The sequence below is a fragment of the Leuciscus leuciscus genome (assembly GCF_965113295.1).
Source record: "Leuciscus leuciscus genome assembly, chromosome: 25".
Classification (NCBI taxonomy): domain Eukaryota; kingdom Metazoa; phylum Chordata; class Actinopteri; order Cypriniformes; family Leuciscidae; genus Leuciscus; species Leuciscus leuciscus.
Window position 1 is genome coordinate 9372175 of NC_138724.1, and position 71181 is coordinate 9443355.

The 71181-nt window shown below is 43.8% G+C and overlaps 8 protein-coding genes across 8 annotated transcripts; 1 reads left to right on the forward strand and 7 right to left on the reverse strand.

The window, feature by feature from the left end:
• Positions 1-12442: 12442 nt before the first annotated feature.
• On the reverse strand, positions 12443-13757 carry LOC309491113 (histone H2B-like). Its single transcript, XM_082160563.1, has one exon. The coding sequence runs from the start codon at positions 13711-13713 to the stop codon at positions 13336-13338; it is 378 nt and encodes a 125-aa protein (XP_082016689.1). The 5' UTR covers positions 13714-13757; the 3' UTR covers positions 12443-13335.
• A 951-nt stretch (positions 13758-14708) lies between these two features.
• Positions 14709-15244, reverse strand: LOC309491117 (histone H4). Its single transcript, XM_082160567.1, has one exon. The coding sequence runs from the start codon at positions 15214-15216 to the stop codon at positions 14905-14907; it is 312 nt and encodes a 103-aa protein (XP_082016693.1). The 5' UTR covers positions 15217-15244; the 3' UTR covers positions 14709-14904.
• A 2204-nt stretch (positions 15245-17448) lies between these two features.
• On the reverse strand, positions 17449-17941 carry LOC309491108 (histone H3.2-like). The gene has a single exon (XM_082160558.1). It carries the CDS (start codon positions 17897-17899, stop codon positions 17489-17491), a length of 411 nt encoding a protein of 136 aa, XP_082016684.1. The 5' UTR covers positions 17900-17941; the 3' UTR covers positions 17449-17488.
• Positions 17942-18678: 737 nt separating this feature from the next.
• LOC309491111 (histone H2A-like) lies at positions 18679-19139 on the reverse strand. Its single transcript, XM_082160561.1, has one exon. The coding sequence runs from the start codon at positions 19101-19103 to the stop codon at positions 18717-18719; it is 387 nt and encodes a 128-aa protein (XP_082016687.1). The 5' UTR covers positions 19104-19139; the 3' UTR covers positions 18679-18716.
• A 3046-nt stretch (positions 19140-22185) lies between these two features.
• On the reverse strand, positions 22186-25563 carry LOC309491047 (piggyBac transposable element-derived protein 4-like). Its single transcript, XM_082160460.1, has 3 exons — positions 25279-25563; positions 24427-24504; positions 22186-24218 (listed from the first exon to the last, which is right to left on the reverse strand). The coding sequence occupies exons 1-3, from the start codon at positions 25434-25436 to the stop codon at positions 22643-22645; spliced, it is 1812 nt and encodes a 603-aa protein (XP_082016586.1). The 5' UTR covers positions 25437-25563; the 3' UTR covers positions 22186-22642.
• Positions 25564-26389: 826 nt separating this feature from the next.
• On the reverse strand, positions 26390-34543 carry LOC309491115 (histone H4). Its single transcript, XM_082160565.1, has 2 exons — positions 34119-34543; positions 26390-26684 (listed from the first exon to the last, which is right to left on the reverse strand). The coding sequence occupies exon 1, from the start codon at positions 34499-34501 to the stop codon at positions 34190-34192; it is 312 nt and encodes a 103-aa protein (XP_082016691.1). The 5' UTR covers positions 34502-34543; the 3' UTR covers positions 26390-26684; positions 34119-34189.
• A 960-nt stretch (positions 34544-35503) lies between these two features.
• Positions 35504-35965, reverse strand: LOC309491109 (histone H3.2-like). The gene has a single exon (XM_082160559.1). The coding sequence runs from the start codon at positions 35958-35960 to the stop codon at positions 35550-35552; it is 411 nt and encodes a 136-aa protein (XP_082016685.1). The 5' UTR covers positions 35961-35965; the 3' UTR covers positions 35504-35549.
• A 13953-nt stretch (positions 35966-49918) lies between these two features.
• Positions 49919-51094, forward strand: LOC309490008 (piggyBac transposable element-derived protein 4-like; the record flags this gene model as incomplete). Its single annotated transcript, XM_082158954.1, has 3 exons — positions 49919-49980; positions 50049-50126; positions 50329-51094. 3 exons carry the CDS (start codon positions 49919-49921, stop codon positions 51092-51094), a joined length of 906 nt encoding a protein of 301 aa, XP_082015080.1.
• Between the last annotated feature and the right edge of the window lie 20087 nt (positions 51095-71181).

Consider the following 71181-nt stretch of genomic DNA (forward strand, 5'->3'; position numbering starts at 1 on the left):
CTTAGTACACGATGTAACTACAGAAGAGTCAAGTTTTAAATAGGAAAAATATCGAAACTCTTTGGTCATTTTTTTTGAGAGAGTTGCTAATGGTCCTGTCCGATTCAATGATCTATGCTAAGCTATGCTAAAAGTGGTACTGCCAGACCCGGAGATCGGCTGAATGGATTCGAAAACGGTAAAACTCAACTGTTTAACTCTGGGGGAGTTGTAAAATAAGCCTATTTCCCAAAAAAGTGGAGTATCCCTTTAAATTTGAAAAAGACCATCCAGGTAAATTTATATGGCTTTGGAATGATGTGGATGAAGAAAACATGATTTCATTGTTGGATAAATTACTACGTTTAAATACACATTTGTGAAATCTCAATTTTAGCCCTCAAATTTTCTTAATTTCTAAATTATGTACCGTTCTGAAATTAAAGCACTCTTCAACTTAATAAAATCAAGGCCATTATGTAATAACTTGTTACATCATGAGAAATCTACATACTAATGTGAATCAAGTTTACTATAGGCCTCTACAAAGCATGTGATATAAGGTTCATTGTTGTGTAGACAGGAGCATTTGGGCCTAGTTAAAGTCGATTTCTGATTCATTTTAATTGTTTGTGCTAATAAAACATTATTGCAGTGAAATTCGCTTGCCAAAAGGGTGTTTTTAAAATAAAGTCTAATAATAAAACTCAATCTTTGGATTTATCATGGTCAGTTTCTTAAAGACTAATGCCAACTGACCTGTCAGATGATGATGACTGAAAGACAATTTCAGTCTGAATTTTGCACAGCTGTCACTGTACTTTACTGTACATGGATCAGCTATTATTATGCTGTTTTAACTGTACTGACATTTAGCAGATGCTTTTATCCAAAGCGACTTACTTAACCCTCTGGTTGTTTTAATGTAAGTGGACTAAAACGTACAGTGTGTGGTAATGTTAGATGGATGTTTGATGCACTTCAGAATAGGATGAAATTAATATCTGTGGAAAAAGAGGCCTAAAAGCCAGGGACGTGCACAGGAATTTTGAGGGGCAGTTGCTTTGACCTGAGGCTTTGCGATAATTTTTTTTTGTATCTAGGCCTACGTGAAATTCTGCATCCACTGTACGATTTTTTTTTTTTTTTTTTTTTTTCGGAAGGGCAACGTGAGTCGAGAAGGGCATATGGGCAGTTGCCCGGGTAACCCGAGCAACCCCCCTGTGCACGTCCCTGCTAAAAGCAGTCAGATCCCAAAATATATATATATATATAAAATAAAATAAAAATTCCAAACCTGTGCTAAATGAAATAAAATGAGCTGACAAAAAGACTGAATCCAATATTTAGAGATAACACGAGAGACATACAAGCAATTTTAAAAGGCCAGCCATTTTTAAACCGGAACACCAAATTATGTAAAGTGTTTTGAAGCAGCACAAGGGTTAAAGAGGTCGTTCAAAGATGAGATGGAACAGATAGTGAAAAGAAAATCAAGTGTCCAGCATACATGACAACGGTTTAACCAAACTGAAAGATTTCATGCACGCAGGGCACTTGATGATACGTTTCTTTTACTATCTGCTCCTTCAAATCCACAAGAAAATCCATTAAAAATGTTTGTAAAGCAGTTCATATGTCGGAAAAATAATAATAATTGTAGAGGTGGAACCTCTGGATTGCTCAGATAGTCCTTGAAGACTGGTGACTCAGGTAAGAGAGTAAGGGCTCGGAGAGTTACATCCAAAAAACTTTAATATGTTGGACACATAAATAACGTGTGTATGTCTGTGTGGTCTGAAACAAAGGAAAATAGTACAAATGAGACATAAACGAATATTACAGTCATTGTTACAGTTTTTCTCGATTGCTTAAACACTATAACCAGGCTTTTGAACTAAAATTTCAAAACCATAATGCCATTTATCAAAAAGCACACCCATTTCACTAAACTATAAACACTATTCCCGGTTTTGACACATGAGTCAGATTTGTTGAACTGTCACTGCAAAACTCTACACACAAATCCCTTCATTTCTCATTGCCTAGACCATGTTGTCATTTAGAAAGCACTAGCATTCAATATTCAGCACAGTTTCAGCTCAGTTAGCACACAATTACCCAAGTGGAAACACTAAGAGTCAAAATTTAACACACATCAATCAGATCCTTCAATAGATAGATAAAAGGGCCCAAATCAGTTTATTGGGTTTTGGAAAAATGGATCCAGAAAGACATGAAGGAAGAGATCTTGGAGGGATAGGGAGGAGGAGGAGGAGGACGAAGGGCAAGAAGACAAGCAGTCTCAGATGAAATTCAAGTCACTCTAGTTGCCCATGTCTTTATCAATGGTATGACTATGAGGGAGGCTGGGCTACGAGTAAGGCCAAATTTGAGTCGCTTTACCGTCGCCTCGAGAGCCTTCAGGGAGGTGTGCTGGCAAACAAAATTCTATCACTGAATAAAAGACAAACATTTCCAATAGTCTTTGATGAGGTGTATTTTCTTGCAAGAAAAGGCCAGCAGTCGTACAGTCACACAGAGTGGCTGCAGAGTGTGACCGTGAAGCATCCTTTCTCCTTTATAGTCTTGACTCCCAGAATGTCATCTTTCTAGGAAAATGATGGTATTTCAACCATATGTGGAACATTCTTAGACGTGTTCATCATATTGTCTCCTTGAGTGGAGGCCCTCCTGTCACGTATTACTGTAACACTACCATTCGAATACAATTCCATATTAGAATAAGGTTTGTGTGTGCTCTTTTACTGTCATGATGGTCACACACATCTTACTGTAAGTAAATATACACAAAAAAATAGAGGAGAGAATAAAAAAAAAACCCCAGTAAAATAGGGGGAATTTGTTGTTGTTGTTGTGTGTGTGTTACTGTGTAGTACATGAATAAATAAAAATGTGCCAATGTGTCCATTGGTTGTGTCTTTTGTGTTCATCATGTGAAAAGGTTTGTGGGGGGGGGGGGGGGGGGGGGGGGGGACGACCACAAGCAACATAACTTACCAGTTTTGGAAATGTTGTTTTGAATTTATTGCACCAGTGTGTTAGACTATGTTGTAGTGTGTGTGATTTTGAGGGCTTGTGTGTCTGAATTTGTAGCTTTATTTTGAACTGAAAATAGGATGTTTGGGGAATTGGGTGAGACGTTATGGATTTGTGTTTACAGTTTTGAGAATACGAGGCATAGTCTCAAGAAATGTGTTTAAGCAATCGAGAAAAACTGTAAGCAATCCAAAAAAACTGTAAGATGAAAAATCATATATTCAGTCACTAATAATATGATTTAATGGTTTATTACTTTCGACCAATAGGTGGCTGTAGTAAAGGTATGTTGTTATGGGAAGAAGGAGGCGGGAACCGGCGAAGTTCACAAACTTTAATAATGGTAAAATAAACAACAAAACGAAAGTAAAGGTGGCAGCTTTACTTACAGTTTTTCTCGATTGTTTACACACATTTTCTGAAGCATGCCTCATATTCTCAGAACTCTACACACAAATCCCAAAAAAAAAAACCACACACAATGGGCAAAACCCCTCAATTCTCCTGCAAAATGAAACTTTACATTCAAAACAATGTTATTTCTTCTCAAAATGGTATTTTGTTTTCAAATGACACACACAAACCATCATATGAATAGACATTTATAAGAACCAGTTGAACACTGATGTGCTCAATGTAAAACACTATGATGAATGGAAAACACTTCTTCTCCATTCATCATAATGACTTAGGCCTTTTTTTGTTCAGTGTTACACTTACTACAGACAGTACATACATAAGTGTGTTGTAAAATATTTGAGAATATTGTTTTTATACTCAGAACACACAAATACATGGTAACAATGTAAATTTTTCCCACAAAAACAATGTACACAGTGTACATCCCAACCAACACAAAGTTGTACATACAGTGGTCTACATACAAAACAACAGAAGAATTTACTGTATACAGTTACAGTAAAAAAAATTAAAGAAATCCAATGTTGGCATCCATTGCACCATTGAAGAGCTCACCTGTTGCCCTTTTATGCTAAAGCTCTGATTGCTAATTGTAAAACTGTGTGACGGGTGTTTGCCCATGTGATGAGTCAGTGTGCATATTTGAATGGCAGTGTGTTCCTTGTGAAAACAAGAGATTTTCTGCATGAAAATTGTGCCAAAAGCAGAGAATTGTGTGTAGTGTTTTGAAAAAAGTGTGTTTTAGAAGTACAATTTGAGTGTAAAGCAGGAATTGTGCTTGTAGTTTAGCAGAATTGGTTCAGGGGGTTGGTGAATGAGTTACATGTTGTGGTCATTGTGTCTCAAGTACCAGAAAATGTGTGTAAACAATCGAGAAAAACTGTAAAACTCAACATAAAGTCCAGGCCTGGTCCTCTCTCGTCTTTCACGTAGCATTTGTAATTGCGCCACCAGGTGTTCCCGATCATGAATCTGTCACCTAGCAATGTTGCGAGAGGACAGCTGCCATCCTACACGGCATTCTAAAATGATATGGGAGAGAGAATTGGTCATTTTTTTTTTTTTATGTTTTATATTTTACTGGAGGAGTTGGTGGGGATGTTTCATTCCCGCCGCTGGTGAGTGATGTATCTCTGGCTTGGTCAAGACCGTGGCCAGGGAAGGTAAACTGGTTTGCTGCATCCCAATTCAGAAGCTGCGTCCTTGATTGCTGGAGTACACTTTAAAATTTAGACAAGTATGGGGTTTACTTGAGTAAACATAAGTAATGATACTTATGAAAATACAAAATACACATAAAGCAGTTCAAATGTTGACTTGTAGGCTACCTTACCAAGATGCGATTTTTATGGAGTTTATTCTCTTGACCATGGTGAACATAATTAGGTATGTTTTCATCTTTTGTTTTTACGCAGTTGAAGCATAAAAAACAGAATAAACTGTATTTTGTTTTTACAATCCAGTACAAATGGTGCTCCCGCTCGGTACTCAGCTGTCACAGTTGCTAGGCAACAAGAACAGTCCTCTGTAGGCTAGAACGTACTCGGTTACCTAACGTAACCTCTGTTCTCTCTAGAGAGGGAACGAGTATTGCGTAAGTTTAGCTTACGCTACGGGTAAAGTCATCTTTTCTCGAGATATGAAGCAAAAAAAATAATTATCCTTAATTTTTATATCTTGTCAACGCAGTGCGGCAGCAAGCAGACCTAGAGCAGGCAATCTAGCGTGCTCATAGGCTGCTCTGCGGCAACTGCAGCAGCCTATCACTGAGCCCTTGGCGTGACGTCACGCCCAATGAGCGCGAGCAGCGCGCCTACGCGTCACGGCCCGAGGCGGGGCGTGGCAGAGGGTATAAATATGGGCTGAGAGGCTGCTTTCACTGGTTTTTGTCGCAGAAGCGAGTGAGCTCGTGGCGCGAGCACGGCGGGTTACGCAATACTCGTTCCCTCTCTAGAGAGAACAGAGGTTACGTTAGGTAACCGAGTACGTTCTCTTACGAGAGGTTCTCTCGTATTGCGTAAGTTTAGCTTACGCTACGGGAACTCCCTTGTCAACGCCGTGCGCGCCCGGCATCCACTGAATGAGTCCCAGGGAAGCCCGGGGAACACGAGAGTGTGAGCCAGGCGGCCAATGATATGGCTAGCGCAAGTACATAAGCACATAGTAGGGGGAACAGAACGGCGCGGCCGGTCTGACTAACCAACCCTTATATTGTACAGCTCAACCAGGAGGGCTAAATCAAACAGCAGTAGCCCGCGCACAGAAGTGGGCCGGCCTATGCGAGATTTAGACTGATAAAAGTTTAGCCTGCAGGGCGGGAACTTCTAGATTGTAAAATCTAACAAATGTAGACGGGGAGGCCCAGCCCGCCGCCGTACAAATGTCATGAATAGAAATTCCGCTAGTCCAAGCCCATGACGAGGCCATGCCTCTAGTAGAGTGGGCTCTGATGCCCAAAGGGCATTGCAGGTCTTTAGACGCATAAGCAGCTGCAATAGCGTCCACTATCCATCTGGACAGAGTGTGTTTCGAGGCGGCGAGACCCTTGGTGCGCCCACCAAACGAAACGAAAAGCTGCTCCGAGCGCCTCATGGCGGCAGAGCGCGTAATGTAATTTCTCAGCGCTCTGACAGGGCAAAGGAGATTACTGTCAACTTCGCTGCCGGTAGCCGGCAAAGCTGAGAGAGAAATGACCTGTGCTCTGAAGGGTGTGCCCAACACTTTGGGGACATAACCGTGTCTCGGTTTGAGAATGACTTTAGAGTCATTAGGTCCGAACTCGAGACATGCCGCGTTAACTGATAACGCATGCAGGTCACCCACACGTTTGACTGAAGACAGGGCTATCAGAAAAACGGTTTTGAGCGTGAGGTATTTCATATCCACAGTTTCCATGGGTTCAAAGGGATGCGCTTTCATGGCCTCTAAGACCAGGGAAAGATCCCAAATAGGAACCGAGGGGGGTCGCGGGGGGTTCATCCTCCTAGCTCCTCTAAGGAAGCGGATAATGAACTCATTCCTCCCTAATGCGCGGCCCAGCGCCGAGTCGGAAAAAGCTGATATGGCCGCAACATATACTTTGAGCGTGGAGGGGGACCTGCCCATGTCCAACAGCTCTTGGAGGAAACCAAGCACACGCGACACCTCACATGTTTGTGGATCCAGCCCTTGGGCGGTGCACCATTTATTAAACACAGACCATTTAGATGTGTAGAGCCGTCTCGTAGAGGGAGCTCTAGACTGTGTGATCGTGTTCACAACCCCTATTGGCAAGTCAACGGGTATCCGTTGACTATCCATACATGCAGAGACCAGCGCTCTGGATGAGGATGCCAGATCGAGCCGCGGGCTTGAGAGAGAAGGTCTCTTCTCACCGGTATCGGCCAGGGGGGTGTGTCCGCCAGCCGTATTAGATCTGGGAACCACGTTTGATTCTCCCAATACGGGGCTATGAGGAGCACCGTGTGGCGCGCTTCCCTGATTCTCCCGATGACTTGTGGCAGCAGAGAGACAGGGGGAAAAGCGTAAAGCGGGCCGCTGGGCCAGGTTTGGGCCAGCGCGTCCTCGCTCTTGGAAAAGAACCGTGGGCAGTGCGCGTTGTCTTTTGACGCAAAGAGGTCGACTTCCGCTCTGCCGAAACGGCGCCACAGTGACTGGACTGTTTGGGGATGCAAAGACCACTCCCCCAGGGGAACATTGTCCCTGGACAGTCTGTCTGGACCCTCGTTCAGGAGACCCGGCACATGCGCGGCTCTCAGCGAGCGCAGTGAGTGCTGAGCCCACACAAGGAGGCGTTCCGCCAGGGCGCAGAGTGTTTTGGATCTGACACCGCCCTGACGGTTCACATAGGCTACCACTGACATGTTGTCCGTGCGGACTAGTACATGGTGGCCCTGTAGGTATGGGAGGAAGTGCTTGAGCGCTTTCTCGACCGCCAGCATCTCTAGACAGTTTATATGAAGGTGACTCTCCTGGTCTGACCAAGGGCCATAGACCGGTCTGCCCTCTAATAGCGCTCCCCAACCTAGGTTGGACGCATCTGTCGAGACAACTTTCCGGTGCGAGACAACTCCCATCGTCACTCCCGTGCGATACCATTCGGCTGCTAGCCAGGGCTGCAGGGCTGAAACACAGCCATGATCCACTCTGACTCGTAAGCGGCCAGCCGTCCAGGCTCGGTGAGGCACTCGCGCTTTCAGCCAGCGTTGAAGCGGGCGCATGCGCAGTAAGCCCAGCTGGAGCACTGCTGCAGCTGAGGCCATATGCCCCAGGACTCGCTGGAATGTCCTCAGCGGAACCTGACTGCCCGTCTGGAAAGACGCGGCGAGATGTCGAATGCGGCGCGCGCGCTGCTCTGACAATCTGGCCGTCATAGCCACCGAGTCCAGTTCTATTCCGAGAAAGGAAGTCGACTGGCGGGGCAGTAATGAGCTCTTGGTCCAGTTGACCGAGAGACCCAAGCATTCCAGATGGCTGAGAAGCGCTGTTCTGTGAGACAAAAGCTCTGCCTCTGACTGCGCGAGGACTAGCCAGTCGTCCAGATAATTCAGTATCCGCATTCCTTGTCTCCTCAGGGGAGAGAGAGCCGCGTCCATGCACTTCGTAAATGTACGGGGTGCTAAAGATAGACCGAACGGCAGGACGGTGTACTGATATACCCGACCGTCGAAGGCGAATCTCAAGAATGGCCTGTGACGGGGTATTATCTGAATCTGAAAATATGCGTCCTTTAGATCGAGAGAGATGAACCAGTCTCCCGGGCGAATTTGCGCCAGGATTTGTCTGGTTGTGATCATTTTGAACGGCCGTCTCATGAGAGCTTTGTTCAAATGTCTCAGATCTAAAATAGGTCTCAGCGCTCCGTCCTTCTTGGGTACGAGGAAGTAACGGCTGTAAAGCCCGACTCGCTCAGAGAAGGATAAACCTGTTCTATAGCCCCTTTGCGCAGCAGCTTCGCTATTTCTGCTTGAAGCAGGTGCGCTGCTTCTAAAGTCACTTTTGTCTCCGTCTGCGCTAGAAAGCGCGGGGGGCGACGAGCGAATTGAAGCGAATAGCCGTGTTATATAGTATTCAGCACCCATTCTGACGCGCCCTGAATAGCTTCCCATGCTTTTGCACGCATAGCTAGGGGTCGAATGGTCTCTGGGTTCAGATCGCCGCGCTGAGCGGGATGGGGAACCTGTATCAGAGAGGATGGGGCGGCGACGCGCTGCCAGTGCTCGAACACGGGGGCTGGAAAACAGTGCTGACTGGCTGTACAGCATATGATGGCTCGATCGCTACGGATGGAGCGCGTTTTGCTGCTAAACACCCCTGGCGCGAGAGCGGCGTGGGGGTTGTCATGTCTGAAAGTGGGTGCGCGTGCTCGTGAGCGGGCGCAGAGTTTACACTTATAACACGGCCAGTGTTTGGGAGCTTTGTAACCCGAGGTAACTGAGTGGCAGAGCAAGCAGCGGGTAGTTGTGAGCACAGGGTTGTGGGCACATTTACTACACTTGGTACTCGAGCGTGTGTCCGCTTTATGAGAGTGCGCTCTGAGCGTGTTACCATGGGGATAGTGTTTGTGTGTAGTGGTGAGCACATTTTCTACACTTATGACACCTTCGGCCAGAGCCGGAATATTTGTGAGCTTTGGAGGATCTGCAACCCGGGGTAACTGTGTAACAGAGCGGGCAGTGGGTAGGTGTGGGCACAGAATTGTGGGCACATTCTCTACGCTTAGCACTCGAGCGGCGCATGCCCGCTATGAGAGTGCGCTCTGTGAGCGTTACCGGGGAGACCGTGTTTGTGTGTAGCAGTGAGCACGTGGGAGTGGGCACATATTCTACACTTATAACACCATTGGCGTTATAGGAAACTGATAGAGCGAATGCTTTGATGGCTCATATGTTTAGACGCTCATAAATACTCAAGCACCATCCTGTGAGCGGGAGGGTGCGAGATGCGGGTTCACTTTCTGTATGTAAGAAAGCTGCCGCGAGCTCGGAGAAGCCAGCAGAAAAAATATATTTATCTGCCGCCAGAGTCGGATTCGAACTCGGGTCTCCCGCGCGAGCCTAGTGTTCTGCCACTGAGCCACAGGGGCACACATAAGCTCTTAGTTAGCGCGAGCATATGACAGAGCGTCGTGTTTCGTTTCAGCGTTTGTTTGCAGGCGCGCGTGTATTAAACAGGCTCGTTTACTGCAGTATTAGTATTTCCAGCCGCCTGAACTTTAGAGGGGACTGAGAAATATGTCAGGAACGGAGTTTAGTCCGACCTGGGTGGGACTTCCTCTTTTCGCCGGTGCTCATGACGTCCGCTCTGATATCCCTTGAGAACGGCGCGGTTGCGCGGCTCGGACAAAGGGAGAGAGAGCGGGAAGATGTCATCATGTGCTGTGACATCGTTAGTTTGCAGACGTGCGTGTATGAAAACAGGCTCGTTTACTGCAACATAGATATTTCTAGTCGCCTGTAGCTTAGGAGGGGACTGAGAAATGGAGGTGGCCGGTAGGTGACGCGCACGACCGAGACGCGGGGTAGCTTTCTTATAACGTAAAGGAAGCCAGCCCGTGACCGCCTACTTCTGACATCCCTTGTGAGCGGCGCGTTTGCGCGGCTCGAACAGAGGGGGAGAGCGCAGGAAGGGCGAGCGTCGTCATGTTTTGCGTAGCGTTAGTTTGCAGGCGTGCGTGCATAAAAACAGGCTCGTTACTGCAATATATGTATTTCCAGTCGCCTGAGCTTAGGAGGGGACTGAGAAATATGTCAGGAATGGAGGTTAGTCCGCTAACACTCTACTCTCCTTTAGCCAGTGACGGGGGGGTAGCTTTCTTGTAACGTAAAGGAAGCTATAGCCCGAGACCTTCCGTTTCTGACATCCCTTGTGAGCGGCGCCGTTTGCGCGGCTTGACAGAGGGGTCTGACGTCATCTGCTTCGTCCCCTGAGGCGACGGCAGTGCGGGCAATGGCCGGCTGCTGCGCGTCGGTGAAGGGCGGGGGAGAAGGAGAGAGCGAGGCTCGCGGGAGGGGCTCCGGCGAGCGCTCAGCTGTCATACCCGGCTCGCTGTACGCAGCCGCCCGGGTAGAAGGCCAGGCAGAGAGCGCAATCACAAGGCGGTCTCCGTCGCTGAGCGTGGCTCTGCACGAGCCACAGGATGAGCGAGGCATTTGAAACAACGCCTCGCGCTCTTTTAGATGCAAAGTGTGTCGCGGGGCGAGCACACAACACACACACATAGAGCAAATAAAGGATATATTCGCCGGATAGCGAAGCAGGCAGGGATAGCTGAAGGCGGCGAAGGCGGCCGGCTTCCTCAGGCAGAATCCTCGGCTTGCAAGGCGCTGGTTTCAACGGCGGCTTCCTCAGAGATCAGCGATGCCTAGAGCTTCGCTGAAGAGACAAAAATCAGTGAAAGCAGCCTCTCAGCCCATATTTATACCCTCTGCCACGCCCCGCCTCGGGCCGTGACGCGTAGGCGCGCTGCTCGCGCTCATTGGGCGTGACGTCACGCCAAGGGCTCAGTGATAGGCTGCTGCAGTTGCCGCAGAGCAGCCTATGAGCACGCTAGATTGCCTGCTCTAGGTCTGCTTGCTGCCGCACTGCGTTGACAAGATATCAAAATTAAGGATAATTTATTTTTTTGCTTCATATCTCGAGAAAAGATGACTTTACCCGTAGCGTAAGCTAAACTTACGCAATACGAGTGAACCTCTCGTAAGAGAACTTCGGATGCAGCCTTTGATATGGGACGCAGCAGCAGTTAGCAACAATTCCTTAATATTGTGACAATAAATTGTGCTCGTTTCATTTTCAAAATAGCCTGTGGTTGACTGTAAGGAAGTACATTTGTTAAGTATTCACGTACAAATGTGGAGTACTGAGGGTTTTTTCACTCACAGGACAGCAACTCTACAAAAACATGGTCTTTTACAATATGATGCATTGTTGTATAGTAAACTACTCAACAATAAAGTACTTTTAATGAACTGAAAATGTTGAAGGTTGTTAAATTTAAACTAGAAGCAGTAATAATAATGTAAAAACATCATATATAAAAACCCTAACAAGGAGGGGGGGTTTTTTCTGTAGAATACAGACCTTTACTTTTACTCTTGATACCCTTAAGTACATTACAGTATGCAAGATAACACTTGTACACAAGGTTCTAAATATTACTAGTACTTTTTCCCCAATGTGCCATTAATACTTACTAAAAGTAGTTTACTAAAGTATCACAATATATTTTCCAACAATTACTTTGTCATAGCTCTAAACAAATTCTCTTTTCTCCGTTTCCCTAAATCAGACCAGACCCCTGTACTTCAGGATAAACCTGAACGTGCCAGTGCTGGAGGAGGATGAGGAGGAGGAGGAGGAGGAGGAGGAGGAGGAGGAGGAAGGGCAAGGGCAGGGGCAAGAAGACAAGCAGTCTCAGATGAAATTCAAGTCACTCTAGTTGCCCATGTCTTAGTCAATGGTATGACTATGAGGGAGGCTGGGCTACGAGTAAGGCCATATTTGAGTCGCTTTACCGTCGCCTCGAGAACTTTCAGGGAGGTGTGGTGGCAAACAAAATTATATCACTGAATAAGAGACAAACATTTCTTGACTTCACTTTCATCCATGTACAGTAAAGTACAGTGACAGCTGTGCAAAATTCAGACTGAAATTGTCTTTCAGTCATCATCATCTGACAGGTCAGTTGGCATTAGTCTTTAAGAAACTGACCATGATAAATCCAAAGATTGAGTTTTATTATTAGACTTTATTTTAAAAACACCCTTTTGGCAAGCGAATTTCACTGCAATAATGTTTTATTAGCACAAACAATTAAAATGAATCAGAAATCGACTTTAACTAGGCCCAAATGCTCCTGTCTACACAACAATGAACCTTTTATCACATGCTTTGTAGAGGCCTATAGTAAACTTGATTCACATTAGTATGTAGATTTCTCATGATGTAGCAAGTTATTACATAATGACCTTGATTTTATTAAGTTGAAGAGTGCTTTAATTTCAGAACAGTACATAATTTAGAAATTAAGAAAATTTGAGGGCTAAAATTGAGATTTCACAAATGTGTATTTAAATGTAGTAATTTATCCAACACTGAAATCATGTTTTCTTCATCCACATCATTCCAAAGCCATATAAATTTACCTGGATGATCTTTTTCAAATTTAACAACAGGAGAATGAATGCATTTACTCTTAAATTCTTTCCTTCGATAACTATTACCTCAATAACCCAACCACACAAGAATTGAACTATAAAGCTTTCTTAAACTTGTCATTTTCGCTGAATGAAAAAAAAAAAAAAAAAAACAGCTTTGGATGAAACACGGATCAAATTACAGTTTAGAAAATCCACCAATTTACAACAGGTTTTTTCTACATTTACCATATTTAGTTTTGAATGTGGTATTTGCAACAGATTCTAAAACATCTGAAGCACTTTTTTTTTTAAATGTAGGGTCAGGCAGGTATGGATTTTTTTATTTTTATTTTATTATTTGTTATATGTATGGACATTAGACCACTTCTATTATAGATTGGTATCAGGATGTTTCAACCACTACAACAAAAAGGGTTTCAAAAAATGTGCCTACCCTACATTTAAGGAGAAAATGGGTGGCTCTTAAAAAGAGACATTCGAATCAGGTGAGAAGGAGTGAGATGAAATAGTAACTAGCTGTTGAAACCATGAAAACGCTCAAAGTTAAAAAAAACCTGAGAGAAAAATAATAATAATTCATGAATCTGAGAGACAGATCAAATATTAGAAGATGTAGTTATTCACCATTTAAACAGCAACAAACAAACTCTTTAATAGATAAGGTGGGTGGCTCTTAAAAGAGCCTTTGTGGTAGCTGAAATCTTCAGATCCCGCTTTACTTCGAGCTGGTGTATTTGGTGACGGCCTTTGTGCCCTCGGACACGGCGTGTTTGGCCAGCTCTCCGGGCAGCAGCAGACGCACGGCGGTCTGGATCTCTCTAGAAGTGATGGTGGAGCGCTTGTTGTAGTGCGCGAGGCGAGACGACTCACCGGCGATGCGCTCGAAGATGTCGTTGACGAAAGAGTTCATGATGCCCATCGCCTTGGAGGAGATGCCGGTGTCAGGATGAACCTGCTTCAGGACTTTATAGACATAGATAGCATAGCTCTCCTTCCTGGACTTTCTGCGTTTCTTTCCTCCCTTACCGGCGGCGGTCTTGGTGGCGGCCTTCTTAGATCCCTTTTTAGGCGCAGACTTTGCTGGTTCAGGCATGATGATGAGTATTCAGAAATCTGACGACTCAGTGTAAAATCCAATGCGATACAGAGGCATTTATTCGCTCCTTATGTTAATTTTCAAAGAGATTCGAGATCTGCTGATTGCCTGTTTTCATAGGCCAAACCCATAAACTCGTATTTCATTGGACAACTCAAAGAATCACGAGAGGAACAAGTGCCAATCACGAGCGGTTAAATTATAGCCCCTCCTACTGCCAAATGTTTGAGTGACACGCCACAGGACACTGTTTCCTTTGTTCATTTCCCGCTATTTATTTGCGTCTTGATAACATTTTGAAGAAAAAGCCAAATATTACGCATGATCGTGTAATCTGGAAACTCCTTTTTGAAGGGAATTAATAATAGCAACTATAGAAAGTCTCTTAAAGCCCCTTTACCGCTGACGTTTCACTTTTATTTTCACCATTTTCTTTTTTTTTTTCTTGTTTCTGTAAATCACTTTAAAGTCCAATAGGTGGTGAATCTCTATGAAATGTGCTTCTGAAAGAAGTTTATAGAACTCAAATTTGTGTGCGACTTTAATGCAATTATACAGTGAACCTTATGTGACGCTGGACCACAAAACCAGTCACATCGGTGAGATTTATACATCATATAAAAGCTGAATAAATAAGCTTTCCATTGATGTATGGTTTGTTAGGGTAGGACAATATTTGGCCGGGATACAACTATTTGAACATCTGGAATCTGATGGTGCCAAAAAAATAAAAAATAAAATCGAAACATTGAGAAACCTTTAAATTTGTCCATTTATGCTCGCGATTGTGCTGCATTCACTCACATAAATAAAATGTTTTATATTATGGTAGGAAATTTACAAAAATATTTTCATGGAACATTATTTTTACTTAATATTCTAATGATTTTTGGCATAAAAGAAAAATCTATAATTTTGACCCATACAATGTATTGTTGGCTATTGCCACAAATATACCCTTGCTACGTGTGACTGATTTTGTGGTCCAGGATCAAATATTCAGTAAAGACAAATGAAAACTATCCTTGCAGAATTATAATTTTTCCTACAACAATTTCGAATTGTATCGTTTACTTTCAAGAAAAGCATGAACCATTAACACAGATGTGGCAAGACTCTTTAACTGAAAGTGTGTGTGGCTCTTAAAAGAGCCGTTGGGTTTGAATAGTTTCTCCTGGTTTCAAGTGTTTATCCGCCGAAGCCGTACAGGGTGCGTCCCTGTCTCTTCAGCGCGTACACAACATCCATGGCGGTGACGGTCTTTCTCTTGGCGTGCTCGGTGTAAGTGACGGCATCGCGGATCACGTTCTCCAGAAACACCTTCAACACTCCGCGGGTCTCCTCGTAGATCAGACCGGAGATGCGCTTGACGCCGCCGCGGCGAGCCAGACGACGAATGGCGGGTTTGGTGATTCCCTGGATGTTATCGCGCAGAACTTTACGGTGACGCTTAGCGCCTCCTTTCCCAAGTCCTTTCCCGCCTTTGCCTCTTCCAGACATGTTTCACACACAGTTATCAATCGATGACAACAAATGTACGTTCAGCGTGGAAAGGAGGCTTTTCATATTTACTTACAGGACCTGATAGAAACCAAGACGACGTCACAAGGCGCAAAACGCCCCTCCCCTCAATATAGTTCCAGCACAAAACAATGTGGTTCAACCCAAATCATGATCTAACGAGGCCTGTCCGACTTCTTTCATGTTTTATAAGATTTATTTCATTTGATGAAGAGGATATTATAATATCATCATAATATACTGAGATACTGAATGGTAATGAAATGTGCTAATCTAGAAGTACAGCATAGTACATTTTGTATTAAACAATTCGGATATATTTGCAGAATATAAATGATTTCAGGCTTCAGTGGTTTATACTGTATGTCTACCTTTAGCTGAACTTGCACCTGTAGAAGAGTAATCTCTAAAGTTGGCATTCAACTTGCGCTCAAAGTTTCAAAACAGACCATATACCACTATCAGGGAGTAAGATAGCTGGAAGAAAAGAGTTGGGGGAAAAAAAAACAACCACTGTTGTCTTGTTTGGGAAAACTGTTTGAAGATGAAACGAAGCTTTAGTAAATATGAAGATACATTTCTAGCTCCGTGGAAACTATCCACAACATTGGAATCTGAGTGCGCAGTTTATTTGTGTGATTCTCACTCTGTACAACTGACATTATAGTATTCAAGTGAAATAAAAAGAATATAGATCTATATAAACATTAAAAAAACATAACAGCTTTAATTACATACCAATAATTCATATTTCCTTATGTCTAAGTAGTTTGTAATAGGGTTAGGATTAGATTTATAGTAATGGTTACTGATGATTTAGAGAACGGTGACATTTAATCCCACCGGTCACAATAGTGACCGTAAAAAAATGTTTCATTTCTAAGGCTATAAAAATGTTACTGAATGATCTATCAATGCATTTCCAGCAGATATTGAAATAATAAAGGGTCTCAATGAAATATGTGCAATGTCGCATGTTTACTGTAAATTGTCACATGACCAGAGCTGTTTACTTCCTGTTTGCGCCAAGAGAAGAGGATGGCACCAAGAAAGCTCCCAAAGAATATGTTAGTAAAGTATGTTAACATAAAGATAGGACATAGATTTTTGGTACACATCATGTTTAAGGTGTCTACTATTGATATATGCATTTGCAATTACTCAACTTTTTTTAATGTGGTCATAGAACTCACAAACATGTCAGCGGCAACAATAGTGACCGGTGGGATAACCCATTGTATCTACATGCTAATACACATAGGCTAACTGTTCTACCTTACTTTCTGCTGCTACCTAACTTTCTACCTAATTTTACACACAGACACACACACACACACGCACGCACGCACGCACACACACACACACACACACACACACACACACACACACACACACACAGCACAGGTCAAATAGACCTATATTCAGTCTGTCCAATGGTTGATACAACACACACAAACACACAAACACACACACACACACACACAGACAGACAGACAGACAGACAGACAGACAGACAGACAGCACAGGTCAAATAGACCTATATTCAGTCTGTCCAATGGTTGATACAACACACACACACACACACACACACACACACACACACACAGGTCAAATAGACCTTTATTCAGTCTGTCCAATGGTTGATACAACACACACACACACACACACACACACACACACACACACACACACACACACACACACACACACACACACAGGTCAAATAGACCTATATTCAGTCTCTCCAATGGTTGATACAACACACACACACACACACACACACACACACACACACACACACACACACACACACACACACACACACACACACAAAAAAAAAACACACACACACACACACACACACACACACACTGCACAGGTCAAATAGACCTATATTCAGTCTGTCCAATGGTTGATACAACACACACAAACACACTGCACAGGTAAAATAGACCTATATTCAGTCTGTCCAATGGTTGATACAACACAGTATCCCACCGGTCACAATTGTGACCGATCGTAAAACACACTTTTTCATGAAAATTTCAAAAAAATGATGATTGTTTCAAAGGGATACTAATGACACATGATTTGGATATTTTTGTGTCTGGGAAAAATTTGGGATTAAATGGGTTAATGTAATGCATGAAAGCAATTTTCTACTCATATTGAGTTAAACTGAAAATGATCTCGTTCAGTGCAGTTTTGGTGGCTCTTAAAAGAGCCGTTGTGGGTTGACGCAGACGCGGATTTAAGCGCGCTCTCCGCGGATGCGGCGGGCCAGCTGAATATCTTTGGGCATGATGGTGACCCTCTTGGCGTGGATGGCGCACAGGTTGGTGTCCTCGAACAGACCGACCAAATAAGCCTCGCTAGACTCCTGCAGGGCCATGACAGCGGAGCTCTGGAAGCGCAGATCCGTCTTGAAGTCTTGAGCGATTTCTCTCACCAGCCGCTGGAAGGGCAGTTTGCGGATCAGCAGCTCGGTGGACTTCTGATAGCGGCGGATCTCCCGCAGAGCCACGGTCCCGGGCCGGTAGCGATGAGGCTTCTTGACGCCGCCGGTGGCCGGAGCGCTCTTACGGGCGGCTTTAGTAGCGAGCTGCTTCCTCGGGGCTTTACCACCGGTGGATTTACGAGCGGTCTGCTTGGTTCTTGCCATTGCTGCGGTCTTTCTCTCGAGTTTTGCTTGCGCTGGAAGGAAATGCTGCTATACGTTATACACCCGCTTTTAAAGCATTTTACCGCCACGAGCTCATAGTGTCGCGAGGATGCAGACCATGTGATTGGCTAATACGTGCCAGCCAATGACTGCGCGTTTCCTCTTTTTCAAACAAGTGGAAGGTTTCCCGCTCGAGCTGCTTTTGTTCTGTTGAATACTTTATATCAAACAGTGTACTATGTAACACCTCCCTGGTCTTTATACTCACACCGTTGTATTTATTTGTTCTGAAATACTCGCCTTAGTTCCCAGTGGTTGTGCAGATCTCGGATTAGAACAAGATCACATTACAGTCTGTAGCCTATAAAAGCACTGCAGCGAGACACACTAGGGTTTTCCATCCGTCCCGTAAAATAGTAAGAGTAACATTGACCATTTTTTGTTATTAAGCCAAGATGTAAATAGCTTTTTATTTTGGATAATTTTTAAATAAATGATATACATCGTCAATACAGAATCAGAGCTTGGTAGACTAATTTGAATATTAAGGGAGATGGGTTGGGTGACAAACACACATTAGGGGATCATCATGTGCTTATGACAAACATGCACGCCTGCGACTGTAACGTTAACTGTTACCTGTAATCGTCGATGATGCAAAGCAATCATATTTTACTCGTTTAATGGGTAATTTTCTCCCTCAACCAAACACCTTTATAGGATTTATAAAAGTTACAAACGAAAAACACTCTTCTCAGATAAAATGTGTGGCTCTTAAAAGAGCCTTTTGGTCTAAATATGACAAATTTGACTGCATTTATTTCGATTTGGAGGGTTTCTCGGTCTTCTTGGGCAGCAGCACGGCCTGGATGTTGGGCAGCACGCCGCCCTGAGCGATGGTCACTCGGCCCAAAAGTTTGTTGAGCTCCTCGTCGTTGCGCACCGCCAGCTGCAGGTGACGAGGGATGATGCGGGTCTTCTTGTTGTCCCGAGCGGCGTTTCCAGCCAGCTCCAGAATCTCAGCGGTGAGATACTCGAGCACCGCCGCCAGATAAACAGGAGCTCCGGCACCGACGCGCTCGCCGTAGTTTCCTTTTCGAAGAAGCCTGTGAACACGCCCGACGGGGAACTGCAGTCCCGCCCTAGAGGAGCGAGTCTTAGCCTTCGCTCTGGCTTTACCACCGGTTTTACCTCTTCCGCTCATTTTCTTTTCTTAATATCAGATATTACAATCTTTTAAGCCAAAGTAAACAGAGTGAGTACACGTTTCTCCACTTACTGCCTTTAAAGGGGAATGCAGGTCGCCCATTGGTTTAGAATCTATAAAAATTCAAACCAATCACTGGCCTTCGCTCCAAAGCCCAACCCCCTATTCTAGCGGGAATAATTATGCACCAATGACCATCAAGATAAAAGAGCTGAAACTTTGTGATAGAAAATTCATGAAAATGCTTAACAGATGTTTAGGGAATTAATATTAATTTAACAATGTCTTTTTTTCTGTGCACACAGTTAATATGTGTAAAAAAGAAATTTAACTAAAATGGTGAAATAACTATTTAAACAAGCTTTTCAAATAATTCACATCAATATCAACATGCTACTAGGGTTTGATACCCACACTTTATAACATGTTTATATGCACACCATATAACATCTATATATATGGATATTATACACTGTTCCTACCAAAAGTACTACACATTTCACACACTATATTCTGTGCACAATGGCCTTCTGATACTATGTTATATATTATGTTTCAAATGTAATATTGGAGTATTATCATCACCCATATAGCCGGATGTGGGGTTGTTTTTATTCTGTTTGTGTGTTGTATCCTATTTGGACTGTGATTACTGCCTAAACCCTCATAAGCTTTTTGGCCCTTTTTAATATATTTTTGTATGAAATAGAGCACTCAACTTGAGTGATTCAAGACTAGGTCACTTATTTTTAACAAAAAGTATTTTATAGTTTTTTTTATAGTTAGCCCTCACGGTGTGCAGTCCGCCTCGCCCGCTGTCACAATTCACAAAAGCGTGGCAGAGGCACACAACCATCTGGCAAAATGCGCTGTAGAGACAATCGATTAATCATTAACATCCCTAGTCTCTACACACATACATGGAGAATTTTCACAAATTTGTGCAGGTCAAATTGGTGAAAGTGTATGTGGCCTCTATAACAGCATTCCACGGGCATGCACGTTGATAATTGCCCAGTAGGTAGAAATGACAACAGGTGTTACGATTCTTAAAGGAACACGCCGACTTTTTGGGACTTTAGCTTATTTACCGTATCCCTCAGAGTTAGATAAGTCCATACATACCCTTCTCATCTCTGTGCTTGCCGTAACTCTGTCTGACGCACCCAGAAGAAGAAGCTGAAACTAGTGATAGAAGATTGCTCATTCAAATGTGAAATAACGTGATCATCAAACATTAAACAGCATGTAGGCCTAAATCAAAACTGCTTAATGTTACCAAATGAAATGAAGCGTAACCCATAATGAGAAAATGACTGTGAAGCTTTGGGGTTGTTGGACTCGATCTACGCCATCTGTGTTTTGATCATCGTTCTGAATCTGATCACGGGGTAGTCTTTGACAAAAATTAGATTTTATCAACGTTTTTGTTTAAAATGTTGCCTTTCTTTATGAAACTTACCGACATTTAAGTGTTGATTAAAAAGGATACATGAAACTAATAAAATGTTTATTAAAGTAGGCTACAGTTAAAGGTATTTTTCAAGTATAAAAAATAATATCTACATTTGAACATAGTAGTATACTTCAAGTGCAAAAATAATATATAAATAGTAAACTATAAGTATAATGTTATGTTCTCTTAAAGAGAAGTATTCTTGCAGTATAACTAGTAGTTTACTGAGAGTACACTTCAGTTCGTACTTTCATCAATAAAAAAAAAAGTACTACTTGTATTAAAATAGTAAACTAGTATACTTATAAATTAACTTGTAGTACAGATGCATTACAAATGAGAAACCTAGTTGTGTACTTAAAGTTTACTACTGTTACACTATAGTAGGACACTTAAACGTATACTTTTATATACTAAAAGTGGGCTAATTTAGTCCCTAGCAGTATTGAAAGAGTACTTACAAGTTTACGACAAGTACACATTGATATTAGTATAATTACTACATAAAGTATACTTAAAAAATATACTTGAACATTACTTAAAGGTATAGCGGAGGATCTTTCCAAATTTTAGATAAGACCCGCCCTCTCCACTTTTTGAAAAGTTTGATTGATTCACCAGAATGATTGACAATTAGGAGGACCAATAGTATAGGTTACCCACCAGGAAGTAAAACATCCTCCGCTATACCTTTAAGTATACTTCATAAAATGAACTTGAAGTATACGTCTTTTTCGTAAGGGTAGACATAAGGCCACCTTTTGCTTCTTTGATCGTATTTGTAATAACAAAATAAAATAGTAAAAATAACCATTGTAGGAAACTCAGAAGCGGATACCAGGAGACTTGGTTGTTTCTTCAGCAGGATTATTTATTGAGAACACGAGCTGTTGGTAGGTGCAGTCCTTAAAAGTGTTGACCTTACACACAGCCTTACAGATAATCAAATAATCTAAAGACATCACAGGCAGTTACCCCCGACTGTGAAGATAATGCTACCCCCCAATTGTATAAACATCACATGGCCACAAGAACTATATGTAAACATTCACACATAGTTTGACTCTCAGTAGGAAGAACAAAGACTGACAAAACCCCTTCACTGGAAACTATATTGAATCTAATCAGTAAATTGATGCCTTCACGTTCTTGAATGCCCAACACAGTGTATTTCACCTTAGTTTTTCATGTGATGTAAGGATGCAGGATCAACAGATCTTAAACAGATTCTTAAATTTGTAACCCCACACCATGGGAACTATGAATTTGGATCTACTGTGAAGTTTTAGTATAAAGCTGGTGAGAACATTTTTGCAAGCCCCCATGTCTCTGTTAGTAAGTTGACAATTAATATTGTTTCATGAAACGCATTAATATTAATTTGTGTGTGTATATATATGTTTCCCTCCTTATAATCCAGAAGTTTTGGGATTGAATATCTTCTGCCGCATGATCTTCAGAGAAAGTGAGTATTTATAATACTGTAAATGATACTGTTCCTTCTGTGTGAGGAAATGCAAACACAGGTAAAGCATGCAGACTCCAGCTCATGACTTTTCAAACTTGTATAACTTCTGTAAAACACAAAATATTTTGAAGAATGTTGGTAACCAAACATTGGACCAGGTTGTACGGACAAAAAAAAAAAAAAAAAAAAAAAAAGAAGACATCAAAATATCTTTTATGTTCCACAGAAGAAAGTCACTAAAACAGGTTGAAAAGACTTGAGGGTGAGTTAATGACAGAATTTTCATCCTATAATATAATGATCTCATCAAGTCACATTTGTAAGATATTTCACCCACTTGGGATAGAAACAGCGTAAACCGCTTTAATTAATACAAATATGATTTGGTTGGTTTTATTTTGGTGCATTATTGAAGTATTTTACTGCATTCAGCACCTGGGGAAATACTGATCCCTTCCCTAATGGGTCTAGTAATAAAAATAAATACTCCAGACATTTTTTTTTTTTTTCATATGTAGTTTATTTACAAAAATAGTGTACAGTTTCCTCAAATTAACATAAAATAGAGGGTGTGTAATTGAAGGCACATTGTGCACCCAGGTTTGAACACACTCAATCATTGTTGTGCCATTCCTGGAAACAGTTCCTGTTCAACTGAAGACACAAATGAACATCACATGCCTGGCATTTCCATGGTGTTTGTTGCTTCTTGCCACGCACTGCTTTGCAATGCACACATATGCGGCGACCAACAGTGGCAATTCTTCTGACATTGGAGGTCAGCTCAGCTCCTGGAACCGGCACATGGTCATTACTGGTCTGTTCTGGATCTGCTTTCTCAGACACACCACAGAGCTCTGCAACAAGCTCTTCCATAAACGTCTTGTGTGTCATGTTGCCGTGTAGCTCCTTGTGCAATATGAAAGCGTTGGTGGCAGCAACGTCCAAGAAGTGTAGAAAGACTTTTCTGTACCACTTCATGGTGTTGTGCTGTGCAGTGTAGTACTGCAAGAGCTGATCGGACGGGTCAACACTTGTCATGTGCTGGTTGTAAGCGCTCACAGGCGCAGGACATGGAAAAGACTTTGTCCTCCGTGTCTCTTGTGCTTTCACTTGTCGTTTCACACGGTCTCCTGTATAGGCAGCATGGATGGTGGAACAAACAGACATCTCTTGTTTGTCCATCCACTTCACACACACAAGAGGCCCATCCCGAATCCACCAGATGGATCCCCTGCTGGACTTTTTGGTCAATGGATTAGATGCACTCCGTGGGAAGTCCTTCCTATACTCTCTGTAAGTCCCACAAGCACCAAACTTCATAGCAAACAAGTCTGTTAAGAGCTTTGGACTTGTATAGAAATCATCCATGTACACATGGTACCCAGAGCCCAAAACTTTCTTGTCCAGAAGAGACATCACAGCATCATAAGAAAGCCCACGGCCTGTGGGAAAGATGTTCTTGCCCGTGTACACAGAGAGGTCCACAGTATATCCATTCGACGAGTCCGCCAGGACAAAAAACTTGAAGCCCAGCTTTGCTGGCTCGGCTTTCGTGAATCTTCTCATTCCTGCATTTGCTCTGCATGCCACCAGTCTTTCCTTCACAGCCAAATTTCTTCTGGGATGATAAAAGGTTTTGCACGCAAGACGGATGGTGTCCATGAGGGGTCTGACCCTGAAGAGCTGGTCATGTTCAGCTGTTCCCCTCTTTTTGTCATTTTCCTTGTCTGCCTCTGGGTGACTTATGTGCAAATTCCATGAAATGGTGCGGTATCGGTCCCTAGACATGACTGTGGCGGGAAAGGGCACAGAGAAGAGACTGTCCTGCCGCCAGTAGTCAGCGATGGAGCTCATCTTCACCGAGGCCATGTAGAAAACGAGTCCAATGTAGCGGTACAGCTCGTCAACACTGACATCTGTCCAACTGTATTTGCGACCCTTTGCGAGTGCCCTGGCAGCCTGAGCGTTTGTGTTGTGGCACAGATTTGACACAGCGCTCTCTGAGAAAAACAGTTTGAAAAGACTCATAGGAGAGTGCGAGTCAGCAAGACTCGACTGCGGCCCAGGTTCCCGAGCTGGCAGGAATCTCAGAGACTTTGGAGCCACATCGACATCAGTCTCTTCCCTCCATGACAGCGTCTTGGCTCTCTTTAAAACAGGAATCTGGTCACTGTCATTCTCACATCTGTGGGGGGAGAAAACAAAAGTGAGCATGTTGACAAAAGGATCACAACATTATCAATTACTAATACTGATATATTGGCCACTCATTAAAAAGCTATTTACACATTCATCCATGCACATATACTTGGCTTAGATTAATTTTGATTACATGCACTGTGAAATAATATGTCATTGTCACTTGTAAAATGACGGGGTAAACGTGCACTTACACATTAAGATTCTCAACCGCGTTGAAAACTGAACGATGATTGTGTCCTGTGTGAGGTTCACCTGAAGGAACCACATTCCTAAGAAAAGGTACAAGCACAAATATTAGTAAACAATTAGCTTATGTTGTCCAAGGTGGCAAACCAGTGCATGCATAAGTGATAGACCCTTTTCACATTTCCGGGTTTCTCAGAAGAGAAAATCATCCTAGTTAATTTGCTCAAATAGAAAAACTTCACAATAGTGTGTTCACAACTTTCAAAAGAATAAAAGAAATATAGAGAGCTTAATAACGGCAGTCAAGAAGAGAGAAAGATGTTTATCTCACGGTCACTCACACAGCCGCAGTATTAGAAACACCCTATTTTTTTGTAATTTGATGCAACGGTGATATATTACCATGTGTAGTTATAAACGTGCATACGTTTAAATAGCAATTATAATTATAATAATAATAAACACTCTGCAGGATTCACGATGCTTATCACCATTAAAACTAGTCATCACAGTCTGTGAAAAGGGTCTATTGATAATTAATGGATATACGGTCGCGCGCTTAAATGGCTGTTGATGGGGCATCGACACGCTTCTGTTATTCACATTCAAAACATTTACACCTCAGCAGATGTTGGAGAACACAGTTAAGCTCCGTTGCTAAATTTCTCTCTCGCTCTCAATCTCGCTCTCTCCACATTATAATATAACAGGTATTGTTTTAAGACATTTAGATGTTCTAAAAGTCCACAGGACAACACATTTCACTCATATCACAAACTGGTAGATATCGTCTGGCCATATTGGTCTGAAACAGCAATATGCGGCTCTAATAACTAAAATAAGAATAAACGGCTTACTCTTCAGAAAATGTGTCCTGCGCTGGATCAAACTGCTCCTCAAAATGTAGGCCTTCATCATCAACGTCTTCATCATCTTCTGACTCTGAGGAACAAGTCAATTCTTCCTCACTGTCTATGATCATCCGAAGAGCTTCCTCGTGTGCGTGACGTGCCATCTTGACGAAAAAGTCAATAAAGCCAAACAAAAGTTTGGCGCCAGTTTTATCCTGTTGATCGGGGGCGTTTCCCACAATGACGTCATTACCATGTGAATGACGCGCTCTGTCGGTGGGCGTGGCCAGACCGGCGCTAAACGGGAACAGGAAAACTCCCTTCAACTTTGTAATTTGGAAAAACTCTCTTTATTTCTGGATTTTAGATGTTTCTTCCCTCTTTCGTCGGCCGTCTTGGTGAGCGCCTTCTTTGAGGACAGATTTCACTGGTTCGGGAATGTTAATCTTCAGCTCACAGTGGATATTCTTCTTCTTTTGATATTTGCGGCAGACTAGACGCTACAATGGCGTATTGCTGCCCTCCTCAGTTCATTTGAAGAATTAATAGATTTAACAGATTATATCCTTATATATAGTCCAGTCCAGTGTAAAAAGTTGATGACAAATCTTGTTGTCTCATAGTCCTTAGTACAGAGTAATGATTTTAATAAATAACTAAACAACAGTTCTGAGTACATGAGATTTATTTTTGTACGATGACATACACAGTCCATTAGAGCATGGCACACAGTTTCTACTTCTCCACATATGCATCTGCCATCTGGATGTTTTCCAACCATTGCCAGCCCATAATTCAATGCACACCTCATACCTAAACCTATATTTATGGAATGATTCACTGTTGACTGAATAGAAAAATAATGTCTGCCTTTATTTCCCTTTTCCCATTCTGTTTGCCAGAATTTCATTAGTTCTTGCTGAATAATATATTTACAATCAACCTTCCATACATTACTTCAAATTCTACTTAATTTCTATGTACAGCTTTTTTGTTGTTGTTGCCATTTCATCAGCCTCTTCACTCCCCTGAATTCACAGAGGATCTGATTCTGCACTGGATATTTATTTGATGCTCATGGTAATTACAAATGGCTGGATTGTCTTCCTCTGGTGTTTCATTGGCTAGAAAAGGCGGACAGCACAGACACATCTGCTCCATTCCCCATTATAGCCTCAGATTCTTCTTCAGCTTTATAATACATGCAAAATCAGACAAAGCAGATTTATCAATGGAAGTATATTTATTATTACACAGATTGAAAGAGGCTGGAATAGTGGTGTATTTTTGTTGGGTACCAGCACATGTTGGGGTAGGCTATATGGTAATGAAGTTCCTGATAAACTAGCAAAACAAAACAAAAAAAGAAGAGGAAAAAGCACTAGACAAGAGAGAGGTGGATGTTAAAGTACCTATGGGAAAAAATAGGCAAAATAAGTTTTAAAGAAAAAGGTCATGCATAAGTGGCAAACTAGATGGGACAGTAGAAACACAGTGACACAGGGAAATGGTGTTATAGTATTACACCATTTTAAAGTGTATGTCATGTGCTTTTTATATGTAGTAAATATGATATATATTGTGATACATTATTTAATCACTTATAATTAAGAAAGAGGATATTTTAGGAAAAGGCAGGACTCTAGAATATATTATGTGTGGATGGAATACTTTGAGCATTAATCCTAATAATCCCAGGTTAAATGTCGGACTCATCAACCATGTTAATTTGTCATTCAGTACCTGTGGTGATAATGCTCCTAAGGCGTTAATTGCCATTAAAACATGAAGAAGAAGCAGAACTCCCCCACAAGTTTCAGTATCATTATCCTTACTCTCTCTTCACATTTTGGTAAAGGTGTGGCTAAATTTGAATTCCTTTCCATTGCCGAACCGCAAGTAACTTGACTGCACCACGACGCACGCGCCTCTTTGTCTGACTTTCCCGCTCATGAGGTGTCATAGATCACATTCATGCCAGCAAAGTACTTAAATGGACAATTGTAATTATGCAATGTTCTTACATAATATTGTGCACATTAAACTACACAAATAAAGTCCCTCGGGATTCGTTTTGAGTCCCGGATTTTGGCAAGAACCCCTTTTATGTGTTAGATCCATAACTGTGGTTAGAACCAGTTTAACCTACGAGTAACATGGACCTCGGAGCAGGATTCCTACTTTACATTTCAAAAATCCACTTTTCCAGACTCAATTTTCCAAACCTCTGTAGATTTTCAGACCATAATTTAAACACAAATGATTCATACAGCATTATTCGTCATATAGTACAGTCATCTGTAAATACTTAGTTTTTTATTATTTTTTTATCGGTTTTCTCTAAGTGATAACATGTACGTGCTTGCATGATGAGAAGAAACTTAAACACTTTATTACATGTATAACTGTTACCTATATACACTTCTTACATATCGGTTTGATACAGTAAATGTTCTTAGAAACTCTAAATTCTATATTGTAGAAAACGTACTCGGTTACCTAACGTAACCTCTGTTCTCTCTAGAGAGGGAACGAGTATTGCGTAAGTTTAGCTTACGCTACGGGTAAAGTCATCTTTTCTCGAGATATGAAGCAAAAAATTATCCTTAATTTTAATATCTTGTCAACGCAGTGCGGCAGCAAGCTGACCTAGAGCAGGCAATCTAGCGTGCTCATAGGCTGCTCTGCGGCAACTGCAGCAGCCTATCACTGAGCCCTTGGCGTGACGTCACGTCCAATGAGCGCGAGCAGCGCGCCTACGCGTCACGGCCCGAGGCGGGGCGTGGCAGAGGGTATAAATACGGGCTGAGAGGCTGCTTTCACTGGTTTTTGTCGCAGAAGCGAGTGAGCTCGTGGCGCGAGCACGGCGGGTTACGCAATACTCGTTCCCTCTCTAGAGAGAACAGAGGTTACGTTAGGTAACCGAGTACGTTCTCTTACGAGAGGTTCTCTCGTATTGCGTAAGTTTAGCTTACGCTACGGGAACTCCCTTGTCAACGCCGTGCGCGCCCGGCATCCACTGAATGAGTCCCAGGGAAGCCCGGGGAACACGAGAGTGTGAGCCAGGCGGCCAATGATATGGCTAGCGCAAGTACATAAGCACATAGTAGGGGGAACAGAACGGCGCGGCCGGTCTGACTAACCAACCCTTATATTGTACAGCTCAACCAGGAGGGCTAAATCAAACAGCAGTAGCCCGCGCACAGAAGTGGGCCGGCCTACGCGAGATTTAGACTGATAAAAGTTTAGCCTGCAGGGCGGGAACTTCTAGATTGTAAAATCTAACAAATGTAGACGGGGAGGCCCAGCCCGCCGCCGTACAAATGTCATGAATAGAAATTCCGCTAGTCCAAGCCCATGACGAGGCCATGCCTCTAGTAGAGTGGGCTCTGATGCCCAAAGGGCATTGCAGGTCTTTAGACGCATAAGCAGCTGCAATAGCGTCCACTATCCATCTGGACAGAGTGTGTTTCGAGGCGGCGAGACCCTTGGTGCGCCCACCAAACGAAACGAAAAGCTGCTCCGAGCGCCTCATGGCGGCGGAGCGCGTAATGTAATTTCTCAGCGCTCTGACAGGGCAAAGGAGATTACTGTCAACTTCGCTGCCGGTAGCCGGCAAAGCTGAGAGAGAAATGACCTGTGCTCTGAAGGGTGTGCCCAACACCTTGGGGACATAACCGTGTCTCGGTTTGAGAATAACTTTAGAGTCATTAGGTCCGAACTCGAGACATGCCGCGTTAACTGATAACGCATGCAGGTCACCCACACGTTTGACTGAAGACAGGGCTATCAGAAAAACGGTTTTGAGCGTGAGGTATTTCATATCCACAGTTTCCATGGGTTCAAAGGGATGCGCTTTCATGGCCTCTAAGACCAGGGAAAGATCCCAAATAGGAACCGAGGGGGGTCGCGGGGGGTTCATCCTCCTAGCTCCTCTAAGGAAGCGGATAATGAGCTCATTCCTCCCTAATGCGCGGCCCAGCGCCGAGTCGGAAAAAGCTGATATGGCCGCAACATATACTTTGAGCGTGGAGGGGGACCTGCCCATGTCCAACAGCTCTTGGAGGAAACAAAGCACACGCGACACCTCACATGTTTGTGGATCCAGCCCTTGGGCGGTGCACCATTTATTAAACACAGACCATTTAGATGTGTAGAGCCGTCTCGTAGAGGGAGCTCTAGACTGTGTGATCGTGTTCACAACCCCTATTGGCAAGTCAACGGGTATCCGTTGACTATCCATACATGCAGAGACCAGCGCTCTGGATGAGGATGCCAGATCGAGCCGCGGGCTTGAGAGAGAAGGTCTCTTCTCACCGGTATCGGCCAGGGGGGTGTGTCCGCCAGCCGTATTAGATCTGGGAACCACGTCTGATTCTCCCAATACGGGGCTATGAGGAGCACCGTGTGGCGCGCTTCCCTGATTCTCCCGATGACTTGTGGCAGCAGAGAGACAGGGGGAAAAGCGTAAAGCGGGCCGCTGGGCCAGGTTTGGGCCAGCGCGTCCTCGCTCTTGGAAAAGAACCGTGGGCAGTGCGCGTTGTCTTTTGACGCAAAGAGGTCGACTTCCGCTCTGCCGAAACGGCGCCACAGCGACTGGACTGTTTGGGGATGCAAAGACCACTCCCCCAGGGGAACATTGTCCCTGGACAGTCTGTCTGGACCCTCGTTCAGGAGACCCGGCACATGCGCGGCTCTCAGCGAGCGCAGTGAGTGCTGAGCCCATACAAGGAGGCGTTCCGCCAGGGCGCAGAGAGTTTTGGATCTGACACCGCCCTGACGGTTCACATAGGCTACCACTGACATGTTGTCCGTGCGGACTAGTACGTGGTGGCCCTGTAGGTATGGGAGGAAGTGCTTGAGCGCTTTCTCGACCGCCAGCATCTCTAGACAGTTTATATGAAGGTGACTCTCCTGGTCTGACCAAGGGCCATAGACCGGTCTGCCCTCTAATAGCGCTCCCCAACCTAGGTTGGACGCATCTGTCGAGACAACTTTCCGGTGCGAGACAACTCCCATCGTCACTCCCGTACGATACCATTCGGCTGCTAGCCAGGGCTGCAGGGCTGAAACACAGCCATGATTCACTCTGACTCGTAAGCGGCCGGCCGTCCAGGCTCGGTGAGGCACTCGCGCTTTCAGCCAGCGTTGAAGCGGGCGCATGCGCAGTAAGCCCAGCTGGAGCACTGCTGCAGCTGAGGCCATATGCCCCAGGACTCGCTGGAATGTCCTCAGCGGAACCTGACTGCCCGTCTGGAAAGACGCGGCGAGATGTCGAATGCGGCGCGCGCGCTGCTCTGACAATCTGGCCGTCATAGCCACCGAGTCCAGTTCTATTCCGAGAAAGGAAGTCGACTGGCGGGGTAGTAATGAGCTCTTGGTCCAGTTGACCGAGAGACCCAAGCATTCCAGATGGCTGAGAAGCGCTGTTCTGTGAGACAAAAGCTCTGCCTCTGACTGCGCGAGGACTAGCCAGTCGTCCAGATAATTCAGTATCCGCATTCCTTGTCTCCTCAGGGGAGAGAGAGCCGCGTCCATGCACTTCGTAAATGTACGGGGTGCTAAAGATAGACCGAACGGCAGGACGGTGTACTGATATACCCGACCGTCGAAGGCGAATCTCAAGAATGGCCTGTGACGGGGTATTATCTGAATCTGAAAATATGCGTCCTTTAGATCGAGAGAGATGAACCAGTCTCCCGGGCGAATTTGCGCGAGGATTTGTCTGGTTGTGATCATTTTGAACGGCCGTCTCATGAGAGCTTTGTTCAAATGTCTCAGATCTAAAATAGGTCTCAGCGCTCCGTCCTTCTTGGGTACGAGGAAATAACGGCTGTAAAAGCCCGACTCGCTCTGAGAAGGATGCACCTGTTCTATAGCCCCTTTGTGCAGCAGCTTTGCTATTTCTGCCTGAAGCAGATGCGCTACTTCTGTATTCACTCTCGTCTCTGTCCGTGCTAGAAAGCGCGGGGGACGGCGAGCGAATTGAAGCGAATAGCCGTGCATTATAGTATTCAGCACCCATTCTGACACGCCCTGGATAGCTTGCCATGCTTTCGCACACATAGCTAGGGGTCGAATGATCTCTGGGTTCGGATCGCCGCGCTGGGCGGGATGGGGAACCTCTATCAGAGAGGACGGGGCGGCGCGCGCGCTGCCGGTGCTCGAATATGGGGGCTCGCGAACAATGGTGACTGGCTGTACAGCACATAACGGCTCGGTCACTGGGGACGGGGCACATTTTGATGCTAGAAACCCGTGGCGCGAGAGCGGCATGAGGTTTAACGTGTTTGATAGTAAGTGCGCGCGCTCGTGAGCGGGCACAGGGCTTACATATGCAACACGGCCAGTGTAAGGGAGCTTTAGAGGATCTGCGTCCCGGGATAACTGTGTGACAGAGCGGGCAGTGGGTAGGTGTGGGCTTGGAAGAGCGGGCACATTCTCTACCTTTAGCACTCGAGCGGCGCGTGCCCGCTTTATGAGAGTGCGCTCTGTGAGCGTTACCGGGGAGATCGTGTTTGTGTGTAGTGGTGAGCACTGGGGCGTGGGCACAAATTCTACACTCATGACACCTTCGGCGTGAGCCGGAAAACCCGAAACCATACTCTTTATGAGATTTCTCTGGGTCGCCGTGAAAACGGCGTTTGTGTGCAGGCGAGAGAGTTGTATTACTGGCTCGTTGGCTGCGATGTAAGCTGCTGCAGTAGCCTTTTCTAAGGGGACTGGCAGAGCTGGGCGCTTTGATGGCGGTCCGGCCGCAGCGGGACTCAGCCATCTTTTCCTCCTTGCAGCCGCTAGGAGGACTTCGCGGGCTCAGGCTTGAGCGTCACCTTGGGCCGGGGTCCCCGGGGGGGAGGCGGTTTGTGACGGCTGGTTGAGCGCGACCTAGGGCGGCCGCCCTGTCGTCGCTGCGAAGACGGAGGCTGGGCAGAGCGCTGAGAGGAGTTCCGTGCAGGAGGCTGCTGAGAGCGGCCTGCAGACGAACTCGAGCGGCGGGGCAGGAAGAGATTCATCGCCTGCGATGCCTTCTGCACCTCCGAGAAGCGATCGACGATCCCGGCGACCGCTGGGCCGAACAGGCCGGTGGGAGAGAGCGGTGCGTTGAGGAACACTGAACGCTCGGATTCGCTCATATCCGCCAACGTCAACCAAAGGTGCCTTTCGGTGACGGTGAGCGAGGCCATAGCTCTCCCGATGGCTTGTGCAGCGGACTTTGTGGCGCGAAGGGAGAGGTCCGTCGCGCTACGCAGGTCCGTGAGAACGGCGCGATCCGGGCCTTTCTCGTCCAGCTCTCGGAGGAGATCGGCTTGGAGGATCTGGAGCACAGCCATTGAATGCAGGGCGGAAGCAGCCTGGCCGGCGGCGGAGAAGGCGCGGCCGACGAGTGCTGATGTGGTCCTGCAGGCCTTGGACGGCAGGGCAGACTTTGAGCGCCATCTGGCGGATGGCGGGCAAAGGTGCGTTGCCACAGCATCTTCCACCGGGGGAATTTGAGTATATCCCTTCTCGGCGGCCCCGTCCACTTGGGAGAGGGTCGAGGAGACCGGTGAGCGGAGTCTAGCGGAGAATGGGGCGTTCCACGACTTAGAGAGCTCAGTGTGGAGCTCAGGCAGGAAAGGTGCTGACCTAGAGGCAGGCGCTGGGCGGCGGCTAGGCAGAAAACACCCGTCAAGTCGGTTAGGCGCGGGCGCCCTCGGTGGGGACCAGTCGAGTCCCAATTGTTCGACCGCTTTGGTGAGGAGGCGGAGCAGTTCCGCGTCGACACTGGCGCGGGACCGGCTAGACTCCTGTGCAGAGGAGGTGGAGCCAGACCACTCCTCGCTGTCCGAGGCCAGGATAGAGCAGCTGTCCGTTAAAACAGCGTCGTCCGCTTCATCCCCCGAGGCGACGGCAGTGCGGGCAAAGGCCGGCCGCTGCGCGTCGGGAAGGGGGGGAGGAGATGGAGATAGCGAGGCTCGCGGGAGGGGCTCCGGCGAGCGCTCAGCTGCTGCTGCGGGTTCCGGTGGCCTCTGAGAGCGGCGCTTCTTCTTGCGCGGCCCGGTGGAGGCAGACGGAGAGACAGCTGGAGCGTCGAACAAGGCGAGTCGAGCCCGCAGGGTCGACATCGGCAGTTCTTCGCACATTTCACAGCCACCCGCCGCGAGGGCGAGGGCAGCGTGGTCCGGTCCCAGGCAGAGAGCGCAGATAACATGGCGGTCTCTGTCGCTGAGCGGAGCTTTACATGAGATACAATGCATAATAGAAAGGATATGTTTCGCCGGATAGCGAAGCAGGCAGGGATAGCTGAAGGCGGCGAAGGCGGCCGGCTTCCTCAGGCAGAATCCTCGGCTTGCAAAGCGCTGGTTTCAACGGCGGCTTCCTCAAAGATCAGCGATGCGAAGAGCTTCGCTGAAGAGACAAAAATCAGTGAAAGCAGCCTCTCAGCCCGTATTTATACCCTCTGCCACGCCCCGCCTCGGGCCGTGACGCGTAGGCGCGCTGCTCGCGCTCATTGGACGTGACGTCACGCCAAGGGCTCAGTGATAGGCTGCTGCAGTTGCCGCAGAGCAGCCTATGAGCACGCTAGATTGCCTGCTCTAGGTCAGCTTGCTGCCGCACTGCGTTGACAAGATATTAAAATTAAGGATAATTTTTTGCTTCATATCTCGAGAAAAGATGACTTTACCCGTAGCGTAAGCTAAACTTACGCAATACGAGAGAACCTCTCGTAAGAGAACTAAACATGAGCAATAGTCTGGAAACACATGCTCCGTAATTGCCAAAATCAAATCTCCACACTGCATACAAGTCCTGCCTGACAGTGATTACTAATTAATAATTGACAGAATAAACAACTTAAAACATACTCCTTTTCAACATGTGTGTGGCTCTTAAAAGAGCCGTTGGGGTTGGAGTAGTTTCTCCTGGTTTCAGGCGTTTATCCACCGAAGCCGTACAGGGTGCGTCCCTGTCTCTTCAGCGCGTACACAACATCCATGGCGGTAACGGTCTTTCTCTTGGCGTGCTCGGTGTAAGTGACGGCATCGCGGATCACGTTCTCCAGAAACACCTTCAACACTCCGCGGGTCTCCTCGTAGATCAGACCGGAGATGCGCTTGACGCCGCCGCGGCGAGCCAGACGACGAATGGCGGGTTTGGTGATTCCCTGGATGTTATCACGCAAAACTTTACGGTGACGCTTAGCGCCTCCTTTCCCGAGCCCTTTCCCGCCTTTGCCTCTTCCAGACATGTTTCACAAACACTGATCAATCGATGACAAATGTACGTTCAACGTGGAAAGGAGGCTTTTCATATTTACTTACAGGACCTGATAGAAACCAAGACGACGTCACAAGGCGCAAAACGCCCCTCCCCTCAATATAGTTCCAGCACAAAACAATTATGTGGTTCAACCCAAACCATAATCTAACGAGGCCTGTCCGACTTCTCTCATGTTTTATAAGATGTATTTCGTTTGATGAAGAGGATGTTATAATACCATGATATAATATACAGAGATACTGAATGGTAATGAAATGTGCTAATCTAGAAGTACAGTATAGTACATTTTGTATTAGACAATTCGGATATATTTGCAGAATATAAATGATTTCAGGCCTCAGTTGCTTATACTGTATGTCTACCTTTAGCTGAACTTGCACCTGTAGAAGAGTAATCTCTAAAGTTGGCATTCAACTTGCGCTCAAAGTTTCAAAACAGACCATATACCACTATCAGGGAGTAAGATAGCTGGAAGAAAAGAGTTGGGGGGGGAAAAAACAACCACTGTAGTCTTGTTTGGGAAAACTGTTTGAAGATGAAACGAAGCTTTACCTGTAAATATGAAGACAAATTTCTAGCTCCGTTGAAACTATCCACAACATTAGAATCTGAGTGCGCAGTTTACATGTCAATCGATTGCACATGATAGTTTTGTTAATTTCAATAATTGGTGTTTCATATATAATTTGTCCTAAAGGCCAAACAGCATTCAAGTAAAAAAAAAAAAGTAGATCTAGGCCTATACAAACATTAAAATACATAACCGCTTTATAATTTCTTTATGTCTAAGTATTTTATAATTAGGGTTAGGATTATATTTAATTCTAATAGGGTTTCTGATGATTTAGAGAACGGTTGGGGGGAAAGAGTTCTCCAGCAGAGTATTAGACCCAGAGTATTAATGTAATGCGTGAACGCAACTTTCTACTCATATTGAGTTAAACTGGAAATGATCTCGTTCAGTGCAGTTTTGGTGGCTCTTAAAAGAGCCGTTGTGGGTTGACGCAGACGCTAGTTTAAGCGCGCTCTCCGCGGATGCGGCGGGCCAGCTGAATATCTTTGGGCATGATGGTGACCCTCTTGGCGTGGATGGCGCACAGATTTGTGTCCTCAAACAGACCGACCAAATAAGCCTCGCTAGACTCCTGCAGGGCCATGACAGCGGAGCTCTGGAAGCGCAGGTCCGTCTTGAAGTCTTGAGCGATTTCTCTCACCAGCCGCTGGAAGGGCAGTTTGCGGATCAGCAGCTCGGTGGACTTCTGATAGCGGCGGATCTCCCGCAGAGCCACGGTCCCGGGCCGGTAGCGGTGAGGTTTTTTGACGCCGCCGGTGGCCGGAGCGCTCTTACGGGCGGCTTTAGTAGCGAGCTGCTTCCTCGGGGCTTTACCACCGGTGGATTTACGAGCGGTCTGCTTGGTTCTTGCCATTGATGCGGTCTCCGGTCTTTCTCTCTGTCTTGCTCGCGCTGGAAAGAAATGCTGCTATACACCCGCTTTTAAAGCATTTTACCGCCACGAGCTCATAGTGTCGCGAGGATGCAGACCTTGTGATTGGCTAATACGTGACGTCTGCGCATGAGTGCCAGCCAATGACTGCGCGTTTCCTCTTTTTCAAACAAGTGGAAGGTTTCCCGCTCGAGCTGCCTTTGTTCTGTTGAATACTTCATAACATCAAACAGTGTATATATAACACCTCCCTGGTCTTTATACTCACAATGTTGTATTAAATTGTTCTGAAATACTCGCCTTAGTTCCCAGTGGTTGTGCAGATCTCGGATTAGAACAAGATCACATTACAGTCTGTATAAAACAAGGGCGTAGGTTTGGCCTCAGCTTTGGTGGGGACATCCCCCTCCCCCTCCCCCTGGAATGAGTTTTCTATATGTAATTAAATAATGAACAAATGAATAAAATACACACGTATCATAGTATGCATTCAACACAACAAATCCATTATTATTATCTATTATTATTATCCATGATTACAGTATTCCATTAATACTAAAATTGTATCTACTATTCTATATCAAATTCTATTGATATATTCTATTCTTAAATATTAAATTCTTAGGCTACACTCACTCACAAATACATTACATAAATAGAATGTAGAAACGAAAAATGTCTCAGATCCACTGTTTATGTTGACTGCAAGATTCTAAGTTAAGGTCAGCTAATTAACATTCAGTGACTTGCTAACGTAGCATTCTATCATGATAGCGTGACTTCTATGAGTCTATCAGTGCTGCACAGCCTAATCAATACTCTTAACCTTAGTTGAAAGATTGCTGCTGCTAGGTTTAACTGTAACAACATGGTAACACATACTATCACCAATCAATACTATTTTCCACAGTAGAATCTGCATTTGAAAGCCTGGTCAGTCACTACTACTGCTAGTTTATTTGTGTGGCTAGTTATTTTGCCTACTTACACTCTGCTTTATGAAAAAGCTTCGTATGTCCCCTTTCTTCTTCTTGGGTGGCATAGCTGATCTATCTACAAAGTACAAAAAGTGGCAAAAAACAGAATATTAAAATGTTTTACTCTGGCCTTTGTATGTGGCAGAGAGACAGCCCTGGTAACGTATCGGTTACCTAACGTAACCTCTGTTCTCTCTAGAAGAGGGAACGAGTATTGCGTAAGTAGCTTACGCTGCGGGAAAAGTCATCTTTCTCGAGATATGAAGCCAAAAAATTATCCTTAATTTTTATAAATTTGTCAACGCAGTGCAGCAGCACGCAGACCTAGAGCAGGCTAACTAGCGTGCTCATTGGCTGCCCTGCCGCAACTGCAGCAGCCTACCAGTGAGCCTGGCGTGACGTCACGCCCAATGGGAGCGCTCAGCGCCCCCACGCGTCACGGCCCGTAAGAGGGGCGTGTCTTAGCTTATAAAAGGAGGCTCGGAGGCTGCTTTCTCTGGTTTTTGTCGCTTGAAGCGAAAGAGCTCGTGGCGCGAGCACGGCAGGTTACGCAATACTCGTTCCCTCTTCTAGAGAGAACAGAGGTTACGTTAGGTAACCGATACGTTCTCTTACGAGAGGTTCTCTCGTATTGCGTAAGTAGCTTACGCTGCGGGAACTCCCTTGTCAACGCCGTGCGCGCCCAGCATCCACTGAATGAGTCCCAGGGAAGTCCGGGGAACACAAATAGTGTGAGCCAGGCGGCCAATATGATGGCTAGCGCGAGTACACAAGCACACAATAGGGCACACAGAGCGGCGCAGCCGGTCTGACTGACAAACCCTTGTATGGTACAGCTCAACCAGGAGAGCTAAATCAACAACAGTAGCCCGCGCACAGAAGTGGGCCGGCCTACGCGAGATTTAGACTGATAAAAGTTTAGCCTGCAGGGCGGGAACTTCCAGATTGTAAAATCTAACAAATGTAGAGGGGGAGGCCCAGCCCGCCGCCGTACAAATGTCATGAATGGAAATTCCACTAGACCAAGCCCACGACGAGGCCATGCCTCTGGTAGAGTGGGCTCTGATGCCCAGGGGGCACTGCAGGTCTTTAGACGCGTAAGCAGCTGCGATAGCGTCCACTATCCATCTGGACAGACTGTGTATCGAGGCGGCGAGACCCTTAGTGCGCCCACCAAACGAAACGAAAAGCTGCTCCGAGCGCCTGGCGGCGGCGGAGCGCGTAACATAGTATCTCAGTGCTCTGACAGGGCAAAGGAGGTTACTGTCAACCTCGCTGCCGGTTGCCGGCAAAGCTGAGAGGGAAATGACCTGTGCTCTGAAGGGTGTGTCCAAAACTTTAGGGACGTAACCATGCCTTGGTCTGAGAATGACTTTAGAGTCATTAGGTCCGAACTCCAGGCATGAGGCGTTAACTGATAACGCATGAAGGTCACCCACACGTTTGACTGAAGACAAAGCTATCAGAAAAACGGTTTTGAGCGTGAGGTATTTCATGTCCACGGTTTCCATGGGTTCAAAGGGATGCGCTTTCATGGCCTGTAAGACCAGGGAAAGATCCCAAATAGGAACCGAAGGGGGTCGCGGGGGGTTCATCCTCCTAGCTCCTCTCAGGAAGCGGATGATGTATTCGTTTCTCCCTAATGCGCGGCCCAGCGCCGAGTCGGCGAAAGCTGAGATGGCCGCAACATATACTTTGAGCGTGGATGGGGACCTGCCCAAGTCCAGCAGCTCTTGGAGGAAACAAAGCACACGCGACACTCCACATGCTTGTGGATCCAGCCCTTTGGCGGTGCACCATTTATTAAACACAGACCATTTAGACGCATAGAGCCGCCTCGTAGAGGGGGCTCTAGACTGTGTGATCGTGTTCACAACCCCTGTTGGCAAGTCAACGTGTATCCGTTGAGCGTCCATGCATGCAGAGACCAGCGCTCTTGAGCTCCAGAGCCTTTTGGATCTGACACCGCCTTGACGGTTCACATAGGCCACCACTGACGTGTTGTCCGTACGGACTAGTACATGGTGACCCTGTAGGTATGGGAGGAAGTGCTTGAGCGCGTTCTCGACCGCCAGCATCTCTAGACAGTTTATATGAAGGCGACTCTCCTGGTCTGACCAAAGGCCAAAGACCGGTCTGCCCTCGAAGAGCGCTCCCCAACCTCGGTTGGACGCGTCTGTCGAGACAACTTTCCGGTGCGAGACAACACCCATCGTCACTCCTGTGCGATACCATTCGGCTGCCAGCCAGGGCTGGAGGACTGAAACACAGCCCTGATTCACCCTGACTCGTAGGCTGCCGGCAGTCCAAGCTCGGTGAGGCACTCGCGCTTTCAGCCAGCGTTGAAGCGGGCGCATGCGCAGTAAGCCCAGCTGGAGCACCGCTGCAGCTGAAGCCATATGCCCCAGGATTCGCTGGAATGTCCTCAGCGGCGCGTGACTGCCCGTCTAGAAAGAATCAGAATCAGAATCAGAAAGAGCTTTATTGCCAAGTATGCTTGCGCATACGAGGAATTTGTCTTGGTGACAGTAGCTTCCAGTACACATACAATATAAAGTGACAAGACAAGTGACAAGTAACATAGGTATAAATTAAAAATAGAAAAAATAAAATAAAAATAAAAGATTATAAATTATAAATATGTATAAAGTTATAAGGTGCTATAATGAAATGTCTGAGGGAAGTATTGCACATGTTTGTTCCACAGTAGGGGAACATTTAAGTGTTCATGAGGTAGATGGCCTGGGGAAAGAAACTTTTCCTGTGTCTGGTTGTTTTTGTGCTCGGTGCTCTGTAGCGTCGACCAGACGGTAACAGTTCAAACAGAAAGTGTGCTGGGTGTGACGGGTCCAGAGTGATTTTGCGAGCCCTTTTACTCACTCTGGATGAGTGCAGTACTTTGAGTGTGGGAAGGGTAGTGCCAGTGATTCGCTCAGCAGTCCGAACTATCCGCTGTAGTCTACGGAGGTCGGTTTTGGTAGCAGAGCCGAACCAGACGGTGATGGAAGTGCAGAGGATGGACTGGATGACAGCTGAGTAGAACTGTACGAGCAGCTCCTGTGGCAGGTTGAATTTCCTCAGCTGACGCAGGAAGTACAGTCTCTGTTGGGCTTTCTTCACAATAGAGTCTATGTGAGTGTCCCACTTCAGATCCTGAGAGATGGTGGTGCCCAGGAACCTGAATGACTCTACTGCAGTCACAGTGCTGTCCATGATGGTGAGTGAAGGGAGTGCAGGGGGGTTTCTCCTGAAGTCCACGATCATCTCCACTGTTTTGAGCGTGTTCAGCTCCAGGTTGTTATAACTGCACCAAAGAGCCAGCTGCTCCACCTCCTGTCTGTACGCAGACTCGTCACCGTTCCGGATGAGTCCGATAACAGTAGTGTCGTCCGCAAACTTCAGGAGCTTGACAGAGGTGTCTTTAGAGGTGCAGTCATTTGTGTACAGGGAGAAGAGCAGTGGTGAGAGAACACATCCCTGTGGAGCACCGGTGCTGATGGTGCGGCTGTCGGACGTGATTTTGCCCATTCTGACTAGCTGTTGTCTGTCTGTCAGAAAGCTGGTGATCCATTGACAGATGGAGCTAGGGACAGAGAGCTGGGTCAGTTTGGTCTGGAGCAGTGATGGGACGATGGTGTTGAAGGCAGAACTAAAGTCCACGAACAGAATCCTTGCATAGGTCCCTGGTTTGTCCAGATGTTGTAGGGTGTAATGCAGTCCCATATTGACCACATCATCCACAGACCGGTTTGCTCTGTAGGCAAACTGCAGGGGGTCCAGCAAGGGTCCAGTGATGTCCTTCAGATATGCTAACACCAGTCTTTCGAATGACTTCATGGCCACAGATGTTAAGGCAACAGGTCTGTAGTCATTGAGTCCTGTGATCTTTGGTTTCTTCGGGATTGGGATGATGGTGGAGCGTTTAAAGCAGAAAGGGACTTTGCACTGCTCCAGTGATCTGTTGAAGATCAGTGAGAAGATAGAGGCCAGCTGGTCAGCGCAGGTTTTCAGACAGGCTGGTGAAACACCGTCTGGGCCTGGTGCTTTCCTTCTCTTCTGTTTCCTGAAGATCTGACGCACATTATCCTCACTGATCTGAAGTGCAGGGGGGGAGGGGAGGGGGATGGCTGGAGGTGTTGATGGCTGTGTAGAGAGATGGTGAGGGCGGGTATGGGGTGTCTGATCGGGGGTCTCAAATCTACAGTAAAAGACATTCAGCTCGTTCGCAAGATGCTTGTTGCTGTCGATGCTGGGGGATGGTGTCTTGTAGTTGGTAACGTCTTTCAGGCCTTTCCACACTGATGCAGGGTCGTTGGAGGAAAACTGGTTTTCCAGCTTTTTGGCATAGCTCTTCTTAGCCACTTCAATCTCCTTTGTCAATGTGTTCCTGGCCTGATTATACAAGATCCTATCCCCACTCCTGTAGGCATCTTCTTTGACCTGACGAAGCTGTCTGAGTTTTGGTGTGAACCATGGTTTATCATTGTTGAATGATAAGTAAGTCCTGGTAGGGATGCATAAATCCTCACAGAAACTGATGTATGATGTTACAGTCTCTGTGAGCTCGTCCAGATCGCTGGCAGCAGCTTCAAAAACACTCCAGTCAGTGCATTCAAAACAGGCTTGTAAGACCTGCTCTGTGTCGTTGGTCCATCTCTTTACAGTCCTTATTACTGGCTTAGCAGTTTTAAGTTTTTGCCTGTAAGTTGGTAGAAGATGAACCAGGCAGTGATCGGAAAGTCCTAGAGCTGCTCTGGCGACGGAGCGATATGCATCCTTTGTTGTGGTGTAGCAATGGTCCAAAATATTATTGTCTCTGGTGGGGCATGTAATGTGCTGTTTGAATTTAGGCAGTTCACGTGTGAGTTTTGCCTGATTAAAGTCTCCGAGAATGATAAGAACAGAGTCCGGGTGTTGTTGTTCTGTTTCTGTGATCAGATCAGCCAGCTGTTGCAGCGCCGTACTCACGTGTGCTTGCGGTGGAATGTAAACACTGATGAGAACGAGCGAGGAAAACTCCCGCGGCGAGTAGAACGGCTTACAGTTAATGAAAAGCACTTCCACATCAGGACAGCACATCTTCCTTAACACAGTTACATCAGTACACCACCTTCTGTTGATGTAAAAGCATGTCCCACCACCGCGCGTTTTCCCCGTTGACTCCATATCGCGATCCGCTCTGAACAGCTGAAAGTCCGGTAGATGTAACACGCTGTCCGGAATGGCTTCGTTCAGCCAGGTTTCCGTGAAACACAGAGCAGCAGAGTTGGTAAAGTCCTTGTTTTTGCGTGAGAGCAGAAGTAGTTCGTCCATTTTGTTAGGGAGAGAGCGGACATTCGCCAGATGGATGCTAGGCAGCGCCGTTCTGAATCCGCGCTGCCTGAGCTTCACGAGTGTGCCGGCTCGCTTCCCACGCCTGCGCGTCTTATACTGTTTCCACAGTGCAGCGGCGCAACCGACGACAATGTTCCGCAAAACGCCAGAAGAATCAAAAACTGGTTGGTGATCAGTTGGTGTGCACTGCCGAATGTTCAGCAGTTCGTCCCTGGTATAACTGATAGCGAATGACAAACATAAAACAGGACAAACTAACAAAAACAGTGTAACAACTGGAGAGCTCAACACCGAGGCAGCCATCCGCGGCGCCATCTTGGATTGAAGTGCAAGATGGCGAGAAAGACGCAGCGAGATGTCGAATGCGGCGCGCGCGCTGCTCTGACAATCTGGCCGTCATAGCCACCGAGTCCAGTTCTATCCCGAGAAAGGAAATAGACTGACGGGGCAGTAATGAGCTCTTGGTCCAGTTGACTGAGAGACCCAAGCTTTCCAGATGGCTGAGAAGCGCTGTTCTGTGAGACACAAGCTCTGTCTCTGACTGCGCTAGAATTAGCCAATCGTCCAGATAGTTCAGTATCCGCATCCCCTGTCTTCTCAGGGGAGAGAGAGCCGCGTCCATGCACTTCGTAAATGTACGGGGTGCCAAAGATAGACCGAACGGCAGGACGGTGTACTGATAAACCCGGCCGTCGAAGGCGAATCTCAAGAATGGCCTGTGACGGGGTGTTATCTGGATCTGAAAATATGCGTCCTTCAGATCGAGAGAGATAAACCAGTCTCCCGGGCGAATTTGCGCGAGAATTTGTCTGGTTGTAATCATTTTGAACGGCCGTCTCATGAGGGCTTTGTTCAAGTGTCTCAGATCTAAAATAGGTCTTAGCGCTCCGTCCTTCTTGGGTACGAGGAAGTAACGGCTGTAAAGCCCGACTCGCTCAGAGAAGGATGAACCTGTTCTATAGCCCCTTTGCGCAGCAGCTTCGCTATTTCTGCTTGAAGCAGGTGCGCTGCTTCTAAAGTCACTTTTGTCTCCGTCTGCGCTAGAAAGCGCGGGGGGGCGACGAGCGAATTGAAGCGAATAGTCGTGTTATATAGTATTCAGCACCCATTCTGACGCGCCCTGAATAGCTTCCCATGCTTTTGCACGCATAGCTAGGGGTCGAATGGTCTCTGGGTTCAGATCGCCGCGCTGAGCGGGATGGGGAACCTGTATCAGAGAGGATGGGGCGGCGACGCGCCGCCAGTGCTCGAACACGGGGGCTGGAAAACAGTGCTGACTGGCTGTACAGCATATGATGGCTCGATCGCTACGGATGGAGCGCGTTTTGCTGCTAAACACCCCTGGCGCGAGAGCGGCGTGGGGGTTGTCATGTCTGAAAGTGGGTGCGCGTGCTCGTGAGCGGGCGCAGAGTTTACACTTATAACACGGCCAGTGTTTGGGAGCTTTGTAACCCGAGGTAACTGAGTGGCAGAGCGAGCAGCGGGTAGTTGTGAGCACAGGGTTGTGGGCACATTTACTACACTTGGTACTCGAGCGTGTGTCCGCTTTATGAGAGTGCGCTCTGAGCGTGTTACCATGGGGATAGTGTTTGTGTGTAGTGGTGAGCACATTTTCTACACTTATGACACCTTCGGCCAGAGCCGGAATGTTTGTGAGCTTTGGAGGATCTGCAACCCGGGGTAACTGTGTAACAGAGCGGGCAGTGGGTAGGTGTGGGCACAGATTTGTGGGCACATTCTCTACGCTTAGCACTCGAGCGGCGCATGCCCGCTATGAGAGTGCGCTCTGTGAGCGTTACCGGGGAGACCGTGTTTGTGTGTAGCAGTGAGCACGTGGGAGTGGGCACATATTCTACACTTATAACACCATTGGCGTTATAGGAAACTGATAGAGCGAATGCTTTGATGGCTCATATGTTTAGACGCTCATAAATACTCAAGCACCATCCTGTGAGCGGGAGGGTGCGAGATGCGGATTCACTTTCTGTATGTAAGAAAGCTGCCGCGAGCTCGGAGAAGCCAGCAGAAAAAAAATATTTATCTGCCGCCAGAGTCGGATTCGAACTCGGATCTCCCGCGCGGAAGCCTAGTGTTCTGCCACTGAGCCACAGGGGCTCACATAAGCTCTCAGTTAGCGCAAGCATATGACAGAGCGTCGTGTTTCGTTTCGGCGTTTGTTTGCAGGCGTGCGTGTATTAAACAGGCTCGTTTACTGCAGTATTAGTATTTCCAGCCGCCTGAACTTTAGAGGGGACTGAGAAATATGTCAGGAACGGAGTTTAGTCCGACCTGGGTGGGACTTCCTCTTTTCGTCGGTGCTCGTGACGTCCGCTCTGATATCCCTTGAGAACGGCGCGGTTGCGCGGCTCGGACAAAGGGAGAGAGAGCGGGAAGATGTCATCATGTGCTGTGACATCGTTAGTTTGCAGACGTGCGTGTATGAAAACAGGCTCGTTTACTGCAACATAGATATTTCTAGTCGCCTGTAGCTTAGGAGGGGACTGAGAAATGGAGGTGGCCGGTAGGTGACGCGCACGACCGAGACGCGGGGTAGCTTTCTTATAACGTAAAGGAAGCCAGCCCGTGACCGCCTACTTCTGACATCCCTTGTGAGCGGCGCGTTTGCGCGGCTCGAACAGAGGGGGAGAGCGCAGGAAGGGCGAGCGTCGTCATGTTTTGCGTAGCGTTAGTTTGCAGGCGTGCGTGCATAAAAACAGGCTCGTTACTGCAATATATGTATTTCCAGTCGCCTAAGCTTAGGAGGGGACTGAGAAATATGTCAGGAATGGAGGTTAGTCCGCTAACACTCTACTCTCCTTTAGCCAGTGACGGGGGGGGGGTAGCTTTCTTGTAACGTAAAGGAAGCTATAGCCCGAGACCGTCCGTTTCTGACATCCCTTGTGAGCGGCGCCGTTTGCGCGGCTTGACAGAGGGGTCTGACGTCATCTGCTTCGTCCCCTGAGGCGACGGCAGTGCGGGCAATGGCCGGCCGCTGCGCGTCGGTGAAGGGCGGGGGAGAAGGAGAGAGCGAGGCTTGCGGGAGGGGCTCCGGCGAGCGCTCAGCTGTCATACCCGGCTCGCTGTACGCAGCCGCCCGGGTAGAAGGCCAGGCAGAGAGCGCAATCACAAGGCGGTCTCCGTCGCTGAGCGTGGCTCTGCACGAGCCACAGGATGAGCGAGGCATTTGAAACAACGCCTCGCGCTCTTTTAGATGCAAAGTGTGTCGCGGGGCGAGCACACAACACACACACATAGAGCAAATAAAGGATATATTCGCCGGATAGCGAAGCAGGCAGGGAAAGCTGAAGGCGGCGAAGGCGGCCGGCTTCCTCAGTCTGAGATCCTCGGCTTGCTGGTCGCTTGTTTCGACGGCGGCTTCCTCAGAGTCCAGCGATGCGGAGAGCTTCGCTGAAGAGACAAAAATCAGAGAAAGCAGCCTCCGAGCCTCCTTTTATAAGCTAAGACACGCCCCTCTTACGGGCCGTGACGCGTGGGGGCGCTGAGCGCTCCCATTGGGCGTGACGTCACGCCAGGCTCACTGGTAGGCTGCTGCAGTTGCGGCAGGGCAGCCAATGAGCACGCTAGTTAGCCTGCTCTAGGTCTGCGTGCTGCTGCACTGCGTTGACAAATTTATACAAATTAAGGATAATTTTTTGGCTTCATATCTCGAGAAAGATGACTTTTCCCGCAGCGTAAGCTACTTACGCAATTCGAGAGAACCTCTCGTAAGAGAACTTACCGTCGGCGTCGTCGACGCGCGCGCGCGCACACACACACACACACACACACACACACACACCACCCGCTCGCTGCCAGTGCAAGCACAAAAGTAGTCCCGGCCCGCGCGTGTAGCCTGTCAGATACACCGCCACCAATCAAATTACGGCGTTTCTTGTACTGTCGTTGTTTTGGCCGTTGGAATCGATCCAAATAGCAGCGCAAAGATCCAAATAGCAGTTCAAAGGAGCTTGCTAAATATTGGTGGGGACAAATTTGTCATCTCAAAATATTGATTGGGACTAGTACCTAGCGTCCCCCCCTAAACCTACGCCCATGGTATAAAAGCACTGCAGCGAGACACACTAGGGTTTCCATCCGTCCCGTAAAATAGGGATCAAAGAACCGGTAATATTGTAATAAAGTAATATTTACCAATTTCTTTTTCCATGAAGCCGATATGTAGGTTGCTTTTTATTTTGAACAATTTATTAAAATATTCAATACACTATCAGAGCTTGGTAGACCAACTACATTTTAATATTAAGGGAGATGGGTTGGATAACAAACACATTAGGGGATCATCATGTGCTTACAACAAACACTGTAAAGTTACTGTAATCGTCAATGACGCAATCATATATTTGACTCTGGTTTGATGGGTCATTTTCTCTCTCAACCAAACGCCTTTATGCGGTTTATAAATATTAAAAAGGAAGACACTCTCTGTCAGATAAAATGGGTGGCTCTTAAAAGAGCCTTTTGATCTAAATAAGACAAACTTTAGAACTAATTTATTTAGATTTGGAGGGTTTCTCGGTCTTATTGGGCAGGAGCACGGCCTGGATGTTGGGCAAGACGCCGCCCTGAGCGATGGTCACTCGGCCCAAAAGTTTGTTGAGCTCCTCGTCGTTGCGCACCGCCAGCTGCAGGTGACGGGGAATGATGCGGGTCTTCTTGTTGTCCCGAGCGGCGTTTCCAGCCTATATTTAAGGCCAATTTATACTTCTGCGTCGAGTGTACGCCGTAGTGTACGTCGTAGGCTACGCACGTAGGCCACGCCGTCGTGAGCATTTATACTTCTGCGAATGTCTGTGTTGCTCTGCAGTTACACCGCCGAAACGCTAGTTGGCGCGGGTGGGTTTTAATGTTCCACTGTGTTTACATTCCTCGCGGCTGTTTTGAGTTTAGGTTTCTACGAGCAATGGCGACTGAAGGAGTCATACAGATGGCTGTATTTCCGCACTTCTTCAAGCAATCTCTCGGTCACTTGGTCTATTTCCATGGCTCTTCACTGATCTTCGGAATTTAAAAATGGCGGGCGGGCGGTGCAGAGTGCAGAAGATCATTCCGGAAATGCGTAGGAGGAAACGCGATGCTATCCAGCCGACCAATCACAGATCTTGCGGTCCGCGTCGCCGCGACGCGTAGTTACATTTTTGAGGAGGTGCGCGTCAGGGTACGGCGAAGGGTACGACGTATGGTACACGTCAATGCGTATGCTACGCCGTACCTTCTACGCGCACCCGACGCAGAAGTATAAATTGGCCTTTAGCCGCTTCTGAAATATGGGAAGCCAAACAAACCAAAAGTGGGACGAGACAGCGGGGGTTTACAGAGCTCGCGCCGCGCTGACGTCATCTGCGCGGTTCAATGGTCCGAGCCGAGAACCTGCGCGAACAATCCTCACCAGCGCTGCGCTGACCAATTTAAACAGCGCAGCGCAAACCATACATGCAAATAAATGTACAATAAAGAAACCCCTCCTTCCTTACAAAAAATTGGTTCTCTGCTGAAATTTTGGAGTTTTTCCCTACAGAAGACAAAGAAGAATGACAAGATGAAATGCATACATTTCTTATGTTTATTATCTTTAATAGTGTTAGCAAAGAGTAGTGTTGTGCGTCGATACTTTGAAGAACTGCACATATGTATAGAGGCTACGGAAAGAGCTGTATAAAGCAGAAACTTCAATGACTTTCAATATCGTAGTCGTCTTGAGGAGCACGCCAACCTTCTGGTAATTATATATTGGACAGTTTACATGGTCAGCTAATGTATTTTATTACTGTAGTAAGTTTTGCATTCAGCCATCATTATTTTGTAGACTTTAAGCTTTTTATGTCTGAATTCCATAATTAAAACGATCATTTGTTAATTTTGAATAAAATGTTAAAACTAAAGATCGATTTTATGTTATTGATATTTTGTGATATTGATTTATAGGGTGAATTCAGTGTGATTTGGACACTTTTTGCCATTGAGAATAATTGGAAAAAGTGTCCCTCCCAATCAACCTGAATACACACACACACACACGCACACAATATATATATATATAGTGTGTGTGTGTGTGTGTGTGTGTGTGTGTGTGTGTGTGTGTGTGTGTGTGTGTGTGTGTGTGTGTGTGTGTGTGTATTCAGGTTGATTGGGAGGGACACTTTTTCCAATTAATCTAAATAAAAAGCTTAAAGTCTACAAATGATGGCTGAATGCAAAACTTACTACAATAATAAAATACATTACCTGAACATGTAAACTGTCCGATATAATTACCAGAAGGTTGGCGTGCTCCTCAAGACGACTACGATATTGAAAGTCATTGAAGTTACCAATTATAGGTTTGTAAACATCCGGGATGCGTGCGCATCGTGGTTGCAGAAAGACCAGTTTAACAGCTGATCATTACACGGATACGGTTAAGAATAATACTAATAGCTCGATTTAAAACATTTTATATATATATTTGAGTTTATATTTAATTTTCGGAATGTTCTCCGCGTATTTTTTTGACCACTTTTGGTCCCGACATGCGCAGTACAACCTGCGTGACGCCGTGTGACGTAGGGTGATAATTCCCCTATACATATGTGCAGTTCTTCAAAGTATCAACGCACAACACTACTCTTTACTAACACTATTAAAGATAATAAACATAAGAAATGTATGCATTTCATCTTGTCATTCTTCTTCTTTGTAGGGAAAAACTCCTAAACTTCAGCAGAGAACCAATTTTTTGAAAGGAAGGAGGGGTTTCTTTATTGTACATTTATTTGCATGTATGGTTTGCGCTGCGCTGTTTAAATTGGTCAGCGCAGCGCTGGTGAGGATTGTTCGCGCCGCGCTGCCCATTGGGTGTCGCTGGGAAACACGTCCGCGCTGCGCTGACGAATCGGCCGCGCGGCTCGGACCATTGAACCGCGCAGAGGACATGTCAGCGCGGCGCGAGCTCTGTAAACCCCCGCTGTCTCGTCCCACTTTTGGTTTGTTTGGCTTCCCATACTGAAACGCGCCGCGTCGCGGCCGGTGTAAACACAAGCATTCACTTGAATGGGCGCGATCAGCTCCGGTAGCTGTGTCGCAGCCGTAATGCGCTGCAGACGTGTTCAGTGTAAATGAGGGGTTACTGTGTTCTCCAACATCTGCTGAGGTGTAAATGTTTTGAATGTGAATAACAGAAGCGTGTCGATGCCCCATCAACAGCCATTTAAAGCGCGCGACCGTATATCCATTAATTATCAATGGACCATTTTCACAGACTGTGATGACTAGTTTTAATGGTGATAAGCATCGTGAATCCTGCAGAGTGTTATCATTACTATTTAAATGTATGCACATTTATAACTATAGCCTACATGGACATGGTAATATATCACCGTTGCATCAAATAAAAAAAAAAATAAAAAAAAAAATAGGGTGTTTCTAATACTGCGGCTGTGTGAGTGACAGTGAGATAAACATCTTTCTCTCTTCTCGACTGCCTTTATTAAGCTCTCTATATTTCTTTTACTCTTTTTGAAAGTTGTGAACACTTTTGTGAAATGTTTATATTGTTATTTGAACAAATTAAAAACAAAAATATATATGTAATATAGTCTCTCATTCACCACATTAGAATTTTACTCAGCTAGGATGATTTTCTCTTCTGAGAAACCCGGAAATGTGAAAAGGGTCTATCACTTATGCATGCACTGGTTTGCCACCTTGAACAACATAAGTTAATTGTTTACTAATATTTGTGCTTGTACCTTTTCTTTTCTAGGAATGTGGTTCCTTCACGTGAACCTCACACAGGACACAAACATCGTTCAGTTTTCAACGCGGTTGAGAATCTTAATGTGTAAGTGCACGTTTACCCCGTCATTTTACAAGTGACATATTATTTCACAGTACATGTAATCAAAATGAATCTAAGCAAAGTATATGTGCATGGATGAATGTGTAAATCGCATTTTAATGAGTTGGCAATATATCAGTATTGGTAATTGATAATGTTGTGATCCTTTTGTCAACATGCTCACTTTTGTTTTCTCCCCCCACAGATGTGAGAATGACAGTGACCAGATTCCTGTTTTAAAGAGAAAGACGCTGTCATGGAGGGAAGAGACTGATGTCGATGTGGCTCCAAAGTCTCTGAGATTCCTGCCAGCTCGGGAACCTGGGCCGCAGTCGAGTCTTGCTGACTCGCACTCTCCTATGAGTCTTTTCAAACTGTTTTTCTCAGAGAGCGCCGTGTCAAAACTGTGCCACAACACAAACGCTCAGGCTGCCAGGGCACTCGCAAAGGGTCGCAAATACAGTTGGACAGATGTCAGTGTTGACGAGCTGTACCGCTACATTGGACTCGTTTTCTACATGTCCTTGGTGAAGATGAGCTCCATCGCTGACTACTGGCGGCAGGACAATCTCTTCTCTGTGCCCTTTCCCGCCACAGTCATGTCTAGGGACCGATACCGCACCATTTCATGGAATTTGCACATAAGTCACCCAGAGGCAGACAAGGAAAATGACAAAAAGAGGGGAACAGCTGAACATGACCAGCTCTTCAGGGTCAGACCCCTCATGGACACCATCCGTCTTGCGTGCAAAACCTTTTATCACCCCAGAAGAAATTTGGCTGTGAAGGAAAGACTGGTGGCATGCAGAGCAAATGCAGGAATGAGAAGATTCATGAAAGCCGAGTCAGCAAAGCTGGCCTTCAAGTTTTTTTTCCTGGCAGACTCGTCGAATGGATATACTGTGGACCTCTCTGTGTACACGGGCAAGAACATCTTTCCCACAGGCCGTGGCTTTCTTATGATGCTGTGATGTCTCTTCTGGACAAGAAAGTTTTGGGCTCTGGGTACCATGTGTACATGGACGATTTCTATACAAGTCCAAAGCTCTTAACAGACTTGTTTGCTATGAAGTTTGGTGCTTGTGGGACTTACAGAGACACTAGGAAGGACTTCCCACGGAGCGCATCTAATCCATTGACCAAAAAGTCCAGCAGGGGATCCATCCGGTGGATTCGAGATGGGCCTCTTGTGTGTGTGAAGTGGATGGACAAAAAAGAGATGTCTGTTTGTTCCACCATCCATGCTGCCTATACAGGAGACCGTGTGAAACGACAAGTGAAAGCACAAGAGACACGGAGGACAAAGTCTTTTCCATGTCCTGCGCCTGTGAGCGCTTACAACCAGCACATGACAAGTGTTGACCCGTCCGACCAGCTGTTGCAGTACTACACTGCACAGCACAACACCATGAAGTGGTACAGAAAAGTCTTTCTACACTTCTTGGACGTTGCTGCCACCAACGCTTTCATATTGCACAAGGAGCTACACGGCAACATGACGCACAAGGCGTTTATGGAAGAGCTTGTTGCAGGGCTCTGTGGTGTGTCTGAGAAAGCAGATCCAGAACAGACCAGTAATGACCATGTGCCGGTTCCAGGAGCTGAGCTGACCTCCGACGTCAGAAATATTGCCACTGTTGGTCGCCGCATATGTGTGCATTGCAAAGCAGTGCGTGGCAAGAAGCAACAAACACCATGGAAATGCCAGGCATGTGACGTTAATTTGTGTCTTCAGTTGAACAGGAACTGTTTCCAGGAATGGCACAACAATGATTGAGTGTGTTCAAACCTGGGTGCACCGCAATGTGCCTTCAATTACACACCCTCTTTTGTTTGAGTAAACTGTACACTATTTTTTGTAAATAAACTACATATAAAAATGTGTGTGATTGTGAGGAGACGCTTTTTTATTATTATTATTTCATATTAATAGATCCTTTAGGAAGGGATCAATATTTCCTCAGGTGCTGAATGCAGTATTTATGACCACTAGCACTGTCTTTCACACTGCTTTTATGAAAACAGAAAATCAAAGTAGCATTATTATTGAAATACAATCTGGGCTGAATGCAGTGTAGTGAGCCATTTTCCTTATGGTGTAAATAGTGGAAATAAGCACAAATGTTATAGGGCATGTCCAATGTCTTCAGGATTCGAAGAACACCTCTGATTCTATGGGGTTTTAAATATTAAATGTGTGATGGGAGATTTTAGACCTCGTGAGCTATTTTGAGATTCAGAAAGGGAAACCTCTCTATGTATTCTCTCAAGGAGTTTTCTTTAAAAACTGTCGTTGCTTTTGCCAGCATAATCCATTGAACACCTTCCGTCTCATGGGAAGGCAAAGATGAGAAAATTCGCAGATGGGAGTTTTACTTACTCAAATATGTTCTGAGGGCAGAAAGGAAAATGATTGGTTTACAGCTTCAACCAATGAAACTGAAGCAAGGGCGGGGTTTAGACGTTTGAATTTGAGATGCGCTGCGGAGGGATTTCTTGAAGAATAGTCGGAATAAAAGACATGTTCGTGGGAGAACGCATTTATTGCAAGGTAAGTGAATTTACAACTATATTGTGTTACAATTCAACATCCTCTAACGTTTACTAAGATAATAAGCGAACATTTAAAAATGCAAAGAACTAATCATCGTCTAAATATCGTATTGTAGGCTATGCATTTTGATTTGACTGTTTCATCAGTCGACCAAAACAAAGCTGCTTATGGGGTAACTGGTGTAAAACATGCTTTTCCAATGCTACCTCGCTGTCTGTTAAATTGATATGCGAGAACAGAACTCGTTCAAATTTTCCGCGATATTTCAACGGTCAAAATGATACATCTCCCGCGATCGCTCTGCTCTCAGGGCAGGAGTACTCGATAGATTCAAATTGCTGTTATTTTTAGTGTATTACGAGCTCTCAGGGCAGGAGTATAGATTCAAATTGCTGTTATTTTTAGTGTATTACGAGCTCTCAGGGCAGGAGTATAGATTCAAATTGCTGTTATTTTAGTGTATTACGCGCTGCTCTCAGGGCAGGACTAAAATAAAAGTGATTTGAATCTATTGAGTAGTGTATTACACGCTGCTCTCAGGGCAGGAGTACTCAATAGATTCAAATCACTTTTAGTTTAGTGTATTACGCGCTGCTCTCAGGGCAGGAGAACTCAATAGATTCAAATCACTTTTATTTTAGTGTATTACGCGCTGCTCTCAGGGCAGGAGTACTCAATAGATTCAAATCACTTTTATTTTAGTGTATTACGCGCTGCTCTCAGGGCAGGAGTAGCCTACTCAATAGATTAAAATCGCTGTTATTTTAGTGTATTACGCGCTGCTCTCAGGGCAGGAGTATAGATTCAAATTGCTGTTATTTTAGTGTATTACGAGCTCTCAGGGCAGGAGTATAGATTCAAATTGCTGTTATTTTAGTGTATTACGTGCTGCTCTCAGGGCAGGAGTATTCAATAGATTCAAATCACTTTTATTTTAGTGTATTACGCGCTGCTCTCAGGGCAGGATTACTCAATAGATTCAAATCGCTGTTATTTTAGTGTATTACGCGCTGCTCTCAGGGCAGGAGTACTCAATAGATTCAAATCGCTGTTATTTTAGTGTATTATGTGCTGCTCTCAGGAAAGGAGTACTCAATAGATTCAAATCGCTGTTATTTTAGTGTATTACGCGCTGCTCTCAGGGCAGGAGTACTCAATAGATTCAAATCGCTGTTCTTTTAGTGTATTACGCGCTGCTCTCAGGGCAGGAGTACTCAATAGATTCAAATCACTTTTATTTTAGTGTATTACGCGCTGCTCTCAGGGCAGGAGTACTCAATAGATTCAAATCACTTTTATTTTAGTGTATTACGCGCTGCTCTCAGGGCAGGAGTATAGATTCAAATTGCTGTTATTTTAGTGTATTACGAGCTCTCAGGGCAGGAGTATAGATTCAAATTGCTGTTATTTTAGTGTATTACGCGCTGCTCTCAGGGCAGGAGTACTCAATAGATTCAAATCACTTTTATTTTAGTGTATTACGCGCTGCTCTCAGGGCAGGATTACTCAATAGATTCAAATCGCTGTTATTTTAGTGTATTACGCGCTGCTCTCAGGGCAGGAGTACTCAATAGATTCAAATCACTTTTATTTTTGTGTATTACATGCTGCTCTCAGGGCAGGAGTACTCAATAGATTCAAATCACAGTTATTTTTAGTGTATTACGCGCTGCTCTCAGGGCAGGAGTATAGATTCAAATTGCTGTTATTTTTAGTGTATTACGAGCTCTCAGGGCAGGAGTATAGATTCAAATTGCTTTTATTTTAGTGTATTACGTGCTGCTCTCAGGGCAGGAGTACTCAATAGATTCAAATCGCTGTTATTTTTAGTGTATTACGCGCTGCTCTCAGGGCAGGAGTACTCAATAGATTCAAATCACTTTTATTTTAGTGTATTACGCGCTGCTCTCAGGGCAGGAGTACTCAATAGATTCAAATCGCAGTTATTTTAGTGTATTACGCGCTGCTCTCAGGGCAGGAGTACTCAATAGATTCAAATCACTTTTATTTTTAGTGTATTACGCGCTGCTCTCAGGGCAGGAGTACTCAATAGATTCAAATCACTTTTATTTTAGTGTATTACGCGCTGCTCTCAGGGCAGGAGTACTCAATAGATTCAAATCACTTTTATTTTAGTGTATTACGCGCTGCTCTCAGGGCAGGAGTACTCAATAGATTCAAATCACTTTTATTTTAGTGTATTACGCGCTGCTCTCAGGGAAGGAGTACTCAATAGATTCAAATCGCTGTTATTTTTAGTGTATTACGCGCTGCTCTCAGGGCAGGAGTACTCAATAGATTCAAATTGCTGTTATTTTTAGTGTATTACGCGCTGCTCTCAGGGCAGGAGTACTCAGATTCAAATCGCTGTTATTTTAGTGTATTACGAGCTGCTCTCAGGGCAGGAGTACTCAATAGATTCAAATCGCTGTTATTTTTACTGTATTACGCGCTGCTCTCAGGGCAGGAGTACTCAATAGATTCAAATCGCTGTTATTTTTAGTGTATTACGCGCTGCTCTCAGGGCAGGAGTACTTAATAGATTCAAATCGCTTTTATTTTTGTGTATTACGTGCTGCTCTCAGGGCAGGAGTACTCAATAGATTCATTCACTTTTATTTTAGTGTATTACGCGCTGCTCTCAGGGCAGGAGTACTCAATAGATTCAAATCGCTGTTATTTTTAGTGTATTACGTGCTGCTCTCAGGGCAGGAGTACTCAATAGATTAAAATCGCAGTTATTTTAGTGTATTATGTGCTGCTCTCAGGGCAGGAGTACTCAATAGATTCAAATCGCTGTTATTTTAGTGTATTACGCGCTGCTCTCAGGGCAGGAGTACTCAATAGATTCAAATCGCTGTTATTTTAGTGTATTACGCGCTGCTCTCAGGGCAGGAGTACTCAATAGATTCAAATCGCTGTTATTTTAGTGTTTTACGAGCTGCTCTCAGGGCAGGAGTACTCAATAGATTCAAATTGCTGTTATTTTAGTGTATTACGAGCTGCTCTCAGGGCAGGAGTACTCAATAGATTCAAATCGCTGTTATTTTAGTGTATTACGAGCTGCTCTCAGGGCAGGAGTACTCAATAGATTCAAATCGCTGTTATTTTAGTGTATTACGAGCTGCTCTCAGGGCAGGAGTACTCAATAGATTCAAATCGCTGTTATTTTAGTGTATTACGCGCTGCTTTCAGGGCAGGAGTACTCAATAGATTAATTCGCTTTTATTTTAGTGTATTACGCGCTGCTCTCAGGGCAGGAGTACTCAATAGATTCAAATCGCTGTTATTTTAGTGTATTATGTGCTGCTCTCAGGGCAGGAGTACTCAATAGATTCAAATCGCTGTTCTTTTAGTGTATTACGCGCTGCTCTCAGGGCAGGAGTACTCTCAAATCCCTTTTATTTTAGTGTATTACGCGCTGCTCTCAGGGCAGGAGTACTCAATAGATTCAAATCGCTGTTATTTTAGTGTATTACGAGCTGCTCTCAGGGCAGGAGTACTCAATAGATTCAAATCGCTGTTATTTTAGTGTATTATGCGCTGCTTTCAGGGCAGGAGTACTCAATAGATTCATTCGCTTTTATTTTAGTGTATTACGTGCTGCTCTCAGGGCAGGAGTACTCAATAGATTCAAATCGCTGTTCTTTTAGTGTATTACGCGCTGCTCTCAGGGCAGGAGTACTCTCAAATCCCTTTTATTTTAGTGTATTACGCGCTGCTCTCAGGGCAGGAGTACTCAATAGATTCAAATCGCTGTTATTTTAGTGTATTACGCGCTGCTCTCAGGGCAGGAGTACTCAATAGATTCAAATCGCTGTTATTTTAGTGTATTACGCACTGCTCTCAGGGCAGGAGTACTCAATAGATTCAAATTGCTGTTATTTTTAGTGTATTACGCGCTGCTCTCAGGGCAGGAGTACTCAGATTCAAATCACTTTTATTTTAGTGTATTACGCGCTGCTCTCAGGGCAGGAGTACTCAATAGATTCAAATCGCTGTTATTTTTAGTGTATTACGCGCTGCTCTCAGGGCAGGAGTACTCAATAGATTCAAATCGCTGTTATTTTAGTGTATTATGCGCTGCTCTCAGGGCAGGAGTACTCAATAGATTCAAATCGCTGTTATTTTAGTGTATTATGTGCTGCTCTCAGGGCAGGAGTACTCAATAGATTCAAATCGCTGTTATTTTTAGTGTATTACCATAGACTGTAAAAAATATGGACAAAGCGTCTGTGACGTCACCCATAGACTTTCTGAAGAACGGGTTTGAAGCCGTTTATGGGGGGTATGGGCGGCGCCATCTTGGAAGATCTTGGGAAACCCTAACCCCGCCCACCTTCTGACGCAGCGCGCGTCACTCAGCTCGCTCTGCTACTCCGGTTATCTCTGTGTATATTTTAGGCAACGAAATATGTTATAAAACACCATACTAACTCTTTTCGTTTTCATTTAAAGAAATCTTAAACATTATAGCCACACAAATGTGGTTCAGGCGACGCGTATTGATTATATTCACTGCACATAACGTTTGCCTATTTATAACAAAACGAAATATAAAACACAAACCTGCCTCTTTTCGTTTTAAATATAATATAAAAATATTAAACATTTTAATATGGTCCAGGCAATATGTGCATTTGTACTAAACAACAGATGTTGCAGTAAACAACATTACAGATCATCTTCGTTGTATTAAAATTTAAAATGACAAAACTCAACCCAGTCTCTTTTTGTTAAATTTCAGTTTTATCAATATTAGCTATTATAAAAGTATAAGTAAAAGGTAAAGTTACAATAAGCTATACAAATAAAGCAAACAATTCAGTCAAACATAAAAAGTCATGCGCTCGATCTAGAGTCTAACCATACAACGGTACAAGTTAAATATAGCTTATAAAGTTATGAAACTTCCCCTCAGCCAAAACGATTGCCCACGAGACCAAAAATCGCCCGTTAGATATAGACAAGACGAATTATATCTCATGTTTAACCACTACAGAGACGCCAGAGTCAGCGGCAAACCTCAAAACGTCTAGCCGATGAAAGGCTGCTCCAGGCGGGGTACATCGCGCCGAGCGCCCGGTCATCGCTGGATCTCACAACTGGATACAATTTTCATAAATCTTTATAAATAAACCACAGATTTGAGCTTTAAACAACTACATTCTCGCCTGAAAAACTCTTAAAACTACATTTCATGATACAGAAACAGTAGTATTATATGTCAACTGTATTAAAAAATGGCGCTTCTTATGTTGTCATTCTGCCTTTCAGCTGTCAATCAAGCTGTCAATCAAAGTTAACCACGCCCTTATTGTCATACATTTTATATCTAAATACTATCTAAACTAACGAGTTAGAAAAAAATTCACTACCCTCGCCGTTGTCAGGCACTCGGAACCTATCGAAAAATCCAATAAAAGTCCATGGGACCAACCTGTAAAAACATGATTTTATGCTGTGAAAACGGACATTTTAACATGGGGGCTAAGTATGGACATTTGCTCCCTTTTGGGACCTTCCCCTAGCGGATTTTCGATATATTGCAGTTTTTCGCACTTCCGGGTAGGCTTCATTTTTCAGATCAGAATGTTGCCCCTTGTGTATTACGCGCTGCTCTCAGGGCAGGAGTACTCAATAGATTCAAATTGCTGTTATTTTTAGTGTATTACGCGCTGCTCTCAGGGCAGGAGTACTCAATAGATTCAAATTGCTGTTATGTTAGTGTATTACGCGCTGCTCTCAGGGCAGGAGTACTCAATAGATTCAAATCGTTGTTCTTTTAGCGCAATACTCCAAGCTGTCAGGGAAGGAGTACTTCAGAGATTCTAATTGCTTTGCATTTTCCTAGAAATGAAGTCCTGTAATATTCCTGTATTGCAGGAATATACAGTAGTAATGATACTATGTGCTCTAATAATTTGATACACTAAGGTCAGTTCTAGAATAATTATATTTTTCTCTATAACTAATCATTGTTAATTCTTAAAAAAAAACTAAAAAAAACATAACTCACAAAAATATTCAGTAAAAATGGCTGTCAGCTCCCAGGGCATTCTTCAGGGCATCACTTTTGTAAAACTAAAGCAAAGTTGTCCCACAATACCAAAATATAGGCTACAGTACAAAATACTCTTTTTTTCCTTTTTATATTTTTGCTGGTTTTATAGTCTAGTAAATCTATAGCCCTACACATTTTTAAGGGTATATTTGATTATTTTGAATCATTTTGTTGTTACATAAGTAGACCATTTCTTTTTGGTCTATTATTAACTTGGGTAACACTTTACTTGAAGGGGTGTGCATAAGACTGACATGAAACCTTCATAATCATGACATGGCAGAGGTCATAAATGAAGCAATAGATATGCATGTTTATGACAACTGTCATTAAGTGTCATTCGCTCAATTATGACATTTTTAATGCAAATATGACATTGTTTGCGATGTCTTTGTTATGACAACTTGACATAAACCAATACATCAAAACCTGTCAATGTCTTTGTCATGACAACTTGACATTACCAAGACAACATAAATTGTCATAAACATGACATAGCCTAGCAGATTAACTATTAAACTTAAGAAACCACTTAGCTTTATGGGTTAACATTTCATTAAACTTTCAGGTGGTTGGTTTTGACATTGGCTGTCATGAGGCCATTATAACTGTGTCATGAATGTTTTTCTTGACCTCAACTACAGTGGTACAAATTTAATTTGTCATTAAAATGTTATAATGGCTTCATGACAGCCAATGTCAAAACCAACCACATGAAATGTTAACCCATAAAGCGAAGTGGTTTCTTAAGTTTGATAATTAATCTGCTATGTCATGTTTATGACATATTCATGACAGGTTTTGTTGTCTTAAAGTTTAGTAAGTTGCCATAACAAAGACATCTCACACAATGTCATATTTGCATTAAAAATGTCATAATTGAGCGAATGACACTTAATGACATATGTCATAAACATGCATAAAACCTCCTTCATATTCATGACATGTGTCATGTCATGATTATGACGTTGTCATGTCAGTCTTATGCACACCCCTTCAAGTAAAGTGTTACCTTAACTTGTTCTTGTATCTCATTCTTCAGTTACCTGAAAGAGCTGGCAGAAACTGGATGAATAAAAGGAGCCAACACTGAAGATGCCTGATGCTACCCAGTCTATGATTAAGGCCTGGATGCAAAGATGGAGAGCGTTTGGTTCCACCTGATACAAGCACACAATCTCAGTGTTGACTTTGTGATGCATAAATGTGATTGCAAAATGTGGATCTATGTTCAAATACTTAATTTTCTTTAATAAGAGTATTGCAGAGAAACAAAGACACTTAATTTCAGGGTTCCTAGGCAATTTGGAAAAGTTTGGCATTTGATTTGAGTAATTTCCAAGTATGGAAAAATATTTTTGTTTCCATACTTTTCCCACCATTCTGTTTTCCAAAATAAAAAATTAAGATTTTCTAAAAATACATTTATCAAAAGCCGATTGAATTCATGGCAAAAGTTTAGTGATCATTTAGAGATTGTTTGTCTTTATCATAAGCGAGTCTCTTTTGAATGTCACTAAATTAATGTGCATTTACCCCTCTACCAGCAACAGATAAAGGAGCAGACTACCATTTAACTCATGCAACATCAAACCACACCTGTTATAAAGCATTTTAGGTTTCTTCTCATCCTGTTAGTGCTTATCACTTCCAGAAAACTTTTGTACTGATTGTACTGTATACCAAAAATGTAATGTTTTATGAATCATTAATGTTTAATATGGTTAGAAAAATCTAGAGAGAGGATTGCAATTTTAAGTCTGTGTGGAAAAGTGTAAGATTGAAAATAATTAAAGATATTTGAAAATGAACAAAAACATTTTCTTTTACTGTTTCAATTCCCCTTTCTTACCCCAGGGTACCATTTGGAATTCCTAAAGGCAGAGGTGCTGATAGTGCTCAAGGCCTGTAGGTCAAAATGTGTGTACTTCGGGGGTCAACGAATTGTCACACCTTTTACAATGGGGGAAATTCTAATTATCTAATTAGTCGATTTGAACGTCTCACATTTGGGTTACAGACACATGGTCAAGGAAGGCATCAAAGATTATAACAGTTTCTCTGTCCCTTTTATTCTCTGGCTCTATTTGTCTCTTTCTACACTCTCTCTACACTCTCTCCCTCTCTTTATATCTCTCAGGAAACACTTTACATATATGGGGGGTACAATTAATGGTATTTTGGGATGGGATAAGTTTTTATCATCACATCTATTTTGTAACTTTAAGTGTAACCATATATAGTGTCATTAGACCCTTTCAATTACATATAATGTGCCAACTAGTTTTGATTAGTTATTGACTTTGAAGTGCTACCTATTGCAAAACAATATTGTCACTCTATAGCAGCAATCTGCCACATATTTAGCTGTTGTTACAACTTGTAACTACTACTTGTAACAACTTATTTCCGTTGTTGATATAAGTAGCTGTGGGTGGTAATGGACAAGAAATCTACAGTTTTCCACCATCTTACTGATAACGTTTCTTTAGTTATTCGGCAGTCTAGCAGCCTGAACCCCTGTAGGAAATCAATCCTTACAAAATTATGGAATTTTGATTTCATTTAATGACTGAACAAAAATTGATTGTAAATAACTAGTTTACTAATTATATTTTTATTGAACTGTCTTTTGGTCCAATTGTGCAAAATAACCAATTCAAGCATAATTATGACTTTCCTTTTTTATAGTATTACAAAACATTTCCAGTGAATTAAATGTATAAAACAGAAACATATCACAAAAAAATGCAGAGCAAAGATGTAGCCTATCATTAAACTGTTGTACTTTTAACTAGCTCATATCATTATTCTTAGAGGTTTTTAATTGCTTTATTATTTTTATTTTAGACAGGTGTCATTGAACTTGAATGGGCTTCCTGTTAAACCAGGCCCAACGCTACAGGTCGCCTGGTCAAATGTCTGTCAGTTCCTCCTTAAATTCTCCAGATCTGTAGGTCTTCCTGCAAATGAATTACAAGATGTTGGTTTCAATGTAAGCTGATAGTCATAAAAAAACAAAATGTAAAATGTATTTCACCTGAAAGCTTCAGTTTCATCCTCATTTTAAAATATTTCCTGGACTATTTCTTTTGTAGAGTAAACTTGGTGCAAGGGACATTAATGAAACCTTATTGTAACGTGGAACCAATGTAAACAAATAAAATTACTTGTAAAAATCTTAAGATCTTTAAGCTAAAATACATTTATAATGCCCTCAAAACAGCACTAAAGACACAGTTATATTGTGCTTATCACAGTTAGTGCATGTTGAAGTCAAATTGAATCGGAGTACTCCTGCCCTGAGAGCAGCGCGTAATACACTAAAATAAAAGTGATTTGAATCTATTGAGTTCTCCTGCCCTGAGAGCAGCGCGTAATACACTAAAAATAACAGCGATTTGAATCTATTGAGTTCTCCTGCCCTGAGAGCAGCGCGTAATATACTAAAATAAAAGCGAATTAATCTATTTGAGTACACCTGCCCTGAGAGCAGCGCGTAATACACTAAAAATAACAGCGATTTGAATCTATTGAGTTCTCCTGCCCTGAGACCAGCGCGTAATACACTAACATAACAGCAATTTGAATCTATACTCCTGCCCTGAGAGCAGCGCGTAATACACTAACATAACAGCAATTTGAATCTATTGAGTACTCCTGCCCTGAGAGCAGCGCGTAATACACTAAAAATAACAGCGATTTGAATCTATTGAGTACTCCTGCCCTGAGAGCAGCGCGTAATACACTAAAAATAAAAGTGATTTGAATCTATTGAGTACTCCTGCCCTGAGAGCAGCGCGTAATACACTAAAATAACAGCGATTTGAATCTATTGAGTACTCCTGCCCTGAGAGCAGCGCGTAATACACTAAAAATAAAAGTGATTTGAATCTATTGAGTACTCCTGCCCTGAGAGCAGCGCGTAATACACTAAAATAAAAGCAATTTGAATCTATACTCCTGCCCTGAGAGCTCGTAATACACTAAAAATAACAGCAATTTGAATCTATACTCCTGCCCTGAGAGCAGCGCGTAATACACTAAAAATAACTGTGATTTGAATCTATTGAGTACTCCTGCCCTGAGAGCAGCGCGTAATACACTAAAATAACAGCGATTTGAATCTATTGAGTATTCCTGCCCTGAGAGCAGCGCGTAATACACTAAAATAACAGCGATTTGAATCTATTGAGTATTCCTGCCCTGAGAGCAGCGCGTAATACACTAAAAATAAAAGTGATTTGAATCTATTGAGTACTCCTGCCCTGAGAGCAGCACGTAATACACTAAAATAAAAGCAATTTGAATCTATACTCCTGCCCTGAGAGCTCGTAATACACTAAAAATAACAGCAATTTGAATCTATACTCCTGCCCTGAGAGCAGCGCGTAATACACTAAAAATAACTGTGATTTGAATCTATTGAGTACTCCTGCCCTGAGAGCAGCGCGTAATACACTAAAATAACAGCGATTTGAATCTATTGAGTATTCCTGCCCTGAGAGCAGCGCGTAATACACTAAAAATAAAAGTGATTTGAATCTATTGAGTACTCCTGCCCTGAGAGCAGCACGTAATACACTAAAATAAAAGCAATTTGAATCTATACTCCTGCCCTGAGAGCTCGTAATACACTAAAAATAACAGCAATTTGAATCTATACTCCTGCCCTGAGAGCAGCGCGTAATACACTAAAAATAACTGTGATTTGAATCTATTGAGTACTCCTGCCCTGAGAGCAGCGCGTAATACACTAAAATAACAGCGATTTGAATCTATTGAGTATTCCTGCCCTGAGAGCAGCGCGTAATACACTAAAATAAAAGTGATTTGAATCTATTGAGTACTCCTGCCCTGAGAGCAGCGCGTAATACACTAAAATAACAGCGATTTGAATCTATTGAGTATTCCTGCCCTGAGAGCAGCGCGTAATACACTAAAATAACAGCGATTTGAATCTATTGAGTATTCCTGCCCTGAGAGCAGCGCGTAATACACTAAAAATAAAAGTGATTTGAATCTATTGAGTACTCCTGCCCTGAGAGCAGCACGTAATACACTAAAATAAAAGCAATTTGAATCTATACTCCTGCCCTGAGAGCTCGTAATACACTAAAAATAACAGCAATTTGAATCTATACTCCTGCCCTGAGAGCAGCGCGTAATACACTAAAAATAACTGTGATTTGAATCTATTGAGTACTCCTGCCCTGAGAGCAGCGCGTAATACACTAAAATAACAGCGATTTGAATCTATTGAGTATTCCTGCCCTGAGAGCAGCGCGTAATACACTAAAAATAAAAGTGATTTGAATCTATTGAGTACTCCTGCCCTGAGAGCAGCACGTAATACACTAAAATAAAAGCAATTTGAATCTATACTCCTGCCCTGAGAGCTCGTAATACACTAAAAATAACAGCAATTTGAATCTATACTCCTGCCCTGAGAGCAGCGCGTAATACACTAAAAATAACTGTGATTTGAATCTATTGAGTACTCCTGCCCTGAGAGCAGCGCGTAATACACTAAAATAACAGCGATTTGAATCTATTGAGTATTCCTGCCCTGAGAGCAGCGCGTAATACACTAAAATAAAAGTGATTTGAATCTATTGAGTACTCCTGCCCTGAGAGCAGCGCGTAATACACTAAAAATAACAGCGATTTGAATCTATTGAGTACTCCTGCCCTGAGAGCAGCGCGTAATACACTAAAAATAACAGCGATTTGAATCTATTGAGTACTCCTGCCCTGAGAGCAGCACGTAATACACTAAAATAAAAGCAATTTGAATCTATTGAGTACTCCTGCCCTGAGAGCAGCGCGTAATACACTAAAAATAAAAGTGATTTGAATCTATTGAGTACTCCTGCCCTGAGAGCAGCGCGTAATACACTAAAATAACAGCGATTTGAATCTATTGAGTACTCCTGCCCTGAGAGCAGCGCGTAATACACTAAAATAAAAGTGATTTGAATCTATTGAGTACTCCTGCCCTGAGAGCAGCGCGTAATACACTAACATAACAGAAATTTGAATCTATACCTCCTGCCCTGAGAGGAGCGCGTAATACACTAACATAACAGCAATTTGAATCTATACTCCTGCCCTGAGAGCTCGTAATACACTAAAAATAACAGCAATTTGAATCTATACTCCTGCCCTGAGAGCAGCGCGTAATACACTAAAAATAACTGTGATTTGAATCTATTGAGTACTCCTGCCCTGAGAGCAGCGCGTAATACACTAAAATAACAGCGATTTGAATCTATTGAGTACTCCTGCCCTGAGAGCAGCGCGTAATACACTAAAAATAAAAGTGATTTGAATCTATTGAGTACTCCTGCCCTGAGAGCAGCGCGTAATACACTAAAAATAACAGCGATTTGAATCTATTGAGTACTCCTGCCCTGAGAGCAGCGCGTAATACACTAAAATAAAAGCGATTTGAATCTATTAAGTACTCCTGCCCTGAGAGCAGCGCGTAATACACTAAAAATAACAGCGATTTGAATCTATTGAGTACTCCTGCCCTGAGAGCAGCGCGTAATACACTAAAAATAACAGCGATTTGAATCTATTGAGTACTCCTGCCCTGAGAGCAGCGCGTAATACACTAAAAATAAAAGTGATTTGAATCTATTGAGTACTCCTGCCTCTAGAGCAGCGCGTAATACACTAAAATAACAGCGATTTGAATCTATTGAGTACTCCTGCCCTGAGAGCAGCGCGTAATACACTAAAATAAAAGTGATTTGAATCTATTGAGTACTCCTGCCCTGAGAGCAGCGCGTAATACACTAAAAATAACAGCGATTTGAATCTATTGAGTACTCCTGCCCTGAGAGCAGCGCGTAATACACTAAAAATAACAGCGATTTGAATCTATTGAGTACTCCTGCCCTGAGAGCAGCACGTAATACACTAAAATAAAAGCAATTTGAATCTATACTCCTGCCCTGAGAGCTCGTAATACACTAAAAATAACAGCAATTTGAATCTATACTCCTGCCCTGAGAGCAGCGCGTAATACACTAAAAATAACTGTGATTTGAATCTATTGAGTACTCCTGCCCTGAGAGCAGCGCGTAATACACTAAAATAACAGCGATTTGAATCTATTGAGTATTCCTGCCCTGAGAGCAGCGCGTAATACACTAAAATAAAAGTGATTTGAATCTATTGAGTACTCCTGCCCTGAGAGCAGCGCGTAATACACTAAAAATAACAGCGATTTGAATCTATTGAGTACTCCTGCCCTGAGAGCAGCGCGTAATACACTAAAAATAACAGCGATTTGAATCTATTGAGTACTCCTGCCCTGAGAGCAGCACGTAATACACTAAAATAAAAGCAATTTGAATCTATACTCCTGCCCTGAGAGCTCGTAATACACAAAAAATAACAGCAATTTGAATCTATACTCCTGCCCTGAGAGCAGCGCGTAATACACTAAAAATAACTGTGATTTGAATCTATTGAGTATTCCTGCCCTGAGAGCAGCGCGTAATACACTAAAATAACAGCAATTTGAATCTATACTCCTGCCCTGAGAGCTCGTAATACACTAAAAATAACAGCAATTTGAATCTATACTCCTGCCCTGAGAGCAGCGCGTAATACACTAAAAATAACTGTGATTTGAATCTATTGAGTACTCCTGCCCTGAGAGCAGCGCGTAATACACTAAAATAACAGCGATTTGAATCTATTGAGTACTCCTGCCCTGAGAGCTCGTAATACACTAAAATAACAGCAATTTGAATCTATTGAGTACTCCTGCCCTGAGAGCAAAGCGTAATACACTAAAATAACAGCAATTTGAATCTATACTCCTGCCCTGAGAGCAGCGCGTAATACACTAAAATAACAGCGATTTGAATCTATTGAGTACTCCTGCCCTGAGAGCAGCGCGTAATACACTAAAATAAAAGTGATTTGAATCTATTGAGTACTCCTGCCCTGAGAGCAGCGCGTAATACACTAAAATAAAAGTGATTTGAATCTATTGAGTACTCCTGCCCTGAGAGCAGCATGTAATACACTAAAATAAAAGTGATTTGAATCTATTGAGTACTCCTGCCCTTAGAGCAGCGCGTAATACACTAAAATAAAAGTGATTTGAATCTATTGAGTACTCCTGCCCTGAGAGCAGCACGTAATACACAAAAATAAAAGTGATTTGAATCTATTGAGTAGTCCTGCCCTGAGAGCAGCGCGTAATACACTAAAATAACAGCAATTTGAATCTATACTCCTGCCCTGAGAGCTCGTAATACACTAAAAATAACAGCAATTTGAATCTATACTCCTGCCCTGAGAGCTCGTAATACACTAAAAATAACAGCAATTTGAATCTATCGAGTAACGTTACTCCAGCCCTGAGAGCAGCGCGATCGCGGGAGATGTATCATTTTGACCGTTGAAATATCGCGGAAAATTTGAACGAGTTCTGTTCTCGCACATCAATTTAACAGACAGCGAGGTAGCATTGGAAAAGCATGTTTTACACCAGTTACCCCATAAGCAGCTTTGTTTTGGTCGACTGATGAAACAGTCAAATCAAAATGCATACAATACGATATTTAGACGATGATTAGTTCTGTGCATTTTTAAATGTTCGCTTATTATCTTAGTAAACGTTAGAGGATGTTGAATTGTAACACAATATAGTTGTAAATTCACTTACCTTGCAATAAATGCGTTCTCCCACGAACGTGTCTTTTATTCCGACTATTCTTCAAGAAATCCCTCCGCAGCGCATCTCAAATTCAAACGATTAAACCCCGCCCTTGCTTCAGTTTCATTGGTTGAAGCTGTAAACCAATCATTTTCCTTTCTGCCCTCAGAACATGTTTGAGTAAGTAAAACTCCCATCTGCAGAAAATTCCCTGCCAGTTTAAACCTGTTGAAATGCTGTCAGTCACCCAGTCTACAAGAGTGTGAAAAGACAGAAAAGGGGTGGATTTAGAAATATAATTATTAGCCTATATCAGGGCTATTCAATTGGCGGCCCGCCAATCATCTCCTTGCGGCCCGACGGCACCAACCTCCCTCCTCCTCTTTTCCTGGCGATGCGGCAAACTCAGTTTGATACTCGCTCCAATTGACCTGAGAAACGTTTTACGTGCGAATATTTCAGCAGTTATTCTATGTGTCCCGAATTTATGTCGACTGAACCAGCGATACCAATTCGTGAATGAATCATTCTTTTGGTTTTATTCTAAACGCGCTTGCATAACGGTCTAAAATTCGGATTCATTCGGACCGCTCCGTCACTGAATCATCTGAAGCGGTTTCTCGTTCAGTACAGTAACAACAAATAGCGCTGTTTTCAGTTGTTTCACTAGTTGTTTCAACACGGCCCAGCACGGAGTTGCGTTTACTCCCGGTCCCGGACACTATATTAAACAGCGTTGCGACAACCAGTGGGAAGCGTTTCAGTTCGACAGAAACCTCTCTGTTACAAACCACAAATCACTCATTGATTTAATTAGTATTAAATCGGATGAAACAGTCTCAACATTCCCAACAAGACTGATGAGGAAAGCAGGAGAAACATTGTGGCATGAACGAAAATTAGAAGACTTTAAATCCCCTAATCACCCTTACAAACATTTACCATGAATGTACTGTAGTAATTTACCATGGGTTGGGCAGAAATGTGCAATATTTATATTGAATACTATGTAGTAATAAATAAATAAATACTGTAATATATATACTATAATATTATATTATATAATAGTAAATATAGTGATTTATATTGCATTAGATTTATTAGGTGGGTAGAGGAATATATAATTAATGTTTGTTATGAAATTATGTCAGTTTCTTTGTAAAGGTGCATATAGTTTTTAACTTGTGTTTAGGCATTTTTTATACAGTGGGAACGAGTAGCCTGTGGTTATCAAGTCTCGCTGTCAGAATATTTTCATTTAAGCATAACTATTATAAATAAAATAATAATTATTTCTCACCAACAGCTATAAGTTTGTATAAATAATTTATTTGTTCCAAGGAAAATAGTTGTACACAGCTGTAAATGATCAAGTTTTTATTTATTATGGTTTTATATATTTGCATACTGTTGGGTATCACATTTCCAAGTAAATACCACACTTTGTTAGGGTTACTTTAACTTATTTATTGAAACTGTTATGTTTCAATAAATAAGCTAAACCCCCAAACCAACCCACCGGCCCACCTCAACTTTTCGATTTGATTATGCGGCCCTCGAATGAAACTAATTGAATAGCCCTGGCCTATATAATTATAGGAAGTCACAATACTCTTAATTCAGTGCATTTTTCAGGATGTTTTTGCAGATTTCATTCAATGTTACAGGGAATTTCTCAGATAAACAGTAACAGAGTTGCACAAACTGGAAAATTGAGGAAGTACTTCATCCCCTTTTATTAAGATTTAGTAGACCTGATTCAGAAAAAATAGAGAAAAATAAAAGTGATTTAAAAATGTTGATTTTATATATTTAAAAACAATTTATTTTACGTTTATTTCAAAATATGCATACTGTATACACAAATATTCCAGTGTTTGGATTCAATCAGTTGACCTTACATCTGTTACTTTTTGCAAAATAAAAATAATCGTTTCTGTAAATTTAGATCACAGAAAATTCATTTTTATGAGGTTGATGTCCAAGGGTCTTGTTTAGTTCGTATATCATTGGGTAATGCTTGACATTTAATAAAATGTTGCCAGGAGTTCCGTTGCTGCTTTTAAAATATGGAAAGATGGTGAAACCTTGTGGGGGAAAAACCAAGCCACACCTTTACCAAAATGTGAACGGGAGAGTAAGGATAATGATCCTGAAATGTGTGGGGGAGACCTGTTTTAATGGCAATTAACTCCTTAGGAGCATTATCGCCACATGTACTGAATGACAAATGAACATGGTTGATGAGTCTGAAATTTAACCTGGGATTTATGCTCAAAATATTCCATCCACACATAATATATTCTAGACCTATAGACCCATGTCATATGAATTTAATTAGTGCTCTATAGCTGTATGTCCTGCCTTTTCCTAAAATATCCTCTTTATTAATTCTAAGTGATTAAATAATGTATCACGATATATTTTATATTTGCTACATATAAAAAGCACAACATACACTTTCAAATACATTACACACAATGCATAATCCATTTTCATGTAAACCTATAATGTAAGTGCCAGTATTGATTTCAATCGTGTGCGTCCTAATCTTAATCTAGACAGCAATACGTCTCCCTAGCAATGTATCCTCCAGTCAGTGTAATACTATAACACCATTTCCCTAAAAGGGGCAATGGAGCAGATGCGTCTGTGCTGTCCGCCTTTCTAGCCAATGAAACACCTTCAACCCATATAGCCAATCAGAGGAAGACAATCCAGTTTTTTGAATTGAACATGAGCTTCAAATAAATATCCAGTGCATTATCAGATCCTCTGTGAGTATAGTTCTGCCTCAAAAACTCAACTTGCTAAGATTGAGACAATTCAGAATCAAGCATTAAGGATATGTTGTGGAGCAATAAGATCATCACCAGTGTCATCACTTAATGTTGAGACGGGAGTAATGCCACTAGGAATGAGGAGGATTAAGTTAAGAATGAGATACTGGGCAAACATAAAAGGTCAATCGGAAAATCATCCATGCAGTTAAGAATGTTTTAAGTGACTGTTGGGAATATAACCATAAAAAACGAACAAGTTTTGGATGGTTTATTAATGAGGAGGCAAGAGAAATGATTAAAGATGTTAATATTGCCACCTGTGTGGTTCTGCCAGCAATTCCTCCTTGTTTTTTTTCCAATGCCTTCTATTGATATCCAGTTACACAAAGACAAACATAATAAGGAAAATATCCTGGATACCGTATGGTACAAGATTACATAGATCATATATATTATAGTGCCATACAGATATATACTGATGGCTCAAAAGATCCAGATTCTGGTATAACATCTGCAGCAGTATTTATACCTCAATTTAAAGTCAACATTTTGAAAAGAACATCAGATCACATTTCAGTATTTACATCAGAATTAATAGCAATTCACAGTGGGTCGAAGAAGTTCAGCCAATCAGATCAGTTATATGCACAGACTCTCTATCTGCAATTGAAAGTGGTATTTCTACAGCTAGACAGGACTTAATTTATGAAATATTACAAAGTCTTTTTAGAACCAGACAATTGGGAATCATTATTCATTTTCTTTGGATACCAGCTCATATGGGGGTGGCAGGAAATGAAGAGGTGGATAGTTTGGCTAAACAGGCCATTCAATATCAAGAAGTTGATATTCAATTTCCATTGAGTAAGACTGAGATAAAAAGTATAATAGCAAAGGAAGTTAGGAAGAAATGGCAGAAGAAGTGGGACAGTGGAAATAAGGGTCAACATTTATACAACATTCAAGGAACAGTT

Bases quoted from the DNA above. Each gene is read 5' to 3' on its own strand.
- LOC309491113 (XM_082160563.1), bottom strand. From the start codon at position 13,713: ATGCCTGAACCAGCAAAGTCTGCGCCTAAAAAGGGATCTAAGAAGGCC.
- LOC309491117 (XM_082160567.1), bottom strand. From the start codon at position 15,216: ATGTCTGGAAGAGGCAAAGGCGGGAAAGGACTTGGGAAAGGAGGCGCT.
- LOC309491108 (XM_082160558.1), bottom strand. From the start codon at position 17,899: ATGGCAAGAACCAAGCAGACCGCTCGTAAATCCACCGGTGGTAAAGCC.
- LOC309491111 (XM_082160561.1), bottom strand. From the start codon at position 19,103: ATGAGCGGAAGAGGTAAAACCGGTGGTAAAGCCAGAGCGAAGGCTAAG.
- LOC309491047 (XM_082160460.1), bottom strand. From the start codon at position 25,436: ATGGCACGTCACGCACACGAGGAAGCTCTTCGGATGATCATAGACAGT. The intron at 24,505-25,278 runs GTAAGCCGTTTA...ACCTTTTCTTAG, and splicing joins CAGGACACATTTTCTGAAGA to GAATGTGGTTCCTTCAGGTG. The intron at 24,219-24,426 runs GTAAGTGCACGT...CTCCCCCCACAG, and splicing joins GCGGTTGAGAATCTTAATGT to ATGTGAGAATGACAGTGACC.
- LOC309491115 (XM_082160565.1), bottom strand. From the start codon at position 34,501: ATGTCTGGAAGAGGCAAAGGCGGGAAAGGGCTCGGGAAAGGAGGCGCT.
- LOC309491109 (XM_082160559.1), bottom strand. From the start codon at position 35,960: ATGGCAAGAACCAAGCAGACCGCTCGTAAATCCACCGGTGGTAAAGCC.